Source organism: Pinus tabuliformis, chromosome 4_2 (assembly GCF_031772625.1).
Source record: "Pinus tabuliformis cultivar Carrire ecotype Pingquan chromosome 4_2, CPIR1, whole genome shotgun sequence".
NCBI classification, from domain to species: Eukaryota; Viridiplantae; Streptophyta; class Pinopsida; order Pinales; family Pinaceae; genus Pinus; species Pinus tabuliformis.
In genome coordinates this window covers 956,933,936-957,006,024 of record NC_142304.1, presented here as the reverse complement: position 1 = coordinate 957,006,024, position 72,089 = coordinate 956,933,936, and the positions used below count along the sequence as shown (strand labels likewise).

Below are 72,089 nucleotides of genomic sequence, written 5' to 3'. Positions count from 1 at the left end.
AATCCAGCATGGAAGGAATGGTAAGCACAGAGTCTGTTTATTTGCTCATACTCCACAACAACTTTGCCTGTTGTCTGGGTTTTTATTACCCAATATCAATTCAAGAAGCAGTGCAACATTGCATGTTTCCTTTGCTCTGAAAAGCTATTTTATGTCGGCCTCAACAACAGCTTATGATGGATCGTTGCTTCGTTAGGCACATAAGGAGTCGTGAATTCGAATTTTCCTGGCAGATCTTTGATGTCTGCCCCAACTTCAACATTGGTGGGGCATTCTCAGTCACCTCCCCCTCTGTCTCCACCACTGTCTCCTACTAAGCCAAATGAAATAATCCCCTCTTTCTTTATTCAGTTAGCGATTATGAGAGACATGGACGAAAATAGTATATGAAGGACATTAAGCTTGAAACCCTTGAAGGGTTTTCTGCAATTTTGGCGATGGCTTAGCGAAGTATATGAAGGGATAAATAGGTAAGGTTTAGCATAAAGGAAGGGTGAGGGATCTTGAGAATGGTCAATACCCACTAAAGCTAGTGCTCGATTTGAGCTTTGATTTCATTTTTACTCACATTAGGTATATTTGTTTCATCGATCTATGATTCAGGGCACCACCTCATCCAGGTGCTTTTAGAGGTAATCCTACTGTTATAGTCCCTATTCTGAATTGGGTTCTTGTCATTTCAATCAATTTCTATTTAATTATCAGTTGAGTATTTTCTGTTTAGAATTTTAGTCGTTGTTTGAACTGGGTTCTTCTTATTTCTTCCATTGATGGATTGACTGTTAGACTCAAACAAATTACAAGAGCTAGATCCAAGTATTTGTTAGCTGAGCCTATGTGGCAAATATTTTTGATTTCTACAGTAACTGGAATAATAGCAACATTATTTCCCCCCTCATTTTTTCTGAGGTTTTGATATTGACACACAACTTACTTTTTCTAAAAGTTGACGCGCATTGCAATGTGTATTCAAATTTCTGGCAAATGTACAATTATTAAGGAGCACAAACTCAGCGTGTGCAAACACAGCATGAATACAAACACAATAAGAAATGATTGCGTTGTCGTGAAACTCTTTGGGTCACAGTTTTTTGCAATTTTGGCAATGGCTTAACGAAGTATATGAAGGGATAAATAGGTAAGGTTTAGCCAAATGGTTTGCTAAATTTAAAGGAAGGGTCAGGGCTCTTTGGAATGATCAATACCCACTAAATATAGCACTAGATTTGAGCTTTGATATTCGTTTCATCAATCTGCGATTCAGGGCGCCACCAAATGCCATATCTGTGACTGATCTGTGCTTTATCCAGGTGCTTTTGGAGGTAATCCTACTGTTATAGTGTCTGTTCTGAATTGGGTTCTTGTCATTTCAATCAATTTCTATTTATCTATCAGTTGGGTATTTTCCGTTTATAATTTTAGCCGTTGTCTGAACTGGGTTCTTCTTATTTCTGTTAATTTCTATTTGTCTTTTAACCAGCTTTCCTCTATATATGTTTCGAGTTCCTGTTTTGTACTGTGTTCTTGTCATTTCTATTAATTTTGATTTTCTCTCAACTCAATATCTTTTATATATATCAGAACCTGTTGGGTCCTGGCCATACTTGGCGAATTCCTTTTTTTTTTAATTTGGGTTCTCTCTATTTGATGAAATTATGCTTGGGCGCTTTAGGATCAAGTATTCTGAACTCAAAATTTTTCTTTTGGTTGATACCTTATTTGCATTCGGGGAGCATTCTAAGCATATTTTGATCTATAAATAGGTGAAGCAAGGTGAAGGGGAGGCATTTTAGTCTTCTGGTTGAAAACCATTGGGAAGTTCTGTGTGTAATTCCACCCCATGTAACTTATTTCCTTGAGGAGCCTATTGGGAAGTCAGTATTGGGTTTGTGTAGGTTATTGGATTTGAATTCTTAATAGAAAGTAAACGGTTAAGGTTAGTAATTGTCTTGCTTTTAACATCTATGCTAAGATTATTTAAACACCTTCACATATCAATTTCCCTTCATGTAACCTTAAATAGGGTCTGATATGGGTATAGGACAGCTATTCCCAGTCATATATTTATACCATAGGAATATATCATCCATATGACTTGTAACAGTGTTAATAGGAGCTGACATCCCAATTATACAAATTGTTTGATGATAAAAAGTTTTGGAGTTGTTATATGGTTGTGGTTTGACCAACCCTGCACAGATTCGAAGGGTGGTCCCTTACAACCCTAGCCTTTTCTTTTGTAGCACCCAAAGAATCATACAGTCTACGCTCAATCTCCTCAGGAGTTGCATGAAGGAAGAGCATCTTTCCAAACTCGTTTCTTATATTAAATGAATACTTAATATAAGTGAACTAAATAACTAATGCATACAATTAATCCTCCAGGTATTGGATAAAAATAATGCAACCAAGGAAGCTAAAATGAGGTAAATTTATGATGGATATATTCCTGTTTTGTAAAATATTATGTTATGGAAATTTGTTTAAAGTCAAACTATTAACTTGCAACATGCAGAGTTCTTATAGTAAAACTCACTGTCTACTTTAAGATATGTCACTGTACTTCCCCATAAAAATATATCTCATTCTACTTTATTTCAAGATTCTTTGTAGAATTAATTTACATCATTTCATTTTGAAATGTAAAATAGTAGTAAACTCCCCTTGTAAAATACCAATGCAAAAAATATTAAAAGAAAATAATTGTTCCTCATTTAAAATCTCTCTTTTTGGAGGAAAACAAATGTATTCCACATGAGACTGAAGATAAAATCTCTCTTTTCGGAGGAAAACAGAGGTATTCCACATGAGACTAAAGATAAAATCTCTCTTTTCGGAGGAAAACATAGGTATTCCACATGAGACTGAAGATTTGTTGCAAGATAGATTTATCACGCAAAAGTTTGGATTGCATAACCACACAGCAAGACTGGAGGCATCAAATTTGACCTTTTCACTCAAAAGTCTGAAGAAAGTGCATGTAAAGGTTTCAACTTTTGATGAGGAGGAAATTGCTCTGATAGGTTGCCTATTCAGAAGTGCCCCTTCGCTGCAAACAGTGACGCTTTCGCTGCAAAAAATGACGCCTACTTTGCCAAAATGCTCCCAATATACTCATGGGCAGAGCTTCCTAAAGCAACTTCTAGCTTTGAAAAGACCTTCTGAAGAAAGTGTATATATAGCAGAAAACCACGAGGACTACTGCCTGAGATGCCATATGTCATAATGCATGAAGAATCAATTGATTTCTTGCATCAATAAATTTATATATTGCTATAATTTCATGGAAAATACATTCTTGCATTGTGTCCCTCTTAACTATAAATACCAAGATTATGTAACCAGCAATGCTAATGCTTTTTCATGTTTAGATATTGTTAAAACAAATACAGTCTTGCATTTTGTCCCTCTCATATGTAATCACTATTCCCAATGCTTTTTCATGGTACTCACTATCCCTAATGCTTTTTCATGGTATAAAATTGTGTGCATTGTGCAGAGAAGAATCCCACCTCTTTGCGAATGATATTCATTACTCCCATATATGAATAATATTCATTAGTATGAAAGTGAAGCATTTATATTTTTTTTTATCAAGTATCTTCCACCGAGCATCCCTTATTGTGTTTTATATTCTTTCTCTATTACACTTTTGACCGATTGCAAGCTTTTAAGCCATTCTCCTCATTTATTTTGACTTTAAAGTTAGATGATTTGTGTAAGTAATGTAAGATTCACTTTGAAGTTAGATGATTCTCTTGGTTTTTTTTTACTTTCAAGTTAGATTATTTGTGTGAGTAATGTAAGATTCACTTTGAAGTTAGATGATTTGTGTAAGTAATGTAATGATCTTACAGGGAAGAAGCGTGGGTGTTTTTATCTCATTTGGCAAAGTCTAGATTTATTTTCCTTTTTAGATATGTAGATTACCTTTTTAGATCTTGCAGGGAGCTGGTTGACAGGAAAAAACTTCACAGAAGCATTTGATGCAACTTTCTTTCCCCTTACACTCTTTTCTAGTGCAATCGATCCAGGTTGGGCATCGGGAATTGTTGCAAGTGCAATGCAAGGCTTGTTAGGAATGCTTGTTGAAGGAGGGGCTGATAATGTCAACTAGTGCTTCCTTGAAGCTGCACGTTTTGGTAGCACTGAGCTTGTGCGGATTTTGTTACAGGTAGCATGTTTTCAGCCTTTTCTATCTATTATTGAGATAAAACATCATGTCTTAGCAATTGAATATTTTTCTTACCTTGTTATTGCTTGTCTATTACGATTCGGGCATGTGAATTCCATATGATAAAACAATATTTTTTAGATCACAGAGAACTAGTCCTCGTCTGGTTCCTAGTCACCCCTTCCCTTTCTAATGCACATATCTCTTTAGCAGTAGCATGGCCAGGAAGAAATCTTGGTATTGCGAACTAATATGGTTTATCCATAAATAATAAATATGCTTTTCAGAGTTTTGTTTGCACAAGAGGTTTTTCCTCAGAGCTTTTAATGTGGAGATGGCATGTTCTCCAAAATAAATGGTAGGGATTCATTCTTTGAGGATTTGAAGCAAAAGTTAAACATAAGTTTTGAAGGTGAGGCACACCCTCATGTCAAAAGGTAGTGGAACCGGTGTTGAACAAGCGTACACAGGTAAAGTACATACACAGAGTCTGAAAGCTTCTTTTGTATCAACTTCCAGGGAGAAGGTAATGGAAGATTCAGAAGGTGTTGTGAGCCATGGGCTGCTGGAAGCATCAACTGTTAATTTTTGCAAAGAAAACAAATTCTTTGCTTCAAGATTTTCAAAGTCAAAGTCTGGAGTGGGTTTTGTCCCATATGAGCAATGTTCAATGCAAGCAAGAAAAAATGAATTGCATCTATGATCCCAGAAACTAAAAATTGTGCAGATGTTTTATAGAAGAAAAAAGAAATCTGATCAAAAGATGAAGTAATTTCTTCCACAATATCAATTCGTCTTATGTAGCTCATAGTCAAGGGTTACATAGATTCAGGTGTCATCCAGGATGCAGGTTGAGTATCTCAACCATCTAGCTTCTTACTACTCTTCCATGTAGATTTTGTCAATCATGTAAGCTGGTATTCTGGTGATCTATGGTCATTCACACTGCCGAACTAGTTGCAACACACAATTCCATACATTTTGACATTGGATGGGTTGTGGTATACTATTATTAACTTGAGAGTGTCTTGTAAAATTATTTGCAATATTCCTCGCAGGATGGAAAGATCAGGGCAAATCAGATGAGGAAACAATCCCTATACCATAATCAAGTTGTAAATATAAAGCCAGAGTATTGTAATAGAAATGGTCTTAGAAATGGGCTTTCCTTTACCCTTTCAAAGAAGGGATTTCCTTGCCCAGTTGTGAGAAATGTTGTAAGCTATCTGTATTTTACAAGAAAAGTGTTTTGACAACTTTTCAAGTATGGAGGGCTTCATCCTTCATGGATTGTTGTTTGATGTAGCTTGTATAAATGAATCTATTATTAGTGCTTATTGTGATCAAATAGAGACAAAAATAGGGAAATAGAAATGGAATGCTTTAAGGAAACCATAAATTCCCTCAAACCCAATATTATTATTTTACTCCATATTTGATGAATGGAAATGCCTTGGACAGGGGTACTTGAACCAAAAGAAAGAATGCTCAGTTAGTTTGTTTGTGGCTTTATAGAAAATAAAAAAAGGCCTAGCTCTTATTAATTTACCAGCTCAGTAGTTGATTACAAGTTAAGAGAAATAAAACTGTTAACTTGTGTCTCATAAGAATTAGAAAATGTGTGAACAAGATAACCTAAAAAAGTCAGAAGCAAGTACAATGGGATATTGGTTTTGTGCTTTTTGCATTATTTTGATCCCTTTAGATCCCAGTGTAATACCCCAGTCAAAATTAAGAGGATCATTGTGTGTCAAACTTTTACGGATCAATGTGTATATTTAATGATAACTTGGCAAGAGGCTTGTACATGTGGTTTTATTTTTAAGAATGCTTTTATGTGGTATCTATTCACTAGTCAGGTGGTAACCATTTCTGTGGTGTATTTTGGTCTGTATGTAGATACATTATGATTATAATATTACAACCACTAAATGCTACGAGTGAGCAGAGTGGGGGGCTATGAGTGAGCAGAGGGGATTATGAGTGCACGAGAGGGAAAGACAAGGGGATTAAGGGGAAATGATATATTTCATTCTAATTCTGAGTTTATCCTAAGTTCTTTGATCTCTTTTTAGGATTAACTAAAGACATATCAACCATGAGAGTTAGTTGTCCAAGCAAAGGATACGTGTTCCTCTTAAGAGGGCACATGGTCATATTTTCCTTGGAAGTATATTAGTTGTGGTTTTGTGTACCAATCTATTACGTGAGTTTATTTTGTATTCATGAACTAAGTTTTCTACAATATTGGTAATTTTTTGAGTTTGGGTTGTTTGAGAGAGATATTAACAAAACTTTTGAGAGTGAATATTTGTCCTTAGCATTGTTGCCTTCCATTATAAGTGTAGCCTAAACAATTTAAAAAATTATATTCCCTCACTTCTTTTCTAAAAAATAATTATCTAAATTTCAATTGATTATTACTTTCCACATTCCCACTCATCCTATCAGCATTCCTTTGCACCTCTTGATCCCATTGCTAATTATTATATCACACGTGCATATATGCATTCACAAATTTTAATCGCATTTGGGCGGTTTGTGTATATGCATTCATTTGGCAGCAACGTAGCCTTTAATCGCATTGCGTGATGCAGCATTTAATGGCATTTGGTGGTTTGTGGGGATTACTAAAGCAATTACATACTTCGGACAATCTTCTAGGAAACAAACCGACCGCAACTCGAGTCATCGACCTTTTGTTCTTATGTCACACATTAATCCACTGCGCAAAGGACTGTGTTTGATCTTTCTTAAACAAATTTCAAATATTTTTAAGAATTTTCTCTAATCTACCGTAGGCCAATACATGGTCAATTGCATAGAAGACCTTCCATTGCCTTGATAATAATAACTAGATGCTCAAAATTTTGACTAGAGCTGCTTTTACTTGTTATTACTTTAATTGTAAATATATATTTAAATTATTAATAAATTTTCAAGAAGATAACTTAATAGAAATTTAAACAGAGTTGAACGTAAAACCATGCCATGAGAATTTCAATGGTCACTTTATGGTTTCTATTCGTATAAAATATAGAGGAAGGTATATTGTTCAAAATAATTTGGGAAATATAACTTATTATGATTACATATATCATTTATTTATAATTTCCAAGAGTGATTCCATTTATTTATAATTTGCAGAGTTATATATAAATTCATTACTTTATTTAAAATAAAAACCGTGCTATTTAATTCACAATATTATTTTATTAAACCATTATAAAAAAAATCAATATTTCTGGTTTTTTTTTAGATATTATGTAGAATTATTAGTAGACAAGAATATGGAAACTCAAAAGTTTAATAGAGTTGAAAATTTGGCTCTGATACTATATGTAACAACCCGATTTAAAATATATAAATACTTATATCAATTATGTGATTTATAGTCAACACATAATTAATCAACTAATTAGCACAAGATTTTGGAAATATAAGCACAGACAACTTATTTGTAGTGATGATATTCCTTGTGATTTCGGAGTTGAAAGCTGTTTGAATTCTGCTAACTACAACAACGTTTTGGAGAGAACTCTCCACCCAACCGTAACCTTAATTGAGTCGGGCGCCGGTTATGTGCGATGGGAGATCAAACATGGTTATGTGCAACGTTGGGGAGATATTCTCGGTTTTATGCGACGAGTCAAGTCAAGCGTGCCCACGTGTGCGACGAGCGTCTGAGCTTGGTTATGTGCAACAAGTTGTGCAGAGTGTTTCAGTTTTGTACAATGGCGGTTGGTTGGGTAGACGCGACGGACAAGCTGAACGAGTGTCGAAAAACCGATGAAGTGAAAAAATGACTAAGTATGGAAGAGTGCAATGCAGAGCTTATACGGGTGGATGAATGAGTGAGTGGACCCAGTGGGCCAACGTATGAAGGCAAGCCGACGTGAAGTTCAGGGATGTGAGGGCAAGTTGGGCAGGTCGGCTTAGAGGTTGATGGCCCTCCATCCACACAAGTGCACACATATGTATTGGAGAGTTGGAGACACTTCAACGCATCAATCAACAAGAGACCAAGCATAAGGAATGAAGCAATAGAGTTCATGTGTTTGGGAGGCACAAGGAGAGCAACGAATAGAACCGATGGGTAGTAATAGAATGGGCGGACGAGCCGCAGGATCGGCGGGCAGGAATAAGATGGGCGGACGAGCCGCAGGACCGGCGGGTAGGAACAAGATGGGCGGATGAGCCGCAGGATGGCAAGTGGAGGTGCAGGTCACGACAGGTGTAGGTGTAGTACGGGTGGCCAGTTCTGCACGACTGCAGGTGACCTGACCCAAATGACACAACCCGGTGACTCGACCCAACAGCATTGCACGACCCGAGGGCGCCGCAGGGCGACCCGACCTAGGTGTTTTGCACGACCCAAAGGCGTCGCAGGTCGACCCAACCAGGGGAAAACTAAATGACGGCCAGAGCTGCATGAGGGGACGAGTAAGGCGGAACAACCGGGCAGGTAGAGTTGCACTACACGACAAGCAGGGCTGAACGACTACTGCAATAATGATTTTTCAGAATTTGTCAGAGGCAAGGAAATTTGGGGTTTCCTCATATTTGTGTGGGCAACAAGTAGCTGGCAGTTATGAGGTTATGACATGGCACTTGATGGATTTTGGAGGCAAAGGAATTTGGCAGCACAATACTGTTGTAAAACTTGTAATTGTATATTTTTGTACATTATTGTTATATTACTGATATAGGTAGACTTTATGAGAGTTTCCCCTCTGCTGTAGCTGCTACAACACTACCCAAATTTTGCGACATATTAAAAACTTTCGGTACCCCAACACTCGCCCCAAGCTTTTAGGGTTTTGATAGGGCCCCCAACTGGTTTCTCTCCTAGTGAATTTTCCTACCCAACCCCTTTTTGTGCGCCCACTCACATTTCATGCATTGCACCCGCACACTATGTTTTGTCTCAGACATATGCCTTAGGACCACATTAGGGTTTCGAAGGTCAATGGGTTCATTAATGCGTTAAGAATCTCTCATGATTTTAAAACTCATATTCACAATGATTCGCATCGTGATCACTGGATGTCCTATATTTGAGCAGGCATACATCCAATTTGGTTTTCCATACAATTGGAAGTAGTGAGGTTTGGGAAAAATCCTAAATGGGAAAATGTGATCCCTCTCTTGCTTTGACCTAACTCGCCTCCTGCTAACAGTGTGTTTCCATCGAGGGCATCATAAGAGAGATGGTTGCATGTCATATTCCCCTAGGTTCCTAGTTGGCCCTACACCTCCACATGAGCATTAGGGCTTGCAAATATTATATGCTACCCTTGCATTCTTGTAGCTCTAGACATATCTGAATGAAGTACTCATGTCGTTTTAAGTTCTTCTTGACTCACCTTGAAGCATGGTCACACATATCCATAAGTATTTATGATAATACATCATGACAGTAACCCTACATTGTCTTGGTCCTCGTCGCCTCGAGTGCAATTAAGATTCCTCAAATTGCCATATTACCCTACGCCCTTGAATCTTTAACCCCTCCATTGCTTTTTGCATCACATAAATTGCTTTCATTTCATAAGCCCAATAAGGTGCCTAAGTGTTGTGTCGATTTTCGGATTCGAACACCTCTTGCTTTACTCGTACAATTTAGTTGCAATTTCACTATCCCCTCCCAATGAAATTATTTTCATGGTTTTAATTATTTATCCCTTTTTCTTTACATGGATTTAAATGGAGCACAAGGAGTATCATATGGGCATCACAGGTTCTAAATTCTGACGGGGGTGTCCTTGTTGAGTTTTTGCACCATGGTATGGTCATTGAATACGGAATCAAGGGGTTTCTAACCATTAAGGTATTTACTCCTAGCAAGCCCCGTTAGACTATCAAGGAGCAAGGGATGCAAAACAATAGTAGAATTTGCAATTCAGCAATTGAAAATTGTTGTTATATACCAGCTAAATTGGAAGACTGGAGCAAATAAGAAAATTTCAACAAGTACATCAGTAGAACTCACTTCAAGAAACTTTAATGACATTTTCCTCAAAATTAAAGATCAATTGCTTGTTGAATGTTATGCTCCCTGGTGTGGACGCTGCGAAAAACTTTCTCTAGAGTGGAAGAAAGCCACAAATAGCTTGAAGGGCAAGGTGAATATGGGTCATGCCAATTGTGATGAGGAGAAGAGTTTGATGAGCAGGTTCAATATGCAATAATTTCCTACAATCTTGGTCTTTGGTTCTAATAATGAGAGTCCAGTTCCTATGAAGGTGCAAGGATCGCTTCTGCAATTGAATGCTTTGCCTTTGAGCGGCTTGAGACGAATGTTTCTCCTCCGAAAGTGACGGAGCTTACAAGTGAGGCTATATTGAGAGCCAAATGTTCTGCTTCAGCAATCTGTTTTGGTAGTTTCCTACCTGACATTTTAGACACAAATGGCACCATCGATGGTTTAAGTAGGATTTCCAGATAGGCTTACACTTTGAAGCAATTTCCTTCTCTAGCAGAACAATAAAATACTCCAAATATAGAGAGTGTACCTTTCCTTTGAATTGCTCTTCCTCGGTCCTCTCAACCTTCAGTTTCTCCAAATCTATTGAAAACACATCAAAGTCTAATAGAATCTGAAAACTCTCGGCTATCTATCCTGCGAGCTTGATGCTGAGGGGGTAGTCGACTATGACTAAATCCAAAGCACCATCCTAAAGATAATTGCAAAGGATCTGATCCTTTAATTCAAGCTTGGAAATTCCTCTCTCTATCAACCACTTAGCTTCTGAAACATGAAACCTCAATGTAATGGAAGATCCCTCCAATATTACATTCTCCATAAATGTACCTGAACTATTTGTGAAAACCTTGACTCAATCAATCACAGTGGAGCAACAGGTTATGCATTGAAGTCACATTTTGAAGAGCACATTCAATAGGACACATGTCATGCCACTGTATACAAAATGACAACGAATCACAGTGCCTTAACATTATAGCGATGCCCATGAGGGAGAAACACCTTGAGCACAAGCTAAAAGGTCGTGTAGCCAATACTTGCGATGGCTACATGGTTTTGTTGGTTTAAACTATGAGGGAGGATCCTTAAAACAAATAAAAAAAAATAGGCGATGTTAAAATGAAAAGGCATTGATGTCCTCTTTTAACAACATTTCGCTCAAACCCACACTAAATGTTTTACAATTCAACAGCCTGTGTGTTGGATAAGGGAATTGAGAGGCGAATACCACTATTTTGTTGCACAAAGGCCAGATTGGAGAGAATGCTGCCAACCTTGCCATGCAACTATGAGACCACCAGTGAGTCGCATTCTAACTCAGAGACGTTGGATCACATCTTACTTCTCAAGCAAGCCTCCAAGGTGTGCGACCTGCCCAAAATTGTGACTAGGCAACCACCACTTAATGCCAACTACAGAGATGGATAGCTCCAGTGGGATATGGAGCATCTTACGGTAGCTGTAGGTGATTTATTGGTTAAGCTTTCTCATATGTTCAATAGGCCAAAGCACGAAACTATGTTCCTTATATAGTTATGGCATGATTTTTAACTACGCTGGAGAAGGTTGGTACAAAGGGAGGAAAAACGCAGTTGAAATTTAAAGAGTTGCTCAAAAGCAACACAACTTTTTTTCAGAAGAGCTCTTGCTTTAACACTTCATGATCCAATCGGATTTATAAAGACTCGAGTTGGTTCTAGTTCAAAAAGACTTGTTACAGTGAATGAAGTTGAACCTTTAGTTAAAGACTTTGCAGGCTGCTGGAAAGGAATGACTAAGGATATGCATAAAGATATAATTGCACGTTTTGACATTTTTTTTGCGGTATGGAGATCTTAAAGGCTTCTCTCATGCATTTGTTGCTATACTGCACATGTCGTTTTAGAGTGCGAAACTAACAACACTAACATTCCAACGTGTTGCACTCTTTCTGAAAGCCCGTAAGTCGCGAAGTCACTTCTTAAGAGTGCCAGTTGGAGGTGCGACAAGCTGCAGTACGATTAAGCAACCTCCAGGAAGTCGCACTTATAGCCAAGTCGCGGGATCACATGCTTATGCTTCAGGGTAGTGTTCAAGTAATGTGACTTTGCAAAAATGCGACCATGCGACCTTCAGTAAGTCACACTCAAGAATAGGTCGTGAGATCGCATTCTCATGTCTCAAAAAAGAAATTCAAGTAATTCCACTTTGCAAAAATGTGACTATGCAACCTTGTCATAAATCACGAACTACCTCGTTGGTTGCTACCTTGGCGGGGTGGCCTCTTGAAAAGGTTCTGCTGCTACATGGTCGCACTACATTGCAAGGTTGATCAAATTGGTCAACTAATCAAACGACTAAATTTGAAGATGGGTGATATTCATGACACGAAAAGAGGATGCTTGCATTCCAATTTTAGAGGTGAAATTATTTACCACTGGTCACTCAACTTGTGCATAGAACTATGTAAGATATGGGCGAAAGTTTTTGTGTTTTCTGCAAGTAGAGAGTATATTGCAATGTTTTCAACCCTGAGATTACGTTTTGAGGAAAGAGGACAACTCCATTAATTTTCCCAAATAACTTCAAAGTCTCATTTTGCAAGCAACAAGGATGCTTGCCAAAGTGTTCATTTGGGAGGACACAGAAGAAAATATATTCAATAGGTGTAGCATCATAGTCATTACATTAGATTACAATCAATCACTTGGACATGAAGGAAACCCACTAACTGAAGTTAAGGAGACAACATCCATTCAGAAGTTCTTATGTTTGTTCCCACAAGAATATTTCTATTATGGTGGTGGTCGAGCATGATAAGAGAGAAGTTAGGGTGTTGGTTTTATATGATGAAACTCATAAAGAACGACATGGGATATAAGATACCACTGAAAGAGTTATAACACAAACGAGAGTGCTACACCTATATGGATCTCTTAAAAGGAGTTATATTGGTGCATCCTCTTGAATTGAATATGTTTGAAACCACATTCATCACTAGTCTCGTGAATGAGAACAAGGTCATGGGTGACAATATATACGAGAAGGTCCAAACTGAACATCCTAGGTTACATGCATTGACAATGTTGGGGCATAACAATTGACCACACAAGGGTCTAGATTAATTGTTTATTAATGTCATTCTTTCAAATTAGCTGATTGTAATCTAATTGTCATGCTTTGTTCGAAATTATGTCTAATTAATGTTATTTGCCTGCAGGTAGGGGGAACATAACAAATGTTGGTCTACACAAAGTGATTAGGGTTTCTCGTGGAGATCGCATAACTAGGGTTTCCTTCAGCAAGCCAGATGGGCCCTTTTAAGTTCCAAGAACCTTTTAGTAAACTCAAATGCGTGTCACCAATGGATTAATGAATGTGAGTGAAGCACAACGGTAGGAAAACAAGTCAGTTTCAGGACCAAGCATATGCGTCGTTGTGAGATATGGGCAACAAGCATTATAGGTTTTCCAATAACCCTCCACGTCCCTCCCCTCTCTATCTTTCATCATAATGTAAATTTCACCCACCATTATATTAGCCATTATGTTGGGACTAATATGAGCAAGTAACAAGCATTCTTGGCTTGAGAAAGGAGTTGGGAAGCTCAAGGGTCAGGAGGGTTGCCGAAAGGGAATGGGGAAACGTCAAGTCACAGTAGGTGAACAATCACCTGACCTCTATAAATGTATCCTCATGCCTCATATTCAAAGGACTTTAGCACTTGAGTTGAGGCCAATAGAGATAGTTGAATGATGCTTGAGATCTAAGGCCACTCAGCTCTTGATAGCTACGAGAGTAGGTTTGCAGTAGGGCTAGGGTTTTGACACTGGGCGATGGTATGAACAGTCTGTGTTCCACAACCAGGTATTGACGACTTGCATGATATGTATTTTAAGTTGCAAAATTATTAATAAGATGTTTTTCTTCCCTTTGCATTGATTCCCATGTTGAATCATGGTGGTTGTATTAGCTGTCTGGTACCTCACCATATATGTATGAGTGCTTTCATATACACGAGATGTTATGTACTGATACATAGTGGTTGCATGTATGTTTCTTTTTAGAATCTGTGTTTACTTTTCCCTTTCCATGTCAGTGACCTATTGTGAACTACTTCTCAATTGAACTCCGACATGTTCTTATTTATTATGTTCGATGGGGTTTTAGCTAACTAATCGCCCTCATCGTTCATCTCTTCTTATCGTTGTTGTGATTTTTTTAAACATCTTTCTGCAATTTGTCAATCTTGGTCTGATTTTGTTTCACTACCCGAGCACTTCATTCCTGCCCCACTCTGGCACCTTCTCATTTGATAACCAAGAGAAAGAAAACATTCATGGTGGTAGTTGGGCTCACATACTAGATGGGGCTCCTATCCCAAATGGTGTGAGGTCTAATTGGGACTTCACATCAGGGAGACCCCTTAGTCGTTGGCGATACATTTTGGCCCGTCAACAAATTGGTGCTAGAAGGAGGGCCAGATGACAAGCTGAGCCCTTGGAGCCTACAATTTAGTCTCATATCTATTAATGGCTCCAACCAGAATCTTTCTCCCGGGGTGTTTATCTGGTTTGTCTATTTTCTGATTTTCCATTCCCCAAGAGCAGCTCCATCACTTGTCTCAGTTAAAGTTTGATGGTGAGGATGGAACAACTTTAATCAAGCACATTTCTGATTTCCTTGAGTTTTGTGAATCTTTTGATAACGACAATGAAGAGTTTGCTTGTGCTTTTCTCTCCCTCACCCTTGAAGGTCGCACCAAGCAATGGTGCCACATGTTCCTAGCAGTGTCCATTCATTTGTTCAAGCAACTCATCGGTAAGCTCCAACAGGGATTTGACAGGTACAATTTTCAAGATGTCTTAAAGAGGATAAATGAGCTTAGGATGAAACCTGAGTAATCTTTAGATGGATTTGCTTTCATATTTCCGCATATTTCTTTTGAATTTCCTGAAAGTGATACCGAATGGGTGTATTTGAATATAAATTTTCAACGATTGGTTCTCATTTCTTTACAACATTTTCAATTAGAAACAAGTCTTGTTTCACATCAGTATCATCATAATTTGTAGATTACAAAGTATACATATTCTTCCCGTAATTTTGTTTTTCCTATCTCTTTGAATCTGGAACAACCTTAAACCCCCAACGAAGAGATTATTGTTTGTGGGATTTCTCATCCCCCTCTTGACTGGTTACATAATAATATTGTGACCGTAAATTGTTCGAACAATGAACAATGCTTTGTTGGAAACGGATCTGATGGTCTTGCCTCTAAATCCCTCATACATTCTTTTGGTTTTGAATATGAAAATCACATAACATCTTTTCTGATCAAGACCATTCAACATATGTCGTGCTATATCACCAAATCTCATTCAATTGTACATGATTTTGTTGGTATTGTCTCAAGTAATGATTGTCACATAAAATCCACGGAACATATCAGGTCTGTAAATCTTTCTTTCTCTGTGGAGAACATAAATGGGAAGGATGTGAGTTCGGGTTTGATCGATGCTCCTTCATATGACCGTGTGCTTCCACTCTACCCTGATTTAGTCCATGGGTCTACTGCACCAGCGGTTCCTTTAGATCATTCATATATTTATCTCACTCGCACTAATTACAATCATGTGCATGAGGGTGAGGTTTCATAGTCAAATGATGCAGAGTCTGAATGCCTTACGCCTGATCTTTGCCACTCACAGTCTTTAACAAGTGAAGAAGAGGGCCCTGCATCTCACCTAGCTCAAGTTGGTTCCCTCATTAATCCCACTTCACCCCCAAGCCAAGAAGAGCCTTATGTATTAGATACCCAACTTGATCAAACTAGTGGTTTCAACGATTCTCATTTTACCATAAATATATTCACTCTTGCCTCTGGTGATTATCCTACATGTCCGTCTGTTCATCCTACGAAGCCACCAGAATTCACTCACAGACCATTCGAATTTTTAGGGACTCATAAGAAAGTTGAGGCACTACAGCTTCTGCTAATGGTTATGTCAGGTTCTCACGTTCCTGATGAAACCCCTAAACCAAGTCAAATTAGGGTTTATTCACATCACACTTCTCTCAACATCATCCCGTTGGATGCAAGCTCATCTTGGAAACACTCTGATTCAAGCAATGTCTCTGTAAGAAAATATTTTCATCACCTTTCAAATGATGCGCATCAACCTCTATATCCTAATTTGTTTGTTGAAGGGAGTGCTCTGGCTATTGTCTCGAATCTTTTTTATTGTCTCCTAGCTAATGCAGTCTATAAACATACGCAATCAAATGATACCTTCCAATCTCCTATATGGGAAGGTGTCAATCGCCTGATCTCCCCTTTTCCTAACACTCTTGTGGTTGATTCAATTCATTATTGGGAATTTAAAGAGTCTCATTTGTCGAGTTAACAATCTATCAACATTTAGATAATGGATCCAATCCACAATATTTTCACTGATAGTTGTCCGGTCACAACCAACGATAACCATATACACCCATCTACAAATCTTGTGAAGCTACCAATATTGGATGGCATGTTGTTTGAAGGTTCAGAGATTGGCCAGGACAATGAAGCACTTCAACTTTCGCTGATGGTTATGTTAGGTCCTCACATCCTTGACAAAGTCTATGAATGATTTCAAACTAGGGTTTCTAAAATTAGGGTTTCTGTGTTTGAATCCTCACAGATCACAGTGACACCCGAAAGAGGCCCCTCTTTTCAGGGTTATCAAGTTGAACATCCTCTACATCATGATAGGGTTGTTGATCGGATTAATCTGGCAGACTCCTTTACTGGCCAGCAACATCTTGCCTTACTTGCATTGGATTTAGGGTTAAGCATTAATGGATGTATGTTATGGCTAGATGACTATAAATTTCACGCTTGTGGTTCGGTTTACCAGGATTAGGTTGCAGTTCACCTTGAATGGTCTTCTCTGACACATTTCCCTATAGGTGGATGAGATCTTCTTACTATTGCGCATACTTTACAGGTAAACGTGTTATGTTTTGTAAACTCTTTCCACAAATTCTAATTTTTGTCATCTTCGTTTTTGTAGGTTGGGAACTACTGTGGTGGCTGCAATGGAAGTTTGATTTCACATAACCCGACCTATGCTTTGGTTAAATTAGGATTTAGGGTTTTAGACTATTTAGGTTTTAGTTTTGTGTATTAGTTGGATGATTGGAATTTTCTTTATGATTTAAATTTTCCATGCTTCATTTTCTTTACTGTAGGTAGTTAGTTCCCTGCTTGTTTCTTTTTTGCACTCATGTGCTTGCATTCTTTTGTTGTTATATAGCATTCATGAAATATCTATATATGCATTGCATTGGTCATTTAATTGCAATTAGTTGATCTCTTCTACACATAGAATTACATTGCGTCATTAACCACGTCTGTTGCATTTCATCATACACTTGCCTTCTCGCCTGGTTCACACTCACCTTTGGCCTAGCCTAGAAATTTCACCGATGTTGCATGCTGCTGCATGAGCCTTCATGAGCCTGAATATTTCAAACTTGTGGTGTCATGAATTGCTTTCTCACACCTTTATCTCTTACTCCAAGTTCATTTCATTTCTTCGACCTCCTCACACTGGTTTGTAAACCCTAAGAAATTTTCCTGGTCATCTAGCCCTAGAACTAAAACCCTAGCCCTTTGGTTGTGTGAAGTAGTGAGGGATACACCAATGGGTAGCCTCTCTTAGAGCGAGTCATCAAATTTGAATCCTGAATATCTATCCTACAAGTCGAATTTATTAACAAGGAGGATAAGAACAAATTTCTCATGGGGCACCCTAATATGTTTGAATGACCTATATCCATAACCTAAACCTAGTTCCCAACATGGTCTTGGTTGTTTCAACAACTTGTGTTCTTTTTCACTTGTTGACTAGAAATGAGAGGTGGAAGCTTGGCATCAGGGCAAAACTAAATCAGGATATCTCTTAATTTCTATCAAACAAGAAACAACCTCTCTTGCTCGTAAAATAAGTTGCGATCCCTCATCTGCCCTGGCGCAATGAATGCCTAGAAATAAGTGCAAATGCACACTTAAATGAAAATGAAACCAAATAAAGGGTAAAGGATCGAGAAAGGCTTCCTACGCAGAGAGGTAATACAATGACTCCACCAGGATACTGACCAAGGTTCGCTGGTAGTGGAGCAACATTTAAGATTTCTTGAAATGACTCCACCGGGGTACTGTCCAAGCCCGTTGGTAGTGGAGCAACGCCAGAGATTTACTTTTAAAATTCTGAATACAATAAGCCCTCTGCCCTATTGGGTGATTGTAGACTTGCAAGGCCTATCTGAGGCACGAGGCAAGAGGTGTCCATAGCGTCTGTTCAATATTCCCTTGCATCATTATTCACATTCGGACTACTACAAAGGTGTTGACAGAGATAGTGGATTCTACCAATGGTTCACCAATTGTTGTAGCCACTACAACACCACCCAAATTTTGGGGCATATTCAAAATTTTGGGTACCCCACCACTCACATCAAGCTTTTAGGGTTTTTATAGGGCCCCCAACCGATTTCTCTCCCATTGAATTCGGCTATCCAACCCCTTTTTGTGCGCCCACTCACATTTCGTGCATTGCATCCACAAACTATGTTTTGTCTTAGACATATGCCTTAGGACCGCATTAGGGTTTTGAAGGTCAATGGCTTCATTAATGCGTTAAGAGTCTCTCATGATTTTAAAACTCATCTTCGCAATGATTCACATCGTGATCAGTAGATGTCCCATATTTGAGTAGGCATACATGAAATTTTTCTTTCCTTACGATTGGCAGTAGAGAGGTTTGGGAAAAACCTTAAATGGTAAAAGGTGATCCTTCTCCTGCTTTGACCTAACTCGCCTCCCGCTAAGAGTGTGTTTCCATCGACATTGTCGAGCATCATAAGAGAGATGGTTGCATGTCATATTCCCCTAGGTTCTTAGTTGGCCCTACACCTCCACATAAGCATTACAGCTTGCAAAGATTATATACTACCCTTGCATCCTTGTAGCTAGACATATGTGATCAAAGTACTCATGTCGTTTTGAGCTCTTCTTAACTCACCCTGAAGCATGATCACACATATGCATAAGGATTTGTGATAATACATCATGATAGTAACCCTACTTTGTCTTGGTCCTCGTCGCCTCGAGTGCAATTAAGATTCCTCAAATTGCCATATTACCCTGCGCCCTTGAATCTTTAACCGCTCCATTGCTTTTGGCATCACATAAATTTCTTGCAATTCATAAGCCTAGTAAGGTGCCTAAGTGTTGTGTTGATTTCTGGATTCGAACACCTCTTGTTTTACTCGTACAATTTAGTTGCAATTTTACTATCACCTCCCAATGAAATTATTTTCATTGTTTTAATTATTTATCCCCTTTTCTTTGCAGGGATTTAAATGGAGCATAAGGGGTATCATATGGGCATCACAGGTTCTAAATTCTGACAGGGGTGTCCTTGTTGAGTTTTTTCACAAGGGATGCAAAACAATAGCAGAATTTGAAATTTAGCAATTGAAAACTTGATCCAGGTGGATATTGGTGGCCACCTGCCAAGTCCACCTGGACCCCCACCATTTTCTTTCTCAGCATTTTCAGTTTCCTTAATTGTAGCACAACTTACTATTTTTAGTAGTTTTTCGGGTCGTGAACTTCCGGAGCCGTTTTGAGGCCCTAAACGACGTTTTTTGAGGCCCTAAACAATGGTAGTACTCAGATAGATCTTTCTAACGAGCTATTGTATGCATCAAACGGAGATCATATGCCAAAGTTACGACCCCGGGAAGTTGATGTACCAATTTACCCCAAACGGGGCCCACAGTTTGGCGTTTCATCTCCTAGGGTTAGGTTTTGGAATGTTAAGGGTTTTCCATTGTTTCTCAACAATAAATAGGCCTTCGAGCCTCATTGTAACACAGTTCAGAGGCATGTAGCCATCACATCTCTTCTCAGAGATAAGCTACCATCGCCCTAGCTGGTTTATTTCCATTTCTGGTTGTAACCATATTTCAGTATTTTCCATTAATGAAGTGAAGTATTATTTCCGCTGCATCTTTGTGTATATGGGTATCTATGAAATTTGTTGCGTTCCTGTTTAAATCCGGATCAGTGGTATCAGAGTGGTCTGTTTTTTCTCTGTTTTTCTTTGCATGTCCCCAACAAGGTCAGGATATAAGGAGTTAGGGCTTGAATTGGTTGAACCTTTGCAAGACCAGCCTCGCAAATCCCGACAGCCTCCCATGCCGGACGAGAAGAAAGACGAGGGGGCAGGAGATCCCATCAAAATCTTGCTCGAAGAAGCCCTCGAGCGACAACAGAACACAATGATGGGCAGCTTTGCCCAGATCCTTCTGCGGCTACCCAGAAGCGACGCATCGGCTTCCAGCAGCTACTCTGGAAACGCCACACCCTTTAAGGTACAAGTTAATTTTGAAATCCCCATATTCGAGGGTCAGATAGACGCAGATGCCGTAGATAAATGGTTAAATCTGCTAGAGGGTTATTTTTCTGTTCATGAATTTTCGAGTCGGGAAAAGATTGTTTTTGTTCTCCTCAAAGCAGCCCCCCACGTCAAGGACTGGTGGGAAACTTACTGTGAGCAGAAGGATGAAAGTACTGGCTCACTATTTTCAGCCGCACCCACCTGGAATTCATTCCGGGATGCCGTCAAGGAGCAGTACTACCCTGTTGGAAGCTATGAGGATGAATACATAAAGTGGACCACACTGCGGCAGGGAAGGGACCAAGACGTGCCAGAGTTCACCAATCTTTTCCATACCCTTCGCACAAAGTTGGGTATCAATGATTTGGACAAACATTTGATACTCAAATACCGTGGCTGCCTGCACAAGTACATCCAGGAAGAAATACAATTCCTAAACATCCCCTCGCTCAGTGCAGCATACCGATATGCCGTCAAGGTCGAGCAGAAGTTTAAACAAAAGAAGCGAGACTTTGGATCTGTGAATCCAAAGCAGGGGAAAGGTGCCCCGAAACCACAGAATAAAGGACAAAGCCAAGGCGGGACAACCCAAGACAACCAGCCGAAGCTGCAAGCAAAGAACAGCGCCGCAAAGCCGAGAAAGGACACTGGAAAATGGTGCGAGTTCCATAAGAGCTCCACTCACAACACAAGTGAGTGTCGGGCCAAGCAGTCACTCGTGGCTGAGCTAAAGGTTTCAGAATCAGATATATGTTCCGACTCTGAGTCAGAACCCGATAAGGGGTATGAAAAAGGGAAGCAGATCATTGATGCAGATCCCAGCGCCACTGTTGCTACCGGAAAGATCCAGAAAAATGAACCCGAAGATCCAGAGGAGGAGGAGCATCTCTTCCACTCTCAGATGTGGGTAAAGGGCTCCCCGATACAGTTCATTGTTGATAGCGGGAGTCAAAAGAACCTCATTTCGGCAGAGGTCATGAAGCGGTTGGGCTTACCGACCACAGCACATCCACAACCATACACCATTCGGTGGCTTCACCAAGGACGAGATCTTCGCGTGAGCCAGCAGTGTCGCCTTCCATACAACATCAAGCCCTTCACGGATGAGGTATTGTGTGACATTGCTCACCTTGAAGTTTGTGATGTATTACTAGGACAACCATACTTGTGGAAGCGACATGCTGTGTATGAATCAAGGCCCCATGCTGTTATTATTACATTGGGAAATAAGTTGTTCAGGATACCAGAGGTAGCACCACCTGCCGCCATCTCTTTGATTACTGCAAAACAATGCAGTAAGATCATTTCCAAAACCAGGAAATTTGTTTTCCTGATGATACGCCCTCAAGGAAAGAAGAAGACAGTGGTCGCGGCCTCCAGACGGGGTCCCTCTACACGACAACTACAGATGGACAAGATTGTGGAGGAGTACGAGGACATCTTCACCTCCCCGGCAGGGGTTCTCTGCACTGTCAAGTCAAGCACTCCATCGATCTAACCCCAGGTGCGCCGCTACCCAATGGACCAATTTATCGGCGCTCCGTTCTGGAGAACAATGAAATCAAGACGCAGATTCAGGAGCTCCTGCAGAAAGGTCACATCCGTCCGAGTTCATCACCCTGTGGGAGCCCGATCGTGTTGGTACAGAAGAAGGATGGGACGTGGAGACTCTGTATTGACTATCGGGCGCTGAACAAGATCACTGTCCGTAATAGGTACCCGATCCCGTGGATTGATGACCTCCTAGACCAACTAAAGGGGGAAAAATATTTCAGCAAGATCGATTTAAAGTCAGGATATCACCAGGTACCAATCGAACCCTCTGATGTGTGGAAGACTACCTTCAAATCCAAGGAGGGCCTCTTCGAATGGTTGGTCATGCCTTTCGGATTGACGAATGCTCCTGCAACCTTTATGAGGCTAATGGATGACATCTTGCGGCCATTCACCAACTCCTTTGTAGTAGTATACTTGGATGACATTCTGATCTTCAGCCAGAGTTGGGAAGAGCACCTCCACCACATCCGACAGGTTCTCCAAACACTGCGGCAACACAAGCTATGTGCCAATTTGGAGAAATGCACTTTTGGCATGACCCAGGTTCAGTATCTGGGATACATCATTGATGAACAGGGGGTGCATGTCGATCCAGCCAAGGTCCAAGTCATTCGGGATTGGCCCTCTCCAACCACTCTAACAGAGCTCCGCAGCTTTCTAGGTCTTGCCAACTTCTACCGCAGGTTTGTGTTGGGGTTTTCTCATATTTCTTGGTCCTTGAGTCAGATCACCAAGGGAGGGGCGAAAGAAAAATTCTTTTGGTCTGAATCTCAACAGAAGGCATTCATGGAGTTGAAGGATCGCCTCTGCACGGCACCAGTGCTTGCGTTACCAAATTTACAACAACCATTTGAGGTCGAGACAGATGCCTCTGACTATGTTATTGGGGCAGTCCTTACTCAACATGGACATCTAGTGGCATATCACAGTGAAACACTTTCAGATACAGTCCCGAAGTACCCCACTTATGATAAAGAGATGTATTCCATTGTACAGGCCTGCCGACAATGGAAGCATTACATTTTGGGGAAGGAAACGGTCATCCACACAGACCACCGACCCCTGCAGTTCATACAGACCCAAGGGAAATTGCAGAATGATCGCCATCAGAAGTGGTCTACATACCTGCAACAGTTCCACTTGAATATCAAGTATAAGAAGGGCAGCACCAATAATGTTGCAGATTGCCTCAGTTGACCACCGATCATGGCGTTAACCACCGTGCTCAACTCTTGTGGGCACGAGACTTCTGATTGGCCACTTCTCTACAAAAGCGACCCAGAATTCGGCCACACATACCAGACACTCTTGGAGGGTCGGCGTGTTGCAGATTTTCACCTCCAGGATGCCCTATTATGCCACCTCGGTCACCTTTGTGTTCCTTCAAGCGAGTGTGCCAAGATGATTTGGGAAGCACACTACAGTCGGGCTGCTGGGCATTTCGGGGTCGAGAAAACAGTGGCAGTACTGCAAAATTATTTCTATTGGCCGAATCTTCGACAGGATGTTGGGAAGTACATCAGATCATGTACTGCCTGTGCCATTGCCAAACCGACCATTAAGAAGCACGGCCTCTATACCCCGTTGCCTACCCTTAGTCGACCTTGGGAATCCATCTCCATGGATTACATGTCAGGCCTTCCTTCCACTAAGCATGGAAATGACTGTGTTTTTGTGGTCGTTGACAGGTTCTCGAAGATGGCCATTATGGTGGCCTGCAAGAAGAATATCACAGCAGAAGCCACTGCTAAACTCTTCTTTGAATGAGTGTGGGTGCACTCTGGGATCCCACAGTCTATCATCTCAGATCGGGACAGTCGGTTTCTCAGCACATTTTGGTCCAGTGTCTGGTCAATGCTGGACACCAAACTCACGAAGTCCACAGCCTTCCATCCTCAAACTGATGGCCAGACAGAGGTTTTCAATAGGATGATTGTGCACATCCTGCGCATGTATAACTCAAAGCATCCACGCACATGGGACGAGAGCCTCCCCTATGTTCAACACAGCTACAACCGAGCTCTTCACAGCTCCACTGGCCATAGCCCTTTTCAGGCGGGTTTGGGATTCCAGCCACTATGCCCCATTGATGTGGCCATGCCACTTGCCGCTACTCACATGAATTCAGCTCATGTCCAGTCCGAAACAGATAAGGCCACCAGCTTCATTGAGCGCATCCAACATATTCGCCAGCAGGTCCATGACATTCTTGAGAAATCAAATGCCAAGTACAAGCAGCGACATGATCAACATCGGGTGCCACACAAGTTTCAGGTGGGCGACAAAGTCTAGTTGCATTTGCAAAAGGAACGCCTTACTGGAGCCTATCGGAAATTGAGACCACTCCGATATGGTCCTTACACCATTACTAAGGCTATGGGAGACAATGCATTTGAGCTCAGCATTCCCCCATTCCTTGGCCTGCACCCAGTGTTCAATGTGGACCGCCTTCGGCCATACTTTCCACCATTGCTAGACACATCCGACATTGCAGAACAGCTCAAACCCACAGAATTAAATCCAGATTGCATGGAACAAGCTGCAACTGATCGGATCATGGACACACAGATCAAGAACACTCGCCAACAGAATATCCAACTGTATCGAGTTGTCAAAGTAGGCCAACTCCTTCAGCAAGGCAAGTGGCTCACCAGGGAACAGGTTCAGCAAAAGTTTCCTCATCTCATGGAGGAGCTCAACGCGATGGGGACCATTGCTTCCTAAGGGGGGAGGAATGATCTAGGTGGATATTGGTGGCCACCTGCCAAGTCCACCTGGACCCCCACCATTGTCTTTCTCAGCATTTTCAGTTTCCTTAATTGTAGCACAACTTACTATTTTTAGCAGTTTTTCGGGTCCTGAACTTCCGGAGCCATTTTGAGGCCCTAAACGACGTTTTTTGGGGAACCCGGGGGCAACATTGGTCCATGGAATGGATCGATGTTGCCCGTTCCAACAATGGTAGTACTCGGATAGATCTTTCTAACGAGCTATTGTATGCGTCAAACGGAGATCATATGCCAAAGTTACAACCCCGGGAAGTTGATGTACCAATTTACCCCAAACGGGGCCCACAGTTTGGCATTTCATCTCCTAGGGTTAGGTTTTGGAATGTTAAGGGTTTTCCATTGTTTCTCAACAATAAATAGGCCTTCGAGCCTCATTGTAACAAAGTTCAGAGGCATGTAGCCATCACATCTCTTCTCAGAGATAAGCTACCATCACCCTAGCTAGTTTATTTCCATTTCTGGTTGTAAGCATATTTCAGTATTTTCCATTAATGAAGTGAAGTATTATTTCCGCTGCATCTTTTTGTATATGGGTATCTCTGTAATTTGTTGCGTTCCTGTTTAAATCCGGATCAAAACTGTTGTTAAAGACCTGCTAAATGGGAAGACTGGATCAAATAATAAAATTTCATCAAGTACATTAGTAGAACTCACTTCAAGAAACTTTAATCACATTGTGCTCAAAAGTAAAGATCAATGGCTTTTTGAATGTTATGCTCCCTGGTGCGAACGTTGTGAAAAACTTACTCCAGAGTGGAAGAAAGCCGCAAATAGCTTGAAGGGCAAGGTGAATATGGGTCACGTCAATTGTGATGAGGAGAAGAGTTTGATGATAAGGTTCAGTATGCAAGACTTTCCTACAATCTTGGTCTTTTTTCTGATAAGTAGAGTTCAGTTCGTATGAAGATGAAAGGATTTCTTCCACAATTGAATCCTTTTCCCTTGAGCGGCTTGAGATTAATGTTTCTCCTCCGGAATTGATGGAGATTACAAGCTAGGATGTATTGGGAGCCAAACATGCTTCTTCAGCGATCTATTTTGGTAGTTTCCTGCCGATATTTTAGACGCAAATGGCACCATCGATGGTTTAAGGAGGATGTCCGAATAGGCTTGTGCTTTGAATAAATTGACTTCTCCAATAGAACAATAAACTGCTCCAAATATAGAGAGTGTACCTTTCCTTTGAATTTCTCTGCCTCGGTCTTCTCAACCCTTAGTTTCTCCAACTACGTGGAAAACACATCGGAGTCTGATAGGATCTACAAACTCTCAGCTATCTATCCCATGAGCTTGACGCTGAGGGGGTAGTCGACTACAACTGAATCCAGAGCACCATCCTCAAAATAATTACAAAGGATCTAATCCTTTAATGCAATCTTGGAAATTCCCCTCTCTATCAACTGCTTAGCTTCCGAAACATGAAACCTCAATGCAACGGAAGATCCATCCAAGATTACATTCACCATAAATGTACCTGAATTATTTGTGAAAACCTTGACTTGATCAATCACAGTGGAGCAATAGGTTATGCATTGAAGTCACATTTTTAACAGGACGGTCAATAGGACACATGCCATGCCACTGTATACAAAACGAAAACGAATTAAATAATTCTCACAGCACCTGAACGTTATAGCGATGCCCATGTGGAAGCAATGCCTTGAGCACAAGCTGAAAGGTCGTGTAGCCAATACCTACGGTGGCTATATGGTTTTGTTGATTTAAACTCTGAGGGAGGATCCTTAAAACAAAAAAACAAAAAAAAATGATGTTAAAATGAAAAGGCATTGATGTCCTCTTTTAACAACATTTCGCTCAAACCCATGCTAAATGTTTTACAATTCAACAACCTGTGTGATGTATAAGGGAATTGAGAGGCAAATACCACTATTTTGCTGCGAAGAGGCCAGATTGCAGAGAAAGCTACCAACCTTGCCATGCGACTATGTGACCACTAGTGAGTCGCATTCCGACTTAGAGTCATTGGATCGCATCTTACTTCTCAGGCAAGCCTCCAAGGTGTGCGACCGGCCTGAAATTGCGACTGTGCGACCACCACTTAATGCCAACTACAGAGATGGATAGCTCAAGTGGGATATGGATTGTCTTACAGTAGCTGTAGGTGATTTATTGGTTAAGCTTGCTCATATGTTCAACAGGCCGAAGCTGGGAAACTATGTTTCTTATTAACAACTATGGCATTATTTTTAACTGTGCTCAAGAAAGCTGGTACAGAGGGAGGAAAAACACAATTGAAATTTGAAGAGTTGCTTAAAAGCAACACAACTTTTTTGTGGAAGAGCTCTCGCTTTAACACTTCATGATCCGTTCAGATTTATAAAGACTCAAGCTAGTTCTAGTTCAGAAAGACCTGTTACAGTGAATGAAGTTGAACCTTTAGTTAAATACTTTGCAGGCCATTGGAGAGGAAAGACTGAGAATATGCATAAAGACATAATCGCACCTTTTGACATTTTTTTGCAGTATGGAGATTTTGAAGCCTGCTCTTACGCATCTATTTCTATATTGCACAAGGTGTTTTAGAGTGTGCAACTACCAACAGTCACATTCCAACACGTTGCACTCTTTCCAAAAGCCCGTAAGTCATGAAGTCACTTCTTAAGAGTCCCAGTTGGAGGTGCGACTAGATGCACTGCGATTGAGCAACCTCCAGGAAGTTGCACTTCTAGCCAAGTCGCGAGATTGCACGCTTATGCCTCAGGAGAGCATTCAAGTAATGTGACTTTATGAAACTGCAACTATGCGACCTTGTCATAAATCACGAACTACCTCACTAGTCACTACCTTGGCGGGGTGGCCTCTTGAAAAGGTTATGCTGCTGCATGGTCGCACTACATTGTCAGGTCGATCAAATTGGTCAGCTAATCGAATGATTAAATTCAAAGATGGGTGATACTCATGACACGAAAAGGGGATTCTTGCATTCCAATTTTATAGGTGAAAGTATTTACCGTTGGTCACTCAACTTGTACAAAGCACTATGTAATATATGGGCGAAATCTATTGCATTTTCTGCAAGTGGAGAGTATATTGCAGTGTTTTCAACCCTGAGATTACGTTTTGAGAAAATAAGACAACTCCATTTATTTTCGCAAATAACTTCAAAATCTCATTTTGCAAGCAACAGGGAGACTTTCCGAAGTGTTCATTTGGGAGGATGGGGAAGCATATATATCAATAAGTGTAGCATTAGAGTCATTACATTAGATTACAATCAATGACTTAGACATGAGGGAAACCCACCAACTGAAGTTAAGGAGACAACATCCATTCAAAAATTCTTATTTTTGTTCCCACAAGAAGATTTCTATTATGGTGGTGTTCGGGCATGATAAGAGAGGTGTTAGGGTGTTGGTTTTATATGATGAAACTCATAAAGAACGACATGGATATAAGATACCATTGAAAGAGTTATAACACAAACAAGAGCGCTACTCCTCTATGGATCTCTTAAAAGGAGTTATATTGGTGCATCCTCTTGAATTGAATATGTTTGAAACCACATTCATCATTGGTCTCATGAATGAGAACAAGCCCATGGGTGAGAATATATACAAGAAGGTCCAAATGGAACATCCAAGACCACATACATTGACATTGCTAGGGCACAACAACTAACCACATAGGGGTCTAGATTAATTGTTTATCATTCTTTCAAATTAGTGGATTGTAATCCCATTGTCATGCTTTGCTCGAAATTATGTCTAATTAATGTTATTTGCCTATAGGTAGGGGGAACAGAAAAAATGTTGGTCTACACAAAGGGATTAGGGTTTCTCGTGGAGCTTGCATAACTAGAGTTTCCTTCAGCAAGCCAAATGGGCCCTTCCAAGTTCCAATAACCTTTTAGTAAACTCGAAGGTGCATCATCAGAGGATTAATGAATGTGAGTGAAGCACAGTGGCAGGAAATCAAGTCATTTTCAGGACCAAACATGTGCATCATTGTGAGATATGGGCTACAAGCATTTTAGGGTTTCCAATAACCCTCTACATCCCTCCCCTCTCTCTCTTTCATCATAATGTAAATTTCACCCACCATTAGATCAACCATTATGTTGGGACTGATATGAGAAAGTAACAAGCATTCTTGGCTTGAGAAAGGAGTGGAGAAGCTCAAGAGTTAGGAGAGTAGCCGAAAGGGCATGGGGAAATGTCAAGAGTCACGGTAGGCGAAAAGTCACCTAACCTCTATAAATGTATCCTCATGCCTCATATTCAAAGGAATTTAGCACTTGAGTTGATGCCAATAGATATAGTTGATTGATGCTTGAGAGCTAAGGCCACTCAACTCTTGGTAGCTAGGAGAGTGGGTTTGTAGTAGGGCTAGGGTTTTGATCGGACGATGGTATAAACAGTCCATGTTCCACTACTGGGTATTGACCATTTGCATGATACGTATTTGAAGTTGCAGCAATATTAATAAGATGTTTTTCTTCCCTTTGCACTAATTCCCATGCTGACTCATGGTGGTTGTATCAGCTCTCTGGTACCTCACCATATCTGTATGAGTGCTTTCATATACGCGAGATGTTATGTACTGATACATAGTGGTTTCATGTATGTTTCTCTTTAGAATCTATTTTTATTTGTTCTTTGCCATTTCGGTGACCTATTGTGAACTACTTCACAATTGACCTCCGGCATGTTCTTGTTTATTATGTCCGATGGGGTTTTAGCTAACTAATCACCCTCATCGTGCATCTCTTCTTATCATTGTTATGATTTGTTTAAACCTATTTTTGTAATTTGTCAATCTTGGTCTAATTTTGTTTCACTACCCAAGCACTTCATTCCCACCCCACTCTAGCACCTTCTCATTTTATAACCAATAGAAGAAAACATTCGTGGTGGTAGCCGGGCCCACATACTGGATGGGGCTCTTATCCCAAATGGTGTGAGGTTTAATTGGGACTTCACACCGGGGAGACCCCTTAGTCATTGGTGGTACATTTTGACCTGTCAACACCCTCCCAAGTATAGTTGTGTATACTTGTACGAATGTTGATTTTCGTTGCACACTGATAAATGAAGGTGATGAATGTTAATGTTATTCTGCAGCATGAATGTTAACACTTGAAGAATTGGAAAATTGGTTAATTGTTAGAGTTAGGCGTAGTCCATGCACTCTAGTATTGGTGAAAATAGAAAGTTTAGTGGTTCCGCACCTACCTATGTGTGGTTGAAAGACTACCACCAGGATAGGGGTGTGACAGTTGGTATCAGAGCCCACTTTCCACAGGGTTTTTGATATTTGAAGTGAAGCACTTTGTGACAGGTTCAGCAGGGGCGAAGCATTATGCTTGGGCCAAGCTGAACGACAGGACATGGCAAGTTGGGAAGAATGCCAAGGGAGGCTCTTACTTACCTTATACAAGTTGAGGCATATGAAAGAAGAGAACCCATAGATTCGAGATGAACTTGACATCTTGGAAGCAAATGTTGAAGAAGAACTTCTTCGACTTGGATGGGAAATGGAGAAGAATGTAGTTGTAGATTGAAATGAAGAAGAGGATGATGATATATGAGGATGTTTCAGATGTGACAACGATGGAGGAAGAACTTGAGGCACCTCCAATTGCTCAAGTTGGACCAAGATTATACATATTGCAGACATTGATGGATGAAGGCACTCACATGGAGGAGCCTCATGATGAAGTAATTATTTTTGTTACTTGTGTTTTGTTAGAGATTTTGGAGGATGGGCCATGTGCAGGGAAGGGAAAAGAGAGTTTGTTGATGTGATGGACAACCTTACCATGGATGTCTACGATGAGACCTTGTGTGGAGAAGCAAGGAACATTGATTGTTGCAGAGCTTGTTGGGGCAGTTTGCGACCTCATGGCAAGGGGTGCAAATGCTTGTGACAAGGGAGGAACATGATGATCATTGTGGAGGATGGGTCATGCTTTAGCCATATGGAGAATTGGCTAAGTGCTCGGCATGACTCATGGACAGATTGGAGAGAGGGCACACCGGAGTTTTGATGATATGATACTTGGGTGGACTTCTTCATGGTTGTGACCAAGAGGCGGTCTTGGTGGACCTTTAATGGGGAGGTAGCATTGATGGAAGGAACCTATGATGTAATATGATATGATGATATATATGGTTTGAGTAACCAAGGGCACTAAACCTAATTGAGGACTAGGGTGAGATGATCGATGTTGTGATGAGTCTACTTATTTAGGCAACATGGACAACTTCAATCATGGACATTAAGTTGGATAGATGGAGCATGGCAGACAACATGGGCATCTTGAGTCATGGACATCGAATTGGATCGATGGAGCATGGCAGACATTATGCAGCGATGTTATGCAATAGCACTTATAGAGATGTCACTTATGGGCATACAATGAGGAGTGCCAAAGTAGCAACAATTTGCGGATGGACGTGTCGATGCAACATGGAGACATTTTACAAATTATTCGATGGGGATGTTGTGCACATTTGTACAACAAGGCCATGGACTGGTTGGATTTGTGAGCAGTTTATGAGAGTATTCCTACCACATGGAGTCGAAAGGAATATTGTAGTGGAATTTGAGACCGAGACATGTATGCTTGTCAAAGATGTTGGCTGGAGATGATTCATAGGAGTTCATGATGACTTGAGAGAGTTGCGGCTGATGGAGGCTTCATATTATTTGGAGTTGATGTAGTTGCAGTGATGGTCATGCCTTGGTGGTAGCACTTGGGCATGGGTTGAGTTGATGAGACCTAACCAATTTGATATATATGGTGGATGATTGGTTTATGACCATAGGCAGCACATGGATGATGAGGCAGGTGTATACTTTCCCCTTTGACAAGTTTTATGAATGACATATTGCAAATGAGATGGAGGTTACTTCATGGACCTGGACATGGCACATTGAGAGTCGGTTTGAAGAGATGATCTCTTCATTTTGAGGATATGGACCTCGCATATATGGATGATGATGTTTGGATAGATGCGACTAATTGATATGCAACATATCGACACCATCATCATGGGCAGCATGTTCCAGATGAAATGGAGACTCCTTCATGGACTTGATCATGGATTACTTGCATTTTGATAGAGATGAGATGAATTCTTGATCGAGTTGATGTTGTGATGGGATGTTGAGAGAAACGAATGATGATGGCATGAGGAGGTGAATTCCCATGGTTTGAGCATGACGGTTGGATTCGTTACCCAACTAGTTCGATTCATGGGGGCTATAGCAGTGTACTAAGATATGTTTGAGTTGAGATGGAGTATCATGGCAATAGTTCACATGATGATGATACATGATGGAGTTGACACGATATATGTTTCTCTGATAGCATGTAGTTTGATTTGGAGGGACCAGCCTTCCACAGTAGGGTATCATGTGGAGATTGGATGGATGTGGTTGATGATCATGGATTGATGAGACTTTCCCATTCATGGACTCATGAGACTTTGTGGTATATGCGATGAAAGAGCAAAGGTGGGCAACATGGACATTTTTGAGATGTTGGAGCTAGCAACACTTTGCGATGATGTATGATGGATTTTTTAAGGATGAAAACCTTATTTACAGTTGGGGAGTATGTCACGCCCACGAGCTGAGTCAGGCGCGCTCATGTGCGATGGGCGACCGAATGCAATTATGGGCAACAAGTGACTGAATGTGGTTATGTGCGATGGGCGACTGAACACGGTTATGTGTGACAGTGGGGAGACATTCTCGGTTTTATGTGACGAGTCGAATCAGGCACACCCACATGTGCGATGGGCACCTGAGCTCGGTTATGTGCGACGAGTTGGAATTTCGATTATGTGCAATGAGTTGTGCGTAGAGTTTTGGTTTTGTGTGACAACGGTCGGTTGGGAGGATGCAATGGACGAGCTAAATGAGTGTTGCAAATGGAAGAAGTGAAAAAAATGACTAAGTATAGAAGAGTGTAGCCAAGAGCTTATACGAGCATATGAACGAGTGAGTGGACCCAGTGGGCCACCGTATGAGGGCAGGCCAACGAGAAGTGCATGGGTGCCACAGACGAGTTGGATAGGTCGACTTGGAGACTGACGCCCCTCCATCTGCACGAGAGAATGAATATATATTGGAGAGTTACAGACACTTCAGGGCATCAATCAACAAGTGACCAAGCATAAAGAACAAAGCATTAGAGTTCATGTGTTTGGGAGGCACAAGGAGAGCGACGAACGAAACTGGTGGGCAAGAATAGGATGGGTTGACGAGCCGCAGGACCAACGGGCAGAGGTGTAGGTCACGGCAAGTGCAGGTGCGAAACAGATAGACAGATCTGTGCTAGAAAATTATATATTACAAAGCAATGGAACACATAAAACATTGCATAAATATAAACATACAAAATGCATAAAACAAGAGAAACATAGATATACGTGGTTCACCCAATTTGGGCTACGTCCACAAAGAAACATCTAGTCCTTCCATTTATATTATCTAGCAAAATGAATCGATACAACCTACATTAGATCCGATGTGATTCATCTTCTCTCTCACACAATCTCCTCTCTCTTTCTCGCTCAGAATACAGATCTACATAGTTGCAATGTAATTACCTCATATATAGCGAGGGGTTGCCTTCTAGGAAGAAAACCCTAAATTAAAGATAACTTCTATTGTCATATTTCCACCTAATGAATGGCCCAAACTGACTACTAAATTACAACACTTTACAAAGCAATTTTACATCTATTTTTAGCTTTAGGGGAGCTGCTCCCGATCCCCCACTAGGGAGGGGCTCCTAAAGATCGTTGTTGCCCCCTCTGTAGCACAAATAACGGGCGGCATTGCCACCCCATTACGAATTGGGGTCCAATACGGCGATACCTTTAAGTAAATAAGATAATCATGCGCCACACCTAACAATCTGCACAACTCTGAGTAACCCGATCCAAACGACACGACCCGACGACTTGACCCGGCAATGCTGCACGACCCGATGGTCTAACCCGACTCTGTTGCACGACTCGAGGGCGCCGCAGGGCCACCCGACCGAAGCTAGACTGAACAACGAGCAGAGTTGTACGAGGGGGTGAGTCAAGCTAAATGATTAGGCATGCAGAGCTGCACAACATGATGGGGAGGGCTAAATGACCAGTGCAACAACGATTTTTCAGAATTTTTCTGAGGCAAGGAAACTTGGGGTTTCCTCATATTTATGTGGGCTACAAGCAGCTGGCAGTTGTGAGGTTGTGACATGGTACATGGTGGATTGTGCAGGCTAAGCCAATTGGCAACACAAGAGTGTTGTAAAACTTGTAATTGTATATTTGTGTACATTAATGTTATATTATTGATACAGGCAGGCTTTACGGGAGTTTCCCCTCTCAACTATAATTTTGTATACTTGTATGAATGTTGATTTCCACTACATACTAATAAATGAAGATGATGAATGCTAATTTTATTCTGTTGCGTGAATGTTAACACTTGAAGTATTGAAAAATTAGTTAAGTTTTGGAGTTAGGTGTAGTCCATGCACTCTAGTATTGGTGAAAAGAAAAAGTGTAGTGGTGCTGGACCTGATTATGTGCAGTTGAAATACTACCGCCAGGATATGGGTGTGACACCCGAGCCCTCAATCAATGTACTACTATGAAGGAATCTTTTTCTCACAACACGTTTCTCCCAAGAGAATGGATGAAGGAATGATGAATCTCATCTTCCTCATCATTCATTAAATAGACCAAACAATGGAAAGGGGTCTGTATGCACAGATTCCATGTGTTAAAATGCAAATTTGATTTATTTATTTTAAGTTTTACTTACTTTAATATTTTTCTTCATTTAATTCTTTTTTATTTTATTCAATTTTATTTTTTGTTAATTATTTTTACTATTTTAATAGTTCTCTTGATTTAACTCTTTCTTATTTTGTTTTTCTTTTTGTTAACTTTACTTATTTTTACTATTTTATAGTTTACTTTTATATGTATTTATTTAAAACTCTATTATTATTATTTTTTATTTTTTATTATTATATTCTCTTCCTCATTTATTATTTATTTACTATTATTATCTTTTCTTAATTTTATTATTATTTATTTACCATTATTTTCTTTTCTTTATTTTCTTTCCTTTATTGTTTATCATTTATTTACTTATATTTTAATATTATATTATTTTATTTATTATTTATTATTTTTATTATTATTATGGGACATTACACTCGCCTGAAAAAGTGGTTCAAATCCCAGAGATGGAGGCACATCATTAGGCAGAAAAGTCCCTAGATGCATACATACCCATGTTGTGAGAGTGTTTGGAGTCTCCTTGACGCATGCTTGTCAATATCAAGGGAGCGTATGGGGGTTCAATGGTCTAAACCTTTAATGGGTCTTAGGGGCTAGTTACCTGAGTCGTTGGGATGGCTCCTCAGAGTTCTATTGCTAATGTGGAATGTTTGTATGGTGTGTTTCTATTGATTCTACTTCCTTAACTAACACATAGAGAGTTGAATCATATCATAATAACTTCTCGTCACATGTTTATCTTGGTTGGTCAGTTACTTGAGTATATGTAGGAGGACAATATTACTATATATATATATATATATATATATATATATATATATATATATATATATATCAATCATTGGGATCTATCAAATACTTGAAAGAGATCAAATCTCTTGAAGTGTAAATCTTTGATCAATTGTGCATTAAAAAAAAAAAAATTACATCTTAAAATATTTTATCACTCTACAAACTTAATACATCGAAAATTAAGATAAACTTACAACGATATTACAACTCATACAAACAATAATACACAATTGTAACACCACCACACTACTACTCCTATGTAAATATAGGATTAATGTAGGTATTCCTCAATGCTAATCCTAAGTAAATATATCTTTGTATATATATGATTAGTGTAAATAGGAAAGTGACATGTTTATGTAGTGGTTGCAATAGTGAGTTCTCCATGATTGGTTTAACTACAATGGTTAGAAGTTGTTAGTGTGTTGTGGGTTACCTTAGTTTTCCATCTTATTGCCATTCCATCTCATTGCCATAATCGTCAGAAGATGTGATAGGCAAGTCTTAATGATAGGCAAGTCTTAAATTTATTGTTGCATATTTCAACTTTATTCACTATTGAATCAAGATATAATTGATTACTTGCATGAGAGAGCACAAACGTTGTTGCAAGCGTTAAGGAATGATAGGTTGGTTTTCTTGATGGATGTTACGTGTTATGCCTTCAAGAAAGGTTAAGAATGAAGTTTTCCCGTGTAAAGACAGCAACGATCTCTTAATATTAGTTTGGTGGGTCAAAGTCAAGACACCGCGTAAGCAAAAGACACTTGTAGGGCCACAAAAGGGAAGGTTTGTCACATTGGAAGGAATTCATAGCTGTCCCAAGAAGAGGACCCGTTACATATGCACATTTGAAAATCAGAGAACCCAGCTAGACGTTGGAAGCGTGGGCAAGGATAGACAGCCTGGAGATGTCGCCGTGAAGAATCTCTATTTACAAAATTCTGAGTTGAATCACGTGATCGGAATTGGTTCAATACGGAAGGTAGTGCATCTGCTAATCCAGCGGAAGAAATGAGCCACAACCACAGTTGTGGAAATGCAGTAACAACTTATACCCAGTTGCAACTGGAAGTTGTTTTCTTTCATCCTGCGGGAAATCTCAACCTGCTCTTAAATAATGTTAACATTTTACGATCCGAGTGCTCGAGGATTTTTTTTTGTAGTGTTAAATACATACATGTAATCAAAAACCAATTTAAACCCAAATATCAAGACTTCAAAATAAAGAAAGAGAGTTGAGCAGGATTCCAACAAAAAATCTAAAACTTGAAATGTTTAAATAGGATTTGTCTATAATGCGACTTTTTGGAGATTCCGGTGACGGAATCTGGCCGAAGAAATTGAGGTTAAATCTTGATTTGTTGCAGTTAAAATGGTTTATTAACTGCATATTTGGATTCAGCACCCTTGAAAACCCCTGGGACTCTTTCATTGTCCAGAAACTAGCTATCAAACTTGGGATTCCAATAAATTCCTACCGGATTTCGACCCAAAAAACCCGCCGGAAAGACTTTCAAAAAGTCGCGTTATAGACAACTTCTTTTAAATATCCATATCCTCGACAATGGTGGTGGCCATGCTTTTACCATTGGATATGTGGGCCACCCCGAGATTAACCAAGACGGCTCACCCAGGCCTTAACGTACCCATCGTTTTTCTTCCAATAATTATATGTAGTTAAAAAGTTGAAGGATATGGCTGAGTTTTGTTCCATTTTTAAATGTTTATGTATCAGTTATAGTTATGGTTAAGGTAACAATTGTTGTTCTACAATATTTTTACAATCAGGGATTGGGATCCCGGCCACAAATAGTTGCAAGAGAATTAATGTGTCTAATAAACCTTGTGTTGCTGGACATATTGGCACTTATGATTCGAAGCCCAAAACGGTTGACAATAATGAATACTATAATTTATAGTCGACAATAATGAATACTCTAACTTAGTAGGTCAACGTCCCACTCGTTTGTTTTGATTTATTCCTTTGGAGGAGAATTTTGCTTTGAAATTATTTTTTGTCCATTACATAATTTCTTGGGCCATGAAGTTTCCAACGGTTACATAATCTCTTGGGCCATAAAATTTCCAATGGTTAGTTGAGTTTTCGAACTACTCGTTTGACTTAACTTTTTCTTTTCATTAACTTAACTTGGTCACTCATTGAATCTCCAACTTTTAACATTTTTGTCAATTCCAATGTCTAGGTATTTTCGAAATAGCATGATCGCTCTCAAAATAACATTGCTAAGGTTAAGTTATAGCGTTAAGTTGTAGCCACGTTGAGGAGTTAATGGCTTCCTCTAAGTTTGCAATCTTCTGCTTTTGGGCGTATGACGTTTTCCAGAGAGGGTCACCTGCGCGCTCATCGACCTCCATTTTTTACAGGGAAAATTTTAAGAACCCCCCCTAAATTTATAAATATAATAAATGGGCGAATCTCCATGGTATATAGGAAAAATGGAAGGCGATTTTATCAATAATATAATATGTATATATAATTTTTTGGCGAATCTCTCACCAGGCATGGCAAATATTTTACTCAATTATAAAATTTTGTAAGATCTTGGCGAGTCTTTCACTAAATAATAAAATTTTGTAAAGTCCTAGTGAATCTTAGCATAGGCTACATGCTGGTTTAATTCCCCCATTTAAATAGGCTACATTCCAGGTGAATACCATGGGTCAATACCATGTGCCATTTTGGTGAATACCATGGGTCAATACCATGTGCCATTTTTATTTTTATTAATTCTAATATTAGTGTTAATAATGGTTTTTTGCATGGTATTAATAACAATCTAGTCCATGGTATTTGTCCCATAGTATTTTGGCCATAGGTTTCACCAAAATATAACCCATTTCTTGATTGTTCGTAAATATAAGGTGACTTATCGAGTAAATATAAAAAAATGTTTTATTTGTTTACCATACCTCTGGTTTATTTATATTTTTATTAATTTACCATAACTCTTTTACAAATATGGTATTTGGCCCATAGGATTCACTTAAATAAAACCTCTTTCTTGAGCCTTCATAAATAGAACGAGGGTTATGGACTAAATATAAAAAGAGGTTTTATTTATTTAGGATATGTCTAGTTTATTTATATTTTTATTTATTTACCATACCTTATATAAAAAGAGGTTTTATTTATTTACGATACGTCTAGTTTATTTATATTTTTATTTATTTACCATACCTTTTGAGTAAGTATAAAAAGATGTTTTATTTATTTACCATACCTCCACTTTACTTATATTTTTATTTGTTTACACCCTTACATGTATAGGTGACTTATGGAGTAAATATAAAAAATGTTTTATTTATTTACCATACCTCTCATTTATTTATATTTTTATTAATTTACCATACCTCTTTTATAAATATGATATTTGGCCCATAGGATTCACTTAAATAAAACCTATTCTTGAAAATGGGCGAATGGATTCACTTAAATAAAACCTATTCTTGAAAATGGGCGAATGGAAGGTTGTAAGTCCTAATTTCAAGGGCTAAATTTACCTCTTTTACCCTCTCCCTTAAAATAAGGTGGGCTATTTGAGGTGATTTGTAAAAATTTACTATGATACAAAATATTCGCCCACTAAAAATTTAAAACCCCTTAATTTCGCCAAAGGGCGAACATTCGCCCCTAAAATTATCCTTGATTTTTTAATACCATTTAGATTCACTGAGTTGGAGGACAAGATTGCATTGATAAATACTAGTCTAATGGATTTAAATATTCGCCGTGATTGAGAAAAAATTCGGGAATATACATCTGAATATGATTAACATATTAATTAAAAAAGAAAAATTTAACTAACTGATTAAATTCCGGAATATTCGGGAATATACATCTTAATATGATTAACATATTAATTTTTTTATTTTTTTAAATTAATTAAATGATTTTTATATTAAAAAATTCAAAGAAAATTTATTAAATCTGGTTCTCATAAAGATACTCTTGTTTACTTATTTCTAACATTCACTTTGCATGTCTATAGAAGATAATCCAAAAATAATGAAGGACAAAATGCATCAAATTTATTAGCATTGCAAAGTGAAAAACATGTAACTAAAATCTCATAACATATATAATGAAATCTCTTAAGTTCAACACACAAAATGAGACATTGGATATTAGTGGATTTAAAGTAATCTCTACATACGACAGAATTTATGTTTCAATCATTATTCTTAATGGATCCAAATTTATTTAACAACAAATGTGTGTTATTATCTTTTAGCTAACAGAAAAGGAACCCCTCTAATTGAATTCTACAACATCTTTTATTTTAGATAAAAACAATAACTATAGTAATTATTGTCATTTAACAAAAATAAAAAATTGAAAAAATCAGTTTTAAAATTTTTACTCTATAGATTTTATTTTTTTTATATAATATTTTAATGAAAATCTTTTATATTTTTAATAAAAAAATTATTATTATTCAACTATAATTTTTTAATATAAAATGTATATAATTTTTTAAGATAAAGGAAATTGTCTTTTAATATAGAAATTAGTTGTTTTTCATTATTGAAACTTATCATTATTCAACCGTCAATTTTAAATATAAAATTTCACAAAAAAAAAATTGATATAAAACTATTATCCACGAGACAAATCCGTATCGTATCGTATCACACGTATTTTCCCACGAATCGGATCGTACCGGCGCGTTTTCGAATTTTCCCAATACAGGTGAACTTGGTAACTACTTCGAAGTACGATAATGGTGCACTGGGTTGATAAGGATCATCCTTTTTGCAATATTCTCATTGCCTCAGCCAATTAATAGGCTTTGGCCGAGACAACTCCGCCTCCACCTCCCCCAATTACCTAACTTTGGTTGACACCACTCTACTTTTGATTGTTACAGGGGAGTAATTGAGGGATGTGGAGGCGGAGTTGTGTCGGCCAAAGACTATTAATTGGCCGAGGCAGCGAGAATATTGCAAAAAAGATGATCCTTATCAACCCAGTGCGCCATTATCATACTTTTCAAGTCTAGTAATTGACTTTCTGGCTAATGCATTTTCTCCACAGATGAAAGGTTGCACCATTTCCACCACTGATTTTTGGAGGATTCCAATCGCTACTCTTCACAGTTACATGATCCACAATAATTCCACCTGCGCTCTCCTCCGCTAAAAAAATTGCAAAGAAACCTGTGCTCTCCTCCACTAAAAAAATTGCAAAGAAATCTAAGTGGGACTGAAGCCACAAGGAGTCCGCTCTGTAATATCTAGTACCCTTTCTATTTGGGAATGAGAATGGCAGCAATGACTTTTTCTGCCACGGTGCCTTTGTGGCGTCTCCTACTCCTTGACTTGCAATGGGATTTAATCTCTCCTTCGAAGTCCAACCGGAAATCACAGACCTGGCAGGCGGGCAAATTCAAAATTTAAAATTCAAACTGGGCAATGGGCATGCGTACATATGGCATCCATCAAGATTTTTTATGGAATTTAGCATCCATATATCCATCAGGGTGTTGGAAAAATTTCTTTTTATTTCGGATACAAAAGAAATAGCACAGAGAGCAACGATCTGTTTTCAATACAAGATCTTTAATCATAATAAAAAAAACTGTTACAAAAAAATAGTCTTCCTCTACAGAGGGATTACAACAGGAACGCTTCAGTTCCAGAATCTGATTTCACTATCTGAGCATTGCTATGCATTTCAGAAAATTACAAGAGGGAAAACTCTCAGATTCTTTTTCATGCTTGACAGAACTGTTGTTCATTACATATATATATATATATATTAAAAAAAATTATCTTCTAAAGCTTATCTGCGCGTTGAATGCAGCAAGCGGTGATGTCTTAAAAATGAAGTCGGCTGTTGGAAGCTCATAACTGATAAATGCTCTGCGGCCAGCTTTGCTGTAAGAAATCCATAATCCTTTTAATGCACCTGTACGTGGCGCGTCCTTCTTGTTCTCGGCCATGCTATTGATTAAATGTTGTAGCTGAGCATTCAATGTTCAGGAGTTGGATCTGATCTTCCTCTTCCTTTGGGAACACAAATAAGTAAACGGCGAAAAGACAGCAATGGCGGTGGCGTGAATAAGCCAGAACAAATAAAGGCCGTTGGATCAAAATGTATGTACGGCTGAGATCAACTTGGTAGAAGGCGCGATCTGCGATAAGATCGCATCGCATGGCAGACAAGGAGCGAAGGGCTTAACGCGGAGAAGTTTAGAACTTGCGATTTGCGATCTGCGATCGCATCGCAAATATCGCATCGCAGACAATACAGGGATGCAGCGAAGGGTGACAAGGGAAAGTGCGATATGCGATCAGATCACATCGCAGGTTACTGTAGTTGAAATTACATTCCAACACTCCCCTTTAATTTCAACTACTGGGTTTCTTTTTGCATACCCAGGAATTTCCTGAAATGATCAAAACTTTTCTTTGTCAATGGTTTTGTGAAGATGTCGGCCAACTGATCCTCTGTTCTGCAGTGTTGTAAAACAATCTCACCATTGTTAACCAATTCACGTATGACGTGAAATTTGGTGTCTATGTGCTTTGTCCTTTTATGAAAAACAGAGTTTTTAGACAATGCTATTGCTAAGCTATTGTCACAATAAATGGTTGTGCCCTTTTCCTGTTCATGACACAAATCTCTGACAACTCTTCTCAGCTATACTGCTTGGCATGCTGCTGCTGTTGCTGCCACATATTCTGCCTCTGTTGTTGACAAAGCCACAACTGGTTTCTTCTTGGAAGCCCATGAGATGGCTCCCGATCCCATATGAAACACATATCCCGATGTGCTTTTCCTATCATCAACACTTCCAGCCCAATCACTGTCAGTGTAGCCTGTCAACATGAAACTTTCAGAAGAGGAGTATAAAATACCAAACCCCTTCGTTCCATTTACATACCTTAGAATCCTCTTGGCTACCTGCCAATGAGTCTCTTTCGGTCTTTCCATAAATCAGGAGATTAAACTCACAGCGTGCATAATGTTCGGCCTAGTTGCAATTAAGTACATTACGTTGCCAACTATGCTCTTGTACAATTTTGGATCAAAATATTTGCAGTTGTCTACTTTCGTCAATTTCAACCCCATTACAGTTGGAGTCACAGCTGCTTTGTTGTTCTGCATGTTAAATCTCTTCAACACTGCTTCTACATATTTATCTTGAGAAATGAAAACACCATTTTCACTTTGGTCTACTTCAATTCCAGGAAAATATCTTAAGAAACCCAAATTAGTCATTTCAAATTCACTCTTCATGACTGCTTTAAAATCAGCAATGAGAGAAGCATCATTGCTAGTAAAAATCAAATCATCTACATATAAAACAACAATAATAATCTTACCGTCATTCTGCTTTATGTAGAGTGTGGGTTCACCATCACACTTATCAAACCCATTCTCAATCAGATAAGCATCTATTCTGCTGTACCATGCTCTTGGAGCTTGCTTCAGCCCATAAAGAGCCTTCTTCAGTTTGCAGACTTTATGCTCTTGGCCTTCAACTTCATAGCCTGGAGGTTGTTCAACATAAACCTCTTCTTTTAACACCCCATTCAGGAATGCAGATTTAACATCCATCTGATAAATCTTCCATTTGTGTTGTGCTGCAATAGACAACACTGTTCTGACTGTTTCCATCCTTGCTACTGGTGCAAAGATTTCATCATAGTCTTTGCCTTGTTGCTGCTTGTAGCCTTTCACAACAAGTCTTGCTTTGTGCCTGTCAATCTTGCCTTCAGCATTGCTTTTGGTCTTATAGACCCACTTAACTCCAATGGCATCTTTGCCTTCAGGGAGGTCCACTAACTCCCATGTTTTACTCTTCTCAATTGCACCAATTTCTTCATTCATTGCTTCAATCCATTTATCTTCATTTACAACATCTTCAAAATGGACTGGGTCATCAACATGACAATATAATGAATTCAGACCGGTATTGTTACTTACCTCTCCTTGTTCATAAATGTCATTCAGATTTTTGAATCTTGGTCTTCTTGGTGTGTTTGGAGTTCCATCCGAACTTGAGGGTATTTCAGATCCCTGTGATGTGCTTGGAGAAGCACTTCCTTGACTTCTCAAGGCTGTTCGAATTCCAGCTTGTGGTGTGGTTTGTTGTACTTGCTGTGGTGGAGGAGGAGCCACCAATGAAGGATTATTTGCTGCTGTCCCTTCCTCTTCTTCTTCGTGAGACACAATTGTCTTCACATTCACTGTCTTCTCTAAGTTTCCATCCCAAGCTTCATCTTCAATGAACAGCACATCTCTGCTTACTATCAATTTCTTGGTGGATGGATTATAGAGTTTGTATGCTTTTGACTCATCACAATATCCAATAAAGACACACTTCTCCCCCTTACTGTCAAGCTTCTTTCTTAGTTGATCCGGTACATGTGCATATGCCACACAACCGAATACTCTCATGTGAGTGACAGTTTGCTTTTGACCACTCCAAGCTTCTTCTGGTACTTTTTTCATGACAGCTTTAGTTGGGCATCTATTCAAGATGTAAACTGCACAAGTGATAGCTTCTGCCCAATACTCATGTGGCAAGCGCTTTGCCTTTAGCATACTTCTGACCATGTCAAGAATGGTCCTATTCTTCCTTTCGGCAACACCGTTTTGCTGAGGTGTATAACTCGCGGTGAACTGCTTTTGTATGCCACTCTCTCTGCAAAAACGTAGAAAGTCTTTGGAGATGTACTCTCCTCCTCTATCTGTTCTGAGCACTTTGATATAATGGCCACACTACTTCTCAACAAGAGTTTTGAAGTGGCAGAATTTCTCAAACACTTCACTCTTCTGTTTCAGCATATACACCCATACCTTTCTGGTGTAATCATCAATGAAAGTTAAAACATATTTATTTCCGGAAAATGATGGTATTTGCATCGGTCCACACACATCAGAGTGAACAATTTCCAAGGGTGCTTTTGCCCTTATACTCTTTCCTGTTGGAAAGCTTTCTTTGTGTTTCTTGCCCAAGATGCAGCCTTCACAAAGGCTGTCTAGTTTCTCAATCAACGAAAATCTGTTTACCATTCCCTTTCTGTGCAACAGATTCGGGCCTCCGAAATTGAGATGTCCAAATCTCAAATGACATAACCAATTCATATCTTTCACTTGTTCCTGAAAGACTTCTTGTGTTACTGCTGCAATAGTTCTTCCTTCCTTCAAATCTACTCTGAGTTTGAGAGGAAACATTCTATTGCTGGTCATCTGCACCTGTGCAATGATCTTCTTACTTGGAGGTATGTCTCTGATAGTACACAAATCATCTTTGAAGAACACGTTGTAACCTTTGTTTATGAGCTGTCCAATGCTCAAAAGATTACATTTCAGACCAGGTACATAGTATACCTCTGGCACAATCATCTGTTCTCCATTTTTTGCTCGAATACTGACTCTGCCCTTACCCTTGACAGTTATCTTATCATCAGTCCCTATTGTTACCTCAGATTTCACATTTTCATCCAGATTGGCAAACATTCCAATATTTCCAGTCATGTGATTACTACAACCTGAGTCTAAGAACCAAAAGTCTTCTTGTTTGTCTTGTGCAATATTACATGTTAACAGCATGTTCTTTGGGTTCTTATCTTCTTCATTTGCAAAATTAGCATTCTGCCTATTATCCATGTCACTTTGTTTTTTCCTACATTCATTGGCATAGTGCCCATATTTTTTACAATAATGACATTGGACTTGGGATTTGTCATACCTTTGTCCATGAGCTTGTTGTTTGCTTGAACCTTCATCTTGGTTCTGTTTGCAGCTCCTTCTGCTTGTGCTTGCAGGATAATTTCTGCCTCTGTTTTGGCTTCTTCCAGGACCTCTGTTATTCGCTCTGCCTCGACCTCTTCTTTGGCCAAAAGACATCTGAGTCTTGAATGCTTGCTCAAATGAGGAATCTGTTCCTCTACTCAGTCTGTGTTCATGAGACAAAAGTGAACTGTGAGAGATCTTTTGTTTCTTCTATTTCTACCACAATAGATTCAAACCTTGAGGGTAAACATCCCAAGATTTTCTCTACAATCCTTCTATCTTCAAGAATCTCACCATGAGATCTTATCTGGGTTATCAAACCAATAACCTGAGTGAAGAATGAATCTATTGTTTCAGATTCCTTCATGTTGAGTGTTTCAAAGTCTCTCCTCAACATCTGCAACTTTGCAGTCTTCACCTTCTCCATGCCTTGATAGGCAGTTTTGAGAATATCCCATGCCTCCTTGGATTTTGTTGCTGCTGCAATCTGAGGAAAAACACTTTCATGTACTAATTGGAAGAGAAAAAAGAGGGCTTTGGCATCCTTTTTCCTGTCGCTCTTCAACTGGTCTCTTTCTGCTACTGTCAAAGCAGCGAATGCTGTTTCATCTACCGGTTCAGCATAGCCAGATTCAACCAACTCCCATATTCCTTGAGAAGCAAACAATGCTTTCATTGTTATGGACCAATAACTGTAGTTTTTATCATTAAACTATGGCAGTTGGGGATTTGTCAAACCAGTTCCAGCATCTGCCATCTTAACCTGTATTGGTAAAGAAGAGATACTGACTGTATAATGAAAACAAGCAAAAAACTTTCTCTGCTAAAAAAGATCTGCTCAACAAACTTCTTACAGCTCCTACAGTGAAAAACAAACTCTGTTTTTGACTCACTGAGTGCCTAGACTAGCTCTGATACCATGTTGGAAAAATTTCTTTTTATTTTGGATACAAAAGAAATAGCATAGAGAACGCTTTGTTTTCAATACAGGATCTTTAATCATAATAAAAAAAATCTGTTACAAAAATAGTCTTCCTCTACAGAGGGATTACAATAGGAATGCTTCAGTTCCAGAATTTGATTTCACTATCTGAGCATTGCTATGCATTTCAGAAAATTACAAGAGGGAAACTCTCAGATTCTTTTACATGCTTAACAAAACTGCTGTTCATTACATATATATATATTAAAATAAATATCTTCTAAAGCTTATCTCCGCGTTGAATGCAGCAAGCGGTGATGTCTTAAAAATGAAGTCGGTTGTTGGAAGCTCATAACTGATAAATGCTCTGTGGCCAACTTTGCTGTAAGAAATCCATAATCCTTTTAATGCACCTGTACGTGGCACGTCCTTCTTTTTCTCGGCCATGCTATTGATTAAATGCTGTAGCTGAGCATTCAATGTTCAGGAGTTGGATCTGATCTTCCTCTTCCTTTGGGAACACAAATAAGTAAATGGCGAAAAGACAGCAATGGTGGTGGCGTGAATAAGCCAGAACAAATAAAGGCCGTTGGATCAAAATGTATGTACATCTGAGATCAACTTGGTAGAAGGCGCGATCTGTGATAAGATCGCATCGCATGGCAGACAAGGAGAGAAGGGCTTAACGCGCAGAAGTTTAGAACTTGCGATTTGCGATCTGCGATCGCATCGCAAATATCGCATCGCAGACAATACAGGGATGCAGCGAAGGGTGACAAGGGAAAGTGCGATATGCGATCAGATTGCATCGCAGGTTACTGTAGTTGAAATTACATTCCAACACAGGGTGAGATGCAAGGTGTAATTGGCGGGTACAAAATCATCAATACGATCCCATACATTAAACCGTGTAAGTACAGTGAAAATCCCTGTATCAATTGTGGGTTGAGCTACTAGTCCTTAAGCCTTGGTTGGAAGAAACACTTTGGAGCCCTAGAAGGCTTGGGTAGAGACCAATCTAGTGATGCTTTTGTGATGTCTGACTATGAGGTGGAATCAATGTTTGATGGGTTGAGGTGGTTCAACCTCTGGAAACCCTAGATGGTTTTGATTGATGTGTTTTATGAGATCCCACATTCATGCTTTGAATATGGCACAGGGATGACTGGATGAAGAGAGATTTGGCTCTACCATATCTATGGTTGAGTGGTTCATGGAAATCCCACCACTGGTTGGCCTTTGCATAATTAATATGAGGTTATTTCTCCTTGTTATTTCATGAGTATTGTACTAGTTTATATGTGAATTATATGGATATTGTTTCCTTAGTATTTATATTGTTATTATGATAGTTATGAGCATGTATTATGAAAATGGCTATGTATAGCTATCTATGGTCGAGTGGTTCGTGGAAATCACACAACTGGTTGGCCTTTGCATCATTGATATGAGCTTATTTCTCCTCGTTATTTCATGAGTATTATACTGGTTTATATGTGGATTATATGGATATTGTTTCCTTGGTACTTCTATTGTTATTATGCTAGTTATGAGCATGTATTATGACAGTAGCTATGTATGGCTATCTATGGTCGAGTGGTTCGTGGAAATGAATGAATAATGTATTTATGGCCTAATAGATGAAATTGTGGCTAATGTGTTAAGGCATCAATGATTCATATTTGTTGTTTAAATCTGTAGATTACATAATTGTGACATGTTTAACGAAATTATTTTCATGGCTAGTAGGGCTCCAGTCAAGTCCTTGTTCAAGTAATTGCATTTGTATCATTATTCCGTTGTTATTTTTCAGTTCTCAAATTTCCATTGAATTCTGGGTAGTGACTTGGCCTCTGGGTGTAACAACACCGATTTAAAATATATAAATAATTACATCAATTATGTGATTTATAATAAACACACAATTAATCAACTAATTAGCATAGAATTTCAAAAATATGAGCACAGAAAACTTACATGTGGCTATGGTATTCCTTACTTGTGATTTCGAAGTTGAACGTTATTTGAATCCTTCTAATCGCAACAAAGTTTTGGGGATGACTCTCCACCCAATCGTAGGCTCAACTACATATAATAATTCTATAGTTTTCCACCACCGAGCTCTCAATTAACATACTACTGCGAGGGAATCCTTTTTCTCACAACACTTTTCTCCCAAGAGAATGGATGAAGGAATGATGAATCTCATATTTCTCATCGTCCATTATATAGACCAAACAATGGAAAGGGGTCCACATGCACACATTCCATGAGTCAAAATGAAACTTAATTTCTTTATTTTAAGTTTTACTTAATTTAATATTTCTCTTAATTTAATTCTTTCTTATTTTATTTGTTTTTATTTATTGTTAACTTTAAATATTTTTACTATTTTTGTATATCTCTTAATTTAACTCTTTCTTAATTTCTTTTACTTTTACTTTTATATATATTTATTTAGAACTCCTGTATTATTATTTTTATAAATTTATTATTATTATATTCTCTTCATTATTTATTATTTATTTACTATTATTATATTTTATTTAACCTTTGTATTATGTATTTACCATTATTATCTTTTCTTTATTGTTTATCATTTATTCACTTATATTTTAATATTATATTATTTTATTTATTATTTATTATTTTTATTATTATTAGGGGACATTACATAATCCCCCTCTTTAAGGAACTTCGTCTTGAAGTTAAGATTAAAGTTTCCACAACACCTAGGAAATCTCAAGGAATATTTGTCCCTTTTCCCACTTTCTGAAAAAGGCATAAGCCTCACCCGTCCATACCATAGCCTAAGGCTGGCCCCAAGGATCATGCCCGGCTCAGACCTTATCTGCCGCAAGACAAGCACCTAGCTCAGTACTCCATGCAGTAGTACTCCAAGCATCTCGAAACAATGATCCACTCCCTCCACACTCACTAAGGTGCATAACCCCAGGCATCGAAGTCTTTACACCCCCCCCCCCCCAAACTTCGGCAATCCAATCTAAAATTCGGCACTTGGTGTACGATATCAGGCACTTGGCCTCCTCAGGATGGTCCCATAGCCCCTCAAGAGGTATCCATCAAGAGCTATACAAGATAAAGGAACCACTGGAATTTGTAGTGTTGATTGAGTTTGTCCCCAACCCATATCGTGTTACATATTCTCCCTCACAAGTATGGGCTCTTACGAGATCATCAAATAAATTAGCCCTCTTTGCCCATTTGTGGATTTCTTGTCAAGCAACACATCTCAACACACATCCAATGCATTAGCTATAACATCATATTATCATAGAAAACAATCCACATTCCAACTCTTGCATGCCATCAAGATAACATAACATCATTGTTAGTCATAAAGTTTGAATAATGAACTGCATGCTCTTACATGTCGTAAAATCTGCATGTAATTACCACATGCTTCACATCATAAAATACGCTCATAAGTTATAACATCAACATATTTTCACATAATAAATGAACCAAATGTCAATATATATCATATCATAACATCATGATCCCTATGCATATCATATCCATCATTAGCATACAACATCATTATCATAACATCATAAATATGTGAACCATATAAACGAACTCTAGAATAGTTGACACATTTGACAAGATAAATCTAGAATAGAGGTCATTATTTGTTTCATGTTCATCAATTCATCATATTATTTTCCTTCATCCCCTTTTTTCACCATTCATCCCTTTTTTTAAAGCAACATCATCGAAACAAAGTTAAATATTAATTTTAAATGTGGACATGCAGATTGTTTCATAATCAATTATGTAATATCCAACTAACCAATTCGAAGCATTACCTTGAGATGATATTTACGCATATTGTTTTTCTTAAATGTTACATTTTCTCAGAATATTAATATATTTATCTTTAATTTCTTATCTCCGTGAAATGCTTACTATCCTTCCAAAAGTAATTAGATTTTATTTTGAAATATATATTTGTTACTTTTCAATTTAATTTTATTTAATATATATATTTAAAAATGAGGCTTTAGAGAGAGAAGGAGAATGGTCGTCACTGCACTAGTCGTCCCCTCTGCAGGCTGCATGGCCAACGCCATGGCATTCCCTCCCCACGGTATTAACAGGGTAAAGGGCGTGGATCTGAAGCCCTGGATGGGCGTAACTTTCCATGAGAAAAGAGGAGCCCTTCCAGATGTCTAGAAAATGGAGGAAGAGGAGGATTTGGGGAAGCGGAAGGTGGATTATTTAGACGTATGCATTCCCAATGATCCTCCCTCGTGGATCCAAGCAAGGCCAGCAGATCTCGGTGTGCCCAACTTCCACGGACGCACAAGACGGTTAGGTGCAGCGATCACGGCTTATGATTTAGCTAGGAACCCCCTCGCGCTCTTACCTGCGAAGTTCCTTGCCTTCGGAGGACGGGAGGGTTTAAATCATGGTTCAAAAGATGTCGAAATGCCCATATCCATTGCAGATAGGGCTAAGGCAAGCCCCCTTCAGCGACGCACAGGAACACTGGTTTCTTTGAGCTATTGGAGAGGGGAAATCGGGGCTTTCGACGCCGTCAGCGGTGGATCTGCAGGCCTATGTTCCGGATCTGCCAATACAACCCCAAGGATATTGTTGCAAGGAGCCGGGATGCTCACTTCCACTGTGGGTCGGCATAAAATCCCCAGATCTGCCATTGATCTAACAGATCTGGCTCACAATAGACAGATCTGCCAAGATCCAGCAGATCTGATATCCCGGAAGGAAAAACGCCGATGGTGTAGGGATGAACTAGGGTTCTATAGCAGCCTGTCCCGGACAACAGAAAGAGGTCAGCCACAGACGGAGACAGATCATAAAACCACGGATCTTACATAGATCTTCATCAAAATGCTGGATAGCAGGCACCACTGCCTAAGGTTATGGCAAGATTGCAAGATTCGGGATCTGAGATCTAAAATACAGATCTGCCTCGGCATACCAGCCCATGCACAAAATCTGATTTATATGGGACACAGTTTACAAGACAATCATACTCTTCAGGATTACAACATAATATCAGATTCAACCATCACCATCAACCTTCATCTGCGGGGCGGATGTTCTGGATCTAGCTCGAAGAATACAGGGTCTTTTAAGGACGCAGTCAAGGGCAAAGGGAATACAAACCCCACAGCAGCCACTGAACCCCCGGGGCCTTACATTGTCGAGCAAACACCTGAGAGCCCATCTCTCACCATCGATATACCAGAGGTAAAAGCTATATACTCAGATCTACACACATCTACTGTTATTTGCCGATTTAATGGCTTTTGGCCCAGATCTAACGTACTGCATCAATGGATCCATACGGTCTGGACAAAAAGATGTGAAATCTACTTATACCCCAAGGGGTTTTCATAGTAAGATTTCACAGGGAAGAGGAAATGGACATAATCCTCAACCAAGGGCCATGGTTTTGGGGCAGTGTTGGATTGTTCATCACACCATGGTTTCTAGATTTCGATGCTAATACAATGGTAATATCAAAAATGCCAATCTGGGTTAGGCTGCATAATGTCCCTTTACATTTTTGGCATCAAAAGGCTTTAACCGCTATTGGAAATACCTTGGGTAAACACATAAATACCGACGCAGAGAGACAACTAAAAGGAATATTTACTTTCGCCAGAATATGTGTCGAAGTAGACCTTAGTCAAGGATTACTAGAAAGTATAATCCTGAATTTCAATAATACACAGTGGACACAACCTCTAGATTATGAAAACACAGCATTCTGATGTCGTGGATGTCAACAAATAGATCATCTGCACAGTGTATGCCCACGCGCCAGCCCCACTAGGAACAAGCAGCAACAAAGGAAGCTGAAAGGATGGCAAAATATAGACACTCTGGTAAGGAAGGTAGCCATAGCAGAGAAAGTAGAACACAATGTAGAAGAAGATGAACAAAAAATTCAGAACAATAGGAAGAAAGAGAAAAATTTGGAACAGGAACAAGAACTTCAGCTGGAAGTAAGCGGCATCAAACAAACTCACAGCCCCTAAGGATCAGACTTGGACAAGGAACAACCAATGAACACAATGGAAAACCAACTTGCCACTATCGATTCCACTCCCAACACTGATGGTTGGCGAAGAGTGGAGAAGAAGAAGGGCAGAAAAACTTAGGCCAGCTGGATTATTTGGTTATTTTCTTCCTTGCTTTCCTGATTTCAGGAACAGCTCTTTTTGCTTTTTTGGCAGGATGGTATACTTTACATCCTGTGGGCTCTATGATTTGCAATCATACAACTAAATTGAATGCTTAATTGCATATACTATGTAACTTTTTATTTCTGTTTAATAAAAAATTTGATTTTTTCTCTGGAAAAAAATATATTTAAAAATGATATTATTATTTAATTAAATAAAATTTCTCTTTTCTATGTAATACAAAATTTATACTCTTCTTTTTCAAAAATATAATTTCAAATTAACTTATATAAATTTAGATATATTAAAATATATTAAAAAACCACATTCCTAATAAAGAAAAAATAATTAAATACGTTAATAACACACCTATTTTTAGACATTAAATATATAACATATACTTCACTAATTAAATATTTAATAAGGTTCATTAAACACCTTTCACTTTATTATAACATTATATTATGATGATAAGGGTTACAATTTTAAACCATTAACATGGTAAAGCATGTGACTAACTCTTTAAAAAAACAATGGCTACACTGCAATACATGCATGTACACCCATCTTTTGCATGTTTAAACATGAATTTTAATAAATAAGTGCATGTACACCAAACTTTTTCATGTTTAAACATGAAATTTAATCAATTTTATCCTGTTATCCTTTGGTTACACTTTAGTTTTATTATTTTGGTATGTCACACTTACCGTCAATTACACTTTAGTTTTATTATTTTCGTAAGTTATACTTCTTGTCAAGTATTTTTCTAATTATATCATGTGTTTTTAATTATGCTGATAGGTCTGGTTTTTTGTGAGATTGGGTGGGAAAACACTGTTCAGCCTACTAATCTGAGAGTTCATTTTCGTCATTCTCGCCTATCTAGATTTGACACGCAACTCCTCTTCTCTTACCCAAATCATTGATTGAAAGTTATGGTAAACTCCACAGGCTTCTGTAGTGGCGATGTTGCGCAACCTTCATGCACTAAATGTGTTGGGTCCCTATAATACTAGTAATTACCCCATTACTATTGTATTTGCATCCCTTATTAATATTGTTGTGCCCCTATTATCCCCATATTGTTATTACTGTGCCCCATAGAATCTCTCTATTGTTATTTTTGTGGCTTTATATTATTATTGTTAGGTCGGCTGGGTTATATTGTGACTCCTTAGACTCCTATATATAGAAAGGAGGTTTTGTCCTTTGAATCATCTAAGAATTATTCATTTATGTAATGTAAAGGAGGTTTTCCCCTCGAAGAGGCTAAATTCTAAGGCGTTGATCTATCTTTTCTATCTTTTCTTGAGTTGGTTTCATAATATTTTGTATCAGAGCTTTGGATTCTAGGGTTTCGCTGCTCCAAACAAGTCATCGTGGCATTTTCGCTATAACTTTTTTCTGTGACGTTTCAGAAGTTGCAAAAAAAAAACCCATTTGAGAAGAAATCACGCTGAACCTCGGGTCTGAATTTCAGAGCTTTTCGCACTATATTTGCGGAGATATGATCTAAGGAAGTTGGTCTTTTTGCAGACTCCTGAATTACATTCCAAACAGGTGACCTGGGGAAAATCGTCATAACTTTCTCTCTAGGGATCGGATTGAAATTTTGTCAGAAGGTACAGAAAGAGGACGAACTGTAGTTTCTTGTATGCAGTTTTTAGATCCAGAGGTCGAAACAGTGACTCGTGGCACGTCGTACAAGTTCGCTCTACTGAACTAGTCTATAATCAAGTCACTGCTGGAGGTTTCGCATAACTCTTCCTTGGAGAATCCAATTTGGGTCAGACTTGTGGTGTTGGAAAGAGGACACAGAGGGCTACTACAGGTCACAAATTCAGAACTAGATGATTGGAAAGTATAGAGATACATCATAGGCAATATCGAGCTCCTACAAAGTGAAAAAAGGTTTGTAGATTTTCTTAAATTTTTTCTTAAGCTTGGTTTGAAAATTTATTTTGAAGGAATTCAAAGGACATAGTAAAAAATTATTATCGGTAACTAATGCCCCGAGGAAAGAAAATGCAAACACCTAGTAAGGAACCTGAAAGCTCTAGCATGACTCATGAAGAAGCAGAAGAAATGCTACATGATATATCAAAATTACAAGAACAAGTGCAACAAATGTCACTGTCACAAAAGCTAACAGAAGCTAAGATAAATGGTGTGGAAGCTAAGATGAATGGCATGGAAGCTAAGATGGACAACTTGAAGATAGATTTGAACACACATTTGAAGACAGGCATGGCAGATTTGAAGACAGATTTGACAAATTTTCTACAAGAAATACTTACCAATGGTGAAAAGGTAGTAAAGGAAACTCATGATGCGAACAAAAGAAATGTTAATCATCATTTCTTAGACTCTAATGTGGGATCGAAAACCCACCATATTCCAAAAATCGATATGAGGAAGTTTGATGGCAAGGATCCCGCAACATGGATATTACAAATGGAGCAATTTTTCGATCTCAATAATGTGCAAAACATACAAAAGGTACGTATTGCAACTTTATATTTGGAACCAAATCGGTTTGTATGATATCAATGGCTTTGCTCTCATAAACAAATTATCACTTAGGCAATTTTTACGAAAGAAGTGATAGCACATTATGAGGATACAAAAAGCAACACCTATTTTAGCTAATTGATAAGTCTCAAACAAAAGGGTTCAATAATGGAGCACATTGAGGAGTTCCAAAAATTGAACATAAGGGTAAAAGATATTCCAGAGGAGCATAGGATTGATGTGTTCATAGGGAATTTAAAAGATAATATCCAACATTATGTTTGCCTTTGGGAACTTGATTCATTAGAGAAGGCATTCAGGTTAGCAAGAAAAATGGAAATCAAAATTATGGCAACCAGGAAGCATACCACTCACAACTATAAAGATGGAAGTGTGGTTGATCCTAGTCTTACACAACCTATACGGTTGACACCACAACAATTGGAAGAAAAAAGAGCAAAATGGCTTTGTTACAGTTGTGATAGTAAATACACTAAAGGTCATAAGTGTGCTGAGAAGAAATTATTCTACATAGATTGTGAAGAGGAAGAAGAAAAGGAGCAAGAAAGGTCAAAAGAAGAGGATATACTCCAGGAACAAAGCCTAGATAAAGAAGAAATAAATCCAACCATATTTTGTAATGCATTGGTGGGAATTACCACTCCTCAAACCATCAAGATAGAAGGACAAACCAAGAAGAAAAAGGTACTAGTGTTGATTGATTCAGGAAGTACCCACAATTTTATTCATTGTAAGGTAGCAAAAGAATTGAATTTCTTCTTATACCCAGCACCAGAGTGTCAAGTGATGGTTGCAAATGGAGGAACAATAAATTGCTCTGGAAAGTGCCATAATATCGAGCTATCGATGGGAGAATATGTATTGACTAGCCCAATGCTTTCCATTCCAATGGGAGGTGTTGATGTTGTACTAGGAGTACAATGGCTACAATCCTTGGGTACAATAGCTTTCAATTTTAAGGAAATTTTCTTGAAATTTTCTGTGGAAGGAAAGGAAGTTGAATTAAGGGGTATTGCAGGGAAACCAGGAAAGATAATTAGCTCTAATGGTATGACAAAGCTTCTGAAAAAGGAACAAAAGGGTGTAATTGCACAATTATGTTCACTAGATGTTTCCACATTGCAATCATTTATTTCTCCAGATCTCCAAAAAGTCTTGGACGATCATTCCAAGGTATTTGAGACTCCCAAAGGTCTCCCACCTATTCATGATCATGATCATGCTATTCATTTGATTCCAGGAAGTGTTCCTCCGAACATCAAGCCGTATAGATATCCCTATGCCCAAAAGAGTGAAATTGAACGTATGGTTGCAGAAATGCTAGAGGCTGGTATAATTCAACCGAGTCAAAGTTATTTCTCTGCTCCAGTAGTATTAGTGCACAAGAAGGATGGATCATGGCACATGTGTCCGGATTATAGGGAGCTCAAAAAGCTCACTATTAAAGATAAGTTTCCCATTCCGTCATTGATGAATTACTGGATGAATTGCATGGATCAATTTACTTCACCAAGTTGGATCTTCGTTCAGGATATCATCAAATCAGAATGAAGACTGAAGACATTCTGAAAACATCATTTAGAACTCATGAGGGTCATTATGAATTTTTGGTCATGCCTTTTGGCCTTACCAATGCACCTTCAACATTTCGAGGTTTGATGAATTCCATTTTCAAACCATTCCATAGAAAATTTGTGTTAGTATTTTTTGATGATATACTAATCTACAAAAAGTCTTGGAAAGATCATGTTGAACATGTTGACAGGGTGCTACAACTATTGGAGGAGAAACAATTATATGCAAAAATATCCAAATGTTTCTTTGGAGTACAAGAGGTGGAATATCTGGGTCATATTGTATCTCATGAAGGAGTTAAGGTAGACCCTAGCAAAATTAAAGCCATTAAGGAATGGAAAATCCCCACATCCATAAAGCATCTGCGAGGATTTCTCGGGTTGACAGGGTATTATCGCAAGTTTGTTAAGAATTATGGGAGAATAGCAGCACCTCTAACAACATTATTGAAGAAAGATGCATTTTCATGGACTCCGGAAGCAACAAAGGCCTTTGAACATCTTAAAGAGGTAATGTGCCAAGCACCGGTCTTCGCTAGACCGGACTTCACAAAAACCTTTATTGTGGAATGCGATGCTTCAGGAAATGGAATTGGTGATGTTTTAATGCAAGATGAAAGACCCATTGCTTTTGAAAAACGTCCAATCAAGGGAAAGTTTTTACACAAAGCTATTTATGAGAAGGAAATGTTGGCAATACTCCATGCACTTAAGAAATGGCGACCCTACCTAATGGGAAGACACTTCAAGGTAAAAACGGATCATGATAGCCTTAAATACTTCTTAGAACAAAGATTATCCTCTAAAGAGGAAACAAAAGTGGGTCACAAAGATGTTGGGTTATGACTTTGAAATCATCTACAAAAAAGGGAAGCAAAATGTGGTGGCAGATGCACTCTCAAGAAAGGATGAGGATGTGGAAGCATTGTTGTGCGCCATTTCTATTATCCAACCAAATTGGATAAACGAAGCAAGGGAGGAATGGAAGAATGACGAAGAAGTATGGGCACTTATTCGAAAGTTACAACAAGATTCCAATACATCTGATACATTTAGCTGGCAAAATGATTCTTTATGGTACAAAGATCGCTTATACCTCTGTAAGAATTCCCAACTAAAACAAAAGATTCTTATGGAATTGCACACTTCTCCCTTAGGAGGGCACTCGGGATTTTTAAAAACTTACCACAGGGTTAAGAAGGAATTTTTTTGGGATGGCCTTAAATCGGATATTCAAAAATTTGTGGCGGAATGTTTGGTTTGCCAACAAAATAAAGTTGAAACAATTAAGACACCGGGTCTATTACAACCTTTATCCATTCCAAGCCAACGTTGGGAGGAGGTTTCAATGGATTTTATCACAGGTTTACCCAAGTCTGAGGGAAAGAGTGTCATCATGGTGGTAGTTGACAGACTTACCAAGTATGCACACTTTTGTGCATTATCACATCCATTTAAAGCTAGTACAGTTTCTACTGCATTTATGGAAACAATTCAAAAGCTACATGGAAACCCAAAGATTATTGTAGGTGACAGAGATCCCATTTTCACTGGAAATTTTTGGACATAATTATTTTCTTGTCTTGGTACTCAGTTAGCTCATAGCTCATCTTATCATCCTCAATCTGATGGGAAAATTGAGATAGTAAACAAATGTTTGGAAGGATATCTTCGTTGCTTTGTATCTGATAAACAGACACAATGGGTCAAATGGTTGCCTCTCGCTGAATGGTGGTATAACACTTCCTTCCATACAGAAACAAAAATGACCCCATTTATGGCACTTCATGGATATCAGCCACCATCCATCACATCATATTTAAGAGAAAATTCTAAGGTTCAAGCAGTGGAACATCACATCGAACATCAACAACAAGTCCTCCAACTCTTAAAGGATAACCTCGTGTTGGCACAAAATAGAATGAAACAACAGGCAGATCAACATCGCAGCGAAAGAAGTTTTGATGTAGGTGATTGGGTATTCCTACGGCTACAACAATATAAGCAAATGTCCCTCAAGCAAGCTAAGAAGGATAATAATTATCACCAAAGTATTATGGTCCGTACAAGGTGTTGCAAAAGATTGTTACTATGGCATACAAATTGGAGCTTCCTGCAACTTCTCGATTGCACCCAGTTTTCCATGTTTCATGTTTAAAGAAGGTTATAGGCGACAAGCTCCCAGTTCAAACAATATTGCCAGAACTTGATGAGGAAGGAAAAATTATATTGGAACCAGAAGCAGTCACAGAAACAAGAACTCGACAGCTACGAAATCGATCAATTTCAAAGTATCTTATCAAGTGGAAGAACTTATCCGCTGAAGATTCCACATGGGAGGATGAGAATTTTATACAGAAGCATCCAAAACTACTCAAGTGTTGAGGACAACACTTTTTTTGAAGGAGAGGGGCATGTTGGGTCCCTATAATACTAGTAATTACCCCATTACTATTGTAGTTGCATCCCTTATTAATATTTTTGTGCCCCTATTATCCCCATATTGTTATTACTGTGCCCCATAGAATCCCTCTATTGTTATTTTTGTGGCTTTATATTATTATTGTTAGCTCGGTTGAGTTATATTGTGACTCCTTAGACTCCTATATATAGAAAGGAGGTTTTGTCATTTGAATCATCCAAGAATTGTTCATTTATGTAATGTAAAGGAGGTTGCCCCCTCAAAGAGGCTAAATTCTAAGGCGTTGATCTATCTTTTCTATCTTTTCTTGAGCTGGTTTCATAACAAAGTGCCCCTTCATTCACCCAAACTGTTTGTACCGATTTCAGAAAAGGGAACCTGCCACCACGTTGTATTTAAATTATGGCTTCAGCCTGCTCGATATCGGACCAGAGGAGCTGTAAACGCAGAGTCTAACCCAGCATGGAAAGAGTGGTAAGCGCAGAGTCTGTTTATTTGCTCATACTCCACAACAACTTTGCCTATTGTCTGGGTTTTGATCACCCAACAGCAATTCAAGAAGCAGTGCAACATTGCATGTTTCCTTTGCTCTGAAAAACTATTTTATGTCGGCCTCAACAACAGCTTATGATGGATCGTTGCTTCGATAGGCACTGAAGGAGTCATGAGTTCGAGTTTTCCTGGCAGATCTTTGATGTCTGCCCCAACTTCAACATTGGTGGGGCATTCTCAGTCACCTCCCCCTCTGTCTCCACCACTGTCTCCTACTAAGCCAAATGAAATAATCCCCTCTTTCTTTATTCAGTTAGCGATTATGAGAGACATGGACGAAAATAGTATATGAAGGACATTAAACTTGAAACCCTTGAAGGGTTTTCTGCAATTTTGGCGATGGCTTAGCGAAGTATATGAAGGGATAAATAGGTAAGGTTTAGCATAAAGGAAGGGTGAGGGATCTTGAGAATGGTCAATACCCACTAAAGCTAGTGCTCGATTTGAGCTTTGATTTCATTTTTACTCACATTAGGTATATTTGTTTCATCAATCTATGATTCAGGGCACCACCTCATCCAGGTGCTTTTGGAGGTAATCCTACTATTATAGTCCCTGTTTTGAATTGGGTTCTTGTCATTTCAATCAATTTCTATTTAATTATCAGTTGAGTATTTTCTGTTTAGAATTTTAGTCGTTGTTTGAACTGGGTTCTTCTTATTTCTTCCATTGATGGATTGACTGTTAGACTCAAACAAATTACAAGAGCTAGATCCAAGTATTTGTTAGCTGAGCCTATGTGGCAAATATTTTTGATTTCTACAGTAACTGGAATAATAGCAACATTATTTCCCCCCTCATTTTTTCTGAGGTTTTGATATTGACACACAACTTACTTTTTCTAAAAGTGGACGCGCATTGCAATGTGTATTCAAATTTCTAGTAAATGTTCAATTATTAAGGAGCACAAACTCAGCGTGTGCAAACACAGCATGAATACAAACACAATAAGAAATGATTGTGTTGTCGTGAAACTCTTTGGGTCACAGTTTTTTGCAATTTTGGCAATGGCTTAACAAAGTATATGAAGGGATAAATAGGTAAGGTTTAGCCAAATGGTTCGCTAAATTTAAAGGAAGGGTTAGGGCTCTTGGGAATGGTCAATACCCACTAAATTTAGCACTAGATTTGAGCTTTGATATTCGTTTCATCAATATGCGATTGAGGGCACCACCAAATGTCATATCTGTGACTGATCTATGCTTTATCCAGGTGCTTTTGGAGGTAATCCTACTGTTATAGTGTTTGTTCTGAATTGGGTTCTTGTCATTTCAATCAATTTCTATTTATTTATCACTTGGGTATTTTCCGTTTATAATTTTAACCGTTGTCTGAACTGGGTTCTTATTATTTCTGTTAATTTATATTTGTCTTTTAACCAGCTTTCCTCTATATATGTTTCGAGTTCCTATTTTGTACAGTGTTATTGTCATTTCTATTAATTTTGATTTTCTCTCAACTCAATATCTTTTATATATATCAGAACCTGTTGGGTCCTGGCCATACTTGGCGAATTCCTTTTTTTTTTAATTTGGGTTCTCTCTATTTGATGAAATTATGCTTGGGCGCTTTAGGATCAAGTATTCTGAACTCAAAATTTTTCTTTTGGTTGATACCTTATTTGCATTCGGGGAGCATTCTAAGCATATTTTGATCTATAAATAGGTGAAGCAAGGTGAAGGGGAGGCATTTTAGTCTTCTGGTTGAAAACCATTGGGAAGTTCTCGGTGTAATTCCACCCCCTGTAACTTATTTCCTTGAGGAGCCTATTGGGAAGTCAGTATTGGGTCTGTGCAGGTTATTGGATTTGAATTCTTAATAGAAAGTAAACGGTTAAGGTTAGTAATTGTCTTGCTTTTAACATCTATGCTAAGATTATTTAAACACCTTCACATATCAATTTCCCTTCATGTAACCTTAAATAGGGTCTGATATGGGTATAGGACAGCTATTCCCAGTCATATATTTATACCATAGGAATATATCATCCATATGACTTGTAACAGTGTTAATAGGAGCTGACGTCCCAATTATACAAATTGTTTGATGATAAAAAGTTTTGGAGTTGTTATATGGTTGTGGTTTGACCAGCCCTGCGCAGATTCGAAGGGTGGTCCCTTACAACCCTAGCCTTTTCTTTTGTAGCACCCAAAGAATCATACAGTCTACGCTCAATCTCCTCAGGAGTTGCATGAAGGAACAGCATCTTTCCAAACTTGTTTCTTATATTAAATGAATACTTAATATAAGTGAACTAAATAACTAATGCATACAATTAATGCTCCAAGTATTAGATAAAAATAATGCATCTAAGGAAACTAAAATGAGGTAAATTTATGATGGGTTTATTCCTATTTTGTAAAATATTATGTTATGGAAATTTGTTTAAAGTCAAACTATTAACTTGAAACATGCAGAGTTCTGATAGTAAAACTCACTGTCTACTTTAAGATATGTCGCTCTACTTCCCCATAAAAATATATCTCATTCTACTTTATTTCAAGATTCTTTGTAGAATTAATTTACATCATTTCATTTTGAAATGTAAAATAGTAGTAAACTCCCCTTGTAAAATACCAATGCAAAAAATATTAAAAGAAAATAATTGTTCCTCATTTAAAATCTCTCTTTTTGGAGGAAAACAAATGTATTCCACATGAGACTGAAGATAAAATCTCTCTTTTCGGAGGAAAACAGAGGTATTCCACATGAGACTAAAGATAAAATCTCTCTTTTCGGAGGAAAACAAAGGTATTCCACATGAGACTGAAGATTTGTTGGAAGATAGATTTATCGCGCAAAAGTTTGGATTGCATAACCACACAGCAAGACTGGAGGCATCAAATTTGACCTTTTCACTCAAAAGTCTGAAGAAAGCACATGTAAAGGTTTCAACTTTTGATGAGGAGGAAATTTCTCTGATAGGTTTCCTATTCAGAAGTGCCCCTTCGCTGCAAACAGTGACGCTTTCGCTGCAAAAAATGACGCTTACTTTGCCAAAATGCTCCCAATATACTCATGAGCAGAGCTTCCTAAAGCAACTTCTAGCTTTGAAAAGACCTTCTGAAGAAAGCGTATATATAGCAGAAAACCACGAGGACTACTGCCTGAGATGCCATATGTCGTAATACATGAAGAATCAATTGATTTTTGACATCAATAAATTTAGATATTGCTATAATTTCATGGCAAATACATTCTTGCATTGTGTCCCTCTCAACTATAAATACCAAGATTATGTAACCAGCACTGCTAATGCTTTTTCATGTTTAGATATTGTTAAAACAAATGCACTCTTGCATTTTGTCCCTCTCATATGTAATCACTATTCCCAATGCTTTTTCATGGTACTCACTATCCCTAATGCTTTTTCATGGTATAAAATTGTGTGCATTGTGCAGAGAAGAATCCCACCTCTTTGCGAATGATATTCATTACACCCATATATGAATAATATTCATTAGTATGAAAGTGAAGCATTTATATTTTTTTTTATCAAGTATCTTCCACCGAGCATCCCTTATTGTGTTTTATGTTCTTTCTCTATTACACTTTTGACCGATTGCAAGCTTTTAAGCCATTCTCCTCATTTATTTTGACTTTGAAGTTAAATGATTTGTGTAAGTAATGTAAGATTTACTTTGAAGTTGGATGATTCTCTTCGTTTTTTTTTACTTTCAAGTTAGATTATTTGTGTGAGTAATGTAAGATTCACTTTGAAGTTAGATGATTTGTGTAAGTAATGTAATGATCTTACAGGGAAGAAGCATGGGTGATTTTATCTCATTTGGCAAAGTTTAGATTTATTTTCCTTTTTATATATTTAGATTACCTTTTTAGATCTTGTAGGGAGTTGGTTGATAGGAAAAAACTTCACAGAAGCATTTGATGCAACTTTCTTTCCCCTTACACTCTTTTCTAGTGCAATCGATCCAGGTTGGGCATCAGGAATTGTTTCAAGTGCAATGCAAGGCTTGTTAGGAATGCTTGTTGAAGGAGGGGCTGATAATGTCAACTAGTGCTTCCTTGAAGCTGCATGTTTTAGTTGAGCTTGTGCGGATTTTGTTACAGGTAGCATGTTTTCAGCCTTTTCTATCTATTATTGAGATAAAACATCATGTCTTAGCAATTGAATATTTTTCTTACCTTGTTATTGCTTGTCTATTACGATTTGGGCATGTGAATTCCATATGATAAAACAATATTTTTTAGATCACAGAGAACTAGTCCTCGTCTGGTTCCTAGTCACCCCTTCCCTTTCTAATGCACATATCTCTTTAGCAGTAGCATGGCCAGGAAGAAATCTTGGTATTGCGAACTAATATGGTTTATCCATAAATAATAAATATGCTTTTTAGAGTTTTGTTTGCACAAGAGGTTTTTCCTCAGAGCTTTTAATGTGGAGATGGCATGTTCTCCAAAATAAATGGTAGGGATTCATTCTTTGAGGATTCAAAGCAAAAGTCAAACATAAGTTTTGAAGGTGAGGCACACCCTCATGTCAAAAGGTAGTGGAACCAGTGTGGAACAAGCGTACACAGGTAAAGTACATACACAGAGTCTGAAAGCTTCTTTTGTATCAACTTCCAGGGAGAAGGTACTGGAAGATTCAGAAGGTGTTGTGAGCCATGGGCTGCTGGAAGCATCAACTGTTAATTTTTGCAAAGCAAACAAATTCTTTGCTTCAAGATTTTCAAAGTCAAAGTCTGGAGTGGGTTTTGTCCCATATGAGCGATGTTCAATGCAAGCAAGAAAAAATGAACTGCATCTATGATCCCAGAAACCAAAAACTGCACAGATGTTTTATGAGAAGAAAAAAGAATCTGATCAAAACATGACGTAATTTCTTCCACAATATCAGTTCGTCTTGTGTAGCTCATAGTCAAGGGTTGCATAGATTCAGGTGTCATCGAGGATGTAGGTTTAATATCTCAACCAGCTAGATGCTTACTTCTTTTCCATGTAGATTTTGTCAATCATGTAAGCTGGTATTCTGGTGATCTGAGGTCATTCACACTGCTGAACTAGTTGCAACACACAATTCCATACATTTTGACATTGGCTGGGTTGTGGTATACTATTAGTAACTTGAGAGTGTCTTGTAAAATTATTTGCAATATTCCTCGCAGGATGGAAAGATCAGGGCAAATCAGATGAGGAAACAATCCCTATACCATAATCAAGTTGTAAATATAAATCCAGAGTATTGTAATAGAAATGGTCTTAGAAATGGGCTTTCCTTTACCCTTTCAAAGAAGGGATTTCCTTGCCGAGTTGTGAGAAATGTTGTAAGCTATCTGTATTTTACAAGAAAATTGTTTTGACAACTTTTCAAGTATAGAGGGATTCATCGTTCATGGATTGTTATTTGATGTAACTTGTATAAATAAATCTATTATTAGTACTTATTGTGATCAAATAGAGACAAAATAGGGAAATAGAAATGAAATGCTTTAAGGAAACCATAAATTCCCTCAAACCCAAAATTATTATTTTACTCCATATTTGATGAATGGAAATGCCTTGCACAAGGGTACTTGAACCAAAAGAAAGAATGCTCAGTTAGTTTGTTTGTGGCTTTATAGAAAATAAAAACAGGCCTAGCTCTTGTTAATTTACCACCTCAGTAGTTGATTGCAACTTAAGAGAAAGAAAATTGTTAACTTGTGTCTAATAAGAATTAGAAAATGTGTGAACAAGATAACCTCAACAAGTTAAAAGCAAGTACAATGGAATATTGCTTTTTTTCTTTTTTGCATTAATTTGATCCCTTTGGATCCCAATGTAATACCCCAATCAAAATTAACAGGACCATTTTGTGCCAAACTTTTACAGATCAGTGCATATATTTAATGATAACTTGGCAAGAGGTCCGTACATGTGGTTTTATTTTTAAGAATGCTTTTATGTGGTATCTATTCACTGATCAAGTGGTAACCATTTTTGTGGTGTATTTTGGTCTGTATGTCGATACATTATGATTATAATATTACAACCACTAAATGCTACAAGTGAGCAAAGTTGGGGGCTATGAGTGAGTAGAGGGGATGATGAGTGCTCGAGAGGGAAAGACAAGGGGATTAAGGGGAAATGATATATTTCATTCTAATTCTGAGTCTATCATAAGTTCCTTGATCTCTTTTTAGGATTAACTAAAGACATATCAACCATGAGAGTTAGTTGTCCAAGCAAAGGATACGTGTTCCTCTTAAGAGGGCACATGGTCATATTTTCCTTGGAAGTATATAAGTTGTGGTTTTGTGTACCAATCTATTACGTGAGTTTATTTTGTATTCATGAACTAAGTTTTCTACAATATTGGTAATTTTTTGAGTTTGGGTTGTTTGAGAGAGATATTAACAAAACTTTTGAGAGTGAATATTTGTCCTTAGCATTGTTGCCTTCCATTATAAGTGTAGCCTAAACAATTTAAAAAATTATATTCCCTCACTTCTTTTCTAAAAAATAATTATCTAAATTTCAATTGATTATTACTTTCCACATTCCCACTCATCCTATCAGCATTCCTTTGCACCTCTTGATCCCATTGCTAATTATTATATCACACGTGCATATATGCATTCACAAATTTTAATCGCATTTGGGCGGTTTGTGTATATGCATTCATTTGGCAGCAACGTAGCCTTTAATCGCATTGCGTGATGCAGCATTTAATGGCATTGGGTGGTTTGTGGGGATTACTAAAGCAATTACATACTTCGGACAATCTTCTAGGAAACAAACCGACCGCAACTCGAGTCATCGACCTTTTGTTCTTATGTCACACATTAATCCACTGCGCAAAGGACTGTGTTTGATCTTTCTTAAACAAATTTCAAATATTTTTAAGAATTTTCTCTAATCTACCGTAGGCCAATACATGGTCAATTGCATAGAAGACCTTCCATTGCAACAAGTAGCTGGCAGTTATGAGGTTATGACATGGCACTTGATGGATTTTGGAGGCAAAGGAATTTGGCAGCACAATACTGTTGTAAAACTTGTAATTGTATATTTTTGTACATTATTGTTATATTACTGATATAGGTAGACTTTATGAGAGTTTCCCCTCTGCTGTAGCTGCTACAACACTACCCAAATTTTGCGACATATTAAAAACTTTCGGTACCCCAACACTCGCCCCAAGCTTTTAGGGTTTTGATAGGGCCCCCAACTGGTTTCTCTCCTAGTGAATTTTCCTACCCAACCCCTTTTTGTGCGCCCACTCACATTTCATGCATTGCACCCGCACACTATGTTTTGTCTCAGACATATGCCTTAGGACCACATTAGGGTTTCGAAGGTCAATGGGTTCATTAATGCGTTAAGAATCTCTCATGATTTTAAAACTCATATTCACAATGATTCGCATCGTGATCAGTGGATGTCCTATATTTGAGCAGGCATACATCCAATTTGGTTTTCCATACAATTGGAAGTAGTGAGGTTTGGGAAAAATCCTAAATGGGAAAATGTGATCCCTCTCTTGCTTTGACCTAACTCGCCTCCTGCTAACAGTGTGTTTCCATCGAGGGCATCATAAGAGAGATGGTTGCATGTCATATTCCCCTAGGTTCCTAGTTGGCCCTACACCTCCACATGAGCATTAGGGCTTGCAAATATTATATGCTACCCTTGCATTCTTGTAGCTCTAGACATATCTGAATGAAGTACTCATGTAGTTTTAAGTTCTTCTTGACTCACCTTGAAGCATGGTCACACATATCCATAAGTATTTATGATAATACATCATGACAGTAACCCTACATTGTCTTGGTCCTCGTCGCCTCGAGTGCAATTAAGATTCCTCAAATTGCCATATTACCCTACGCCCTTGAATCTTTAACCCCTCCATTGCTTTTTGCATCACATAAATTGCTTTCATTTCATAAGCCCAATAAGGTGCCTAAGTGTTGTGTCGATTTTCGGATTCGAACACCTCTTGCTTTACTCGTACAATTTAGTTGCAATTTCACTATCCCCTCCCAATGAAATTATTTTCATGGTTTTAATTATTTATCCCTTTTTCTTTACATGGATTTAAATGGAGCACAAGGAGTATCATATGGGCATCACAGGTTCTAAATTCTGACGGGGGTGTCCTTGTTGAGTTTTTGCACCATGGTATGGTCATTGAATACGGAATCAAGGGGTTTCTAACCATTAAGGTATTTACTCCTAGCAAGCCCCGTTAGACTATCAAGGAGCAAGGGATGCAAAACAATAGTAGAATTTGCAATTCAGCAATTGAAAATTGTTGTTATATACCAGCTAAATTGGAAGACTGGAGCAAATAAGAAAATTTCAACAAGTACATCAGTAGAACTCACTTCAAGAAACTTTAATGACATTTTCCTCAAAATTAAAGATCAATTGCTTGTTGAATGTTATGCTCCCTGGTGTGGACGCTGCGAAAAACTTTCTCTAGAGTGGAAGAAAGCCACAAATAGCTTGAAGGGCAAGGTGAATATGGGTCATGCCAATTGTGATGAGGAGAAGAGTTTGATGAGCAGGTTCAATATGCAATAATTTCCTACAATCTTGGTCTTTGGTTCTAATAATGAGAGTCCAGTTCCTATGAAGGTGCAAGGATCGCTTCTGCAATTGAATGCTTTGCCTTTGAGCGGCTTGAGACGAATGTTTCTCCTCCGAAAGTGACGGAGCTTACAAGTGAGGCTATATTGAGAGCCAAATGTTCTGCTTCAGCAATCTGTTTTGGTAGTTTCCTACCTGACATTTTAGACACAAATGGCACCATCGATGGTTTAAGTAGGATTTCCAGATAGGCTTACACTTTGAAGCAATTTCCTTCTCTAGCAGAACAATAAAATACTCCAAATATAGAGAGTGTACCTTTCCTTTGAATTGCTCTTCCTCGGTCCTCTCAACCTTCAGTTTCTCCAAATCTATTGAAAACACATCAAAGTCTAATAGAATCTGAAAACTCTCGGCTATCTATCCTGCGAGCTTGATGCTGAGGGGGTAGTCGACTATGACTAAATCCAAAGCACCATCCTAAAGATAATTGCAAAGGATCTGATCCTTTAATTCAAGCTTGGAAATTCCTCTCTCTATCAACCACTTAGCTTCTGAAACATGAAACCTCAATGTAATGGAAGATCCCTCCAATATTACATTCTCCATAAATGTACCTGAACTATTTGTGAAAACCTTGACTCAATCAATCACAGTGGAGCAACAGGTTATGCATTGAAGTCACATTTTGAAGAGCACATTCAATAGGACACATGTCATGCCACTGTATACAAAATGACAACGAATCACAGTGCCTTAACATTATAGCGATGCCCATGAGGGAGAAACACCTTGAGCACAAGCTAAAAGGTCGTGTAGCCAATACTTGCGATGGCTACATGGTTTTGTTGGTTTAAACTATGAGGGAGGATCCTTAAAACAAATAAAAAAAAATAGGCGATGTTAAAATGAAAAGGCATTGATGTCCTCTTTTAACAACATTTCGCTCAAACCCACACTAAATGTTTTACAATTCAACAGCCTGTGTGTTGGATAAGGGAATTGAGAGGCGAATACCACTATTTTGTTGCACAAAGGCCAGATTGGAGAGAATGCTGCCAACCTTGCCATGCAACTATGAGACCACCAGTGAGTCGCATTCTAACTCAGAGACGTTGGATCACATCTTACTTCTCAAGCAAGCCTCCAAGGTGTGCGACCTGCCCAAAATTGTGACTAGGCAACCACCACTTAATGCCAACTACAGAGATGGATAGCTCCAGTGGGATATGGAGCATCTTACGGTAGCTGTAGGTGATTTATTGGTTAAGCTTTCTCATATGTTCAATAGGCCAAAGCACGAAACTATGTTCCTTATATAGTTATGGCATGATTTTTAACTACGCTGGAGAAGGTTGGTACAAAGGGAGGAAAAACGCAGTTGAAATTTAAAGAGTTGCTCAAAAGCAACACAACTTTTTTTCAGAAGAGCTCTTGCTTTAACACTTCATGATCCAATCGGATTTATAAAGACTCGAGCTGGTTCTAGTTCAAAAAGACTTGTTACAGTGAATGAAGTTGAACCTTTAGTTAAAGACTTTGCAGGCTGCTGGAAAGGAATGACTAAGGATATGCATAAAGATATAATTGCACGTTTTGACATTTTTTTTGCGGTATGGAGATCTTAAAGGCTTCTCTCATGCATTTGTTGCTATACTGCACATGTCGTTTTAGAGTGCGAAACTAACAACACTAACATTCCAACGTGTTGCACTCTTTCTGAAAGCCCGTAAGTCGCGAAGTCACTTCTTAAGAGTGCCAGTTGGAGGTGCGACAAGCTGCAGTACGATTAAGCAACCTCCAGGAAGTCGCACTTATAGCCAAGTCGCGGGATCACATGCTTATGCTTCAGGGTAGTGTTCAAGTAATGTGACTTTGCAAAAATGCGACCATGCGACCTTCAGTAAGTCACACTCAAGAATAGGTCGTGAGATCGCATTCTCATGTCTCAAAAAAGAAATTCAAGTAATTCCACTTTGCAAAAATGTGACTATGCAACCTTGTCATAAATCACGAACTACCTCGTTGGTTGCTACCTTGGCGGGGTGGCCTCTTGAAAAGGTTCTGCTGCTACATGGTCGCACTACATTGCAAGGTTGATCAAATTGGTCAACTAATCAAACGACTAAATTTGAAGATGGGTGATATTCATGACACGAAAAGAGGATGCTTGCATTCCAATTTTAGAGGTGAAATTATTTACCACTGGTCACTCAACTTGTGCATAGAACTATGTAAGATATGGGCGAAAGTTTTTGTGTTTTCTGCAAGTAGAGAGTATATTGCAATGTTTTCAACCCTGAGATTACGTTTTGAGGAAAGAGGACAACTCCATTAATTTTCCCAAATAACTTCAAAGTCTCATTTTGCAAGCAACAAGGATGCTTGCCAAAGTGTTCATTTGGGAGGACACAGAAGAAAATATATTCAATAGGTGTAGCATCATAGTCATTACATTAGATTACAATCAATCACTTGGACATGAAGGAAACCCACTAACTGAAGTTAAGGAGACAACATCCATTCAGAAGTTCTTATGTTTGTTCCCACAAGAATATTTCTATTATGGTGGTGGTCGAGCATGATAAGAGAGAAGTTAGGGTGTTGGTTTTATATGATGAAACTCATAAAGAACGACATGGGATATAAGATACCACTGAAAGAGTTATAACACAAACGAGAGTGCTACACCTATATGGATCTCTTAAAAGGAGTTATATTGGTGCATCCTCTTGAATTGAATATGTTTGAAACCACATTCATCACTAGTCTCATGAATGAGAACAAGCTCATGGGTGACAATATATACTAGAAGGTCCAAACTAAACATCTTAGGTTACATGCATTGACAATGCTGGGGCATAACAATTGACCACACAAGGGTCTAGATTAATTGTTTATTAATGTCATTCTTTCAAATTAGCTGATTGTAATCTAATTGTCATGCTTTGTTCGAAATTATGTCTAATTAATGTTATTTGCCTGCAGGTAGGGGGAACATAACAAATGTTGGTCTACACAAAGTGATTAGGGTTTCTCGTGGAGATCGCATAACTAGGGTTTCCTTCAGCAAGCCAGATGGGCCCTTTTAAGTTCCAAGAACCTTTTAGTAAACTCAAATGCGTGTCACCAATGGATTAATGAATGTGAGTGAAGCACAGCGGTAGGAAAACAAGTCAGTTTCAGGACCAAGCATATGCGTCGTTGTGAGATATGGGCAACAAGCATTATAGGTTTTCCAATAACCCTCCACGTCCCTCCCCTCTCTATCTTTCATCATAATGTAAATTTCACCCACCATTATATTAGCCATTATGTTGGGACTAATATGAGCAAGTAACAAGCATTCTTGGCTTGAGAAAGGAGTTGGGAAGCTCAAGGGTCAGGAGGGTTGCCGAAAGGGAATGGGGAAACGTCAAGTCACAGTAGGTGAACAATCACCTGACCTCTATAAATGTATCCTCATGCCTCATATTCAAAGGACTTTAGCACTTGAGTTGAGGCCAATAGAGATAGTTGAATGATGCTTGAGATCTAAGGCCACTCAGCTCTTGATAGCTACGAGAGTAGGTTTGCAGTAGGGCTAGGGTTTTGACACTGGGCGATGGTATGAACAGTCTGTGTTCCACAACCAGGTATTGACGACTTGCATGATATGTATTTTAAGTTGCAAAATTATTAATAAGATGTTTTTCTTCCCTTTGCATTGATTCCCATGTTGAATCATGGTGGTTGTATTAGCTGTCTGGTACCTCACCATATATGTATGAGTGCTTTCATATACACGAGATGTTATGTACTGATACATAGTGGTTGCATGTATGTTTCTTTTTAGAATCTGTGTTTACTTTTCCCTTTCCATGTCAGTGACCTATTGTGAACTACTTCTCAATTGAACTCCGACATGTTCTTATTTATTATGTTCGATGGGGTTTTAGCTAACTAATCGCCCTCATCGTTCATCTCTTCTTATCGTTGTTGTGATTTTTTTAAACATCTTTCTGCAATTTGTCAATCTTGGTCTGATTTTGTTTCACTACCCGAGCACTTCATTCCTGCCCCACTCTGGCACCTTCTCATTTGATAACCAA

The 72,089-nt window shown here is 38.6% G+C and overlaps 1 pseudogene; it reads left to right on the top strand.

The window, feature by feature from the left end:
• Positions 1–16,567: 16,567 nt before the first annotated feature.
• Positions 16,568–68,249, top strand: LOC149172821 (protein disulfide-isomerase like 2-2-like; annotated as a pseudogene).
• The last annotated feature ends 3,840 nt before the right edge of the window (positions 68,250–72,089 follow it).